Source organism: Danio rerio, chromosome 13 (assembly GCF_049306965.1).
Source record: "Danio rerio strain Tuebingen ecotype United States chromosome 13, GRCz12tu, whole genome shotgun sequence".
Lineage (NCBI taxonomy): Eukaryota > Metazoa > Chordata > Actinopteri > Cypriniformes > Danionidae > Danio > Danio rerio.
This window is the reverse complement of record NC_133188.1, coordinates 12,443,946-12,511,555: the sequence shown is the minus strand read 5'-3', so window position 1 is coordinate 12,511,555 and position 67,610 is coordinate 12,443,946. Positions and strand designations below refer to the sequence as shown.

Sequence of the window (67,610 nt, the reverse complement as noted above, 5' to 3'; positions counted from 1 at the left end):
CTGTGTTAAATATAACTATTAATTAAAAAAAAATATATTTTCAATAAAACTTAACCTAAACTAATGATTTTCAATCAATTCCACCAAGAACATTTGTAGATGTCTGACAGAAACAAATCTAAAGGTTGGTAATAAAGCTGGTCATGTTGCTTGTCAGTTGTTTAATGACCCTCTGCTAAGATTTTTGAGAGATTTAATGTGTGTTGTTGTTTTTCCCTGTTGATTTCATTAAGACTTTACAAAAGCCAGTCAGTTGTGTTTGTTTCAGTTATTCTGCTTGTTAACATCAGGTGTAATATCAACATAATGTTAATTTGACACAGAACTATTGACCAAATTATTTTAACACTCTGTATAGTGTGGACACTATATTATTTTAATGTTCTGTATTTCTGTGCAGTTAAGACATATATTTTAACAATATTTTTTACCTTTTTTCTTTGTATGCAAAAACTCAATGGTGCCATTTTGCCATCTAAATATGCATCACTGTTTTCTATCTTGTGTATTGTAAAATCCTGTATACTTCAGTTTGAGAGGCACTGCATCCTGCTTCACCACATCCATTCACTTTAAAATATTCGGCCTTGTCACACCTGAGAAACTGTCTCTGTAATAAATGCACTGTAGATCTCTGAAAAAAAAATCCTGCAGTCCATGATGGCTGTTCAAAAATAAATCATATTTTGAAGACCAAGAATAAAAGACCTTGTTACAAATATCAAGTGCCTATCCCGCTCTACAAAAATGGCATCCAGAGTAGTCAGCAAAAGAATACTGCATGTTTTTCAAGACAACACTTTTGAGTGTCTGTACTTCAAAAATTCAATTGATGTTTTTTTTTTATTATTATTTGATAGCAAAATTTAGGCTACAAGTAGTTTGCAGTGTATTTTCCAAGACCTACAGATTTCAATAGGCTACTGCAGTGTACAGTGTATACTGTAAAGAAAAGATAACAGTACCAGGTAAACCAAAAAAGGTTTTCACAATTATTCCACATAAAGAAAAAAAAACATTGGTACTCCAAAATAACCTTTGTTATAAAAAGAAAATAATAAATTTAAAAAAAACTTTTATAAAAAAAAAAAAAAAAAGTTCCTAAAAGGGTCATATATTAAAACTGTGAACAACATTTTTACAATTTGAAGAACCTTTTGCCATTAAAAAAATTCTTTGGCTGTTATTTAAGGTTACAAATGAAATTGTCAATAAAGAATCTTAATGTTTTAATAGTGTATATTAAATTTCTATATAATGAAACAATAAATTTACACTTTTTATTGTAATTTCACGTTTAGAAACAGGGATATTTAAATTGCAGTTAAAACAATATGTGTAAATCAAGAGTTCATAATAAACTATAAAATATAAGTGAAGTTATACTGCCACCTGCAGTCTTGATAGATAGTGCTTATGTTGGAATAGAAATTTCAATTTCAATTCAGCATGGTTCATTCATGGTTAATAGAGAGGGATTCTTCAATAGAAGTGAATTACGAAATGCATTACAGTGCATGAAAAATATGTAAATAAACATAAATAAATAAATAAATAATTCACTGGGGAATGTGGTAACAGCAGCCAGTAATTTGTTGGGAGAAAAAAAAGACATCCTTTATCAAAACGTTCTAATTGTTACCATCAGGTCATCAATATTGTGTTCCCAGGTGTGTAAGAAATAGGGTGAAAAATGATTTTTTATACCCCAAGCAGTTCAGTTTTTAAATTCCTCCCCCCTCAGTAGAAGTTGAATGAACTGGATATTTATTTAGAGTAGAGGTACCATGATTTTAAATGATATTTATATGAAATTTAAAATAAACTAGCTAAATAAACAAAATAGCCTATAATTACCTAATTAAATAACCTTAATAAATTAATAATCCAAGTGCACGTTTACCCTTAGGCTATAGCCTAAGTTATAGGTCTGTTATGTATCGTCACGTGTTTCCTGTATAGTCATCAAAATCATATTTATTGTGCTAATTGTTAAAAGGACAATTGAGAAAAGACCGGAGATCTTAATGTTTTGTTGTATTGAACGGAAGTGAGTGTGTCTTTCTCACTGATCTAATGTAGCCTAATGTAGATGTAGGATCCATAAGAATAGAAAAATAGATCAAAATATATCAGTGGTCTTCCTGCATGTGTTTGCGGACTGTCATCAGAACGGTCTCCATGGCAGTATCTCTCTCTCACTCTCTCTCTCACTCTCTCTCTCTCTCTCTCTCTCTCTCTCTCTCTCTCTCTCTCTCTCTCTCTCTATTCACATTTTCACATTTTAGGTGCTTTATTGGCATGACAAATAATGGTAACACTTTACAATAACAGTACATGAATAATGATGTATTAATATGTAAACTAAACATTACTTTTATGAATTAATGATGAGTTAAGGTATGCACTAATTATGAATTAACTTTAACTACAACATGATTCACATGAGTTCATGTGTGAATAATGGCTACCTTAATTACTTGTTAGTTCATGATTGTTTGTTAATTAATGTATTTATTACCACATTAGTTTATGCTTAATTTAACCATGATGAGCTCATGATATGTTTATGTATAATTATGTTGTGACTTTACTTGGAGGGGCACATCATCATTAACCGATTCCTAACTACTCATGAAGTCCTTATGCACGTACAACTAATGAGTTTACTCTGAATAACAATAGAAAAGTGTTCTGTCAACATCAACATGAAGAGGAGTTCATAAGTAGTTAAGGATGAGTTAATAGTGATGTGCCCCTCCAAGTAAAGTCATGACATAACTATACGTTAACAGCTCATGAGTTCATGTTGGTTACATTTAGCCTAAACTTAAATGTTAATTAATACATTAATTAACAACATGTACTAACAAGTAATTAAGGTAGTCCTTATTTACACATGAACTCATGTGACTCATGTTGTACTTAAAGTTAATTCATGATTAGTGCATACCTTAACTCATCATTAATTCATGATAAAGTAATGTTTAGTTTACATATTAATACGTCATTATTTATGTACTGTTATTGTAAAGTGTTACCCAAATAATTGTACATTCGTATTGCCAAAGCAGTGCAGCGTGCAAAAAGGGCCAAAAATATAAAATATAATACAGAAAAAAGACATAGAAAAATAGAAAATAAAAATAGATTAATAAAATAAAATAGGTTAATAAAACTAAAATGATTATTAAAAATAAAAATAGATTAATGGTAATATATTAAACAGGATAAAGGTAGTGACAGTATTCTCAGAAGTAAGTCCACAAATAAAGAGTTCCAGTATTTGTGTCTTGGAGACAGTAGAGCGGGTCATTGTGGGTTCCTCAGACGGTGGCAAGAGTGCACAAACTGAGCTGCTAACACACAGCAGCACACACTCTCCCCCAGTAAGATGGGCAGTTTCTCACTGTTTGGCAGGTACTCAACGTTTTTGTGTATGTGTTTGAGTTTCGGAAAGAATTTCTCCCGGATCTCAAAGTATTTTGTGCACTCAGTGAGGAAGTGCAGCTCCGTCTCAATCAGCTGCTGAGTGCAGAGTGGGCACAGTCGCTCGACTCGCTCCTCCATCGGCAGCCATGTTTGTCTGTGCCGGCCCGTATGGCCAGCTGGTGTCCGCTGAGTCTGTATCTGCTCAGGGTGGTCCTCAGATCTTTATCTGTCACTGTGTGAAGATAGTCTGCCAGAGTATATTGTCTCTTCAGGGCCAGATAACACTGCATTTTGCTTTGCAGTTGTGTTCGAGTTTCCCAGTGCTGTGTGTAGCTGTTCTTGATCTGGTGTGTGATGTGAGTCAGTGGCAGGAGTGTGTTCAGCTCCTCAGGAGATGTCTCGGAGACCCTGAAGCTCTGGGCCAGCTGGGAGAGTGGGTCGGCTCTTCTGCTCAGCTTTCTGTCCTGCAGGGCTTTACAGTGGCATGAGTACGGGTCGCTGAGTTTTAAATGCTTCCAGAATTTGACAGCTCTTTTCTGCATTTTTGTAATCAGAGGGTATTTGCCTAATTCTGCCCTGCATGCATTGTTTGTTGTGTGCCGGTGGACGTGTAGAATGTTCTTACACAGCGCTGTGTGCAGGGTTTCTATTGGGTGTTTGTCCCATTTGGCCAGATCTTGCTCAGGGTTTGTCTATGGACCCCACACCTTATTGCCATAGAGGGCGATGGGCTCGATGGCTGACTGTAGGATCTTCAGGCAGATCCGAACAGGGATGTCTATAGGACATTGGCGTTTTATGGCGTAGAAAGCTCATTCACTAGAGGATTGAAGTTTCCAATGGAGGTGATGTTAAGGCCTAAATAATTATACCGGGATGTATGTGTTATCTGATTGGTGCCTAGTGTGAATGTGTGTTGTGTTCGCTGGGATCTGGCTCTTTTTTTGGAAGGTGATGATTTTGGTTTTGTTTAAGTTGACGGTCAGGGCCCAGGTCTGGCAGTACTGGTCCAGCAGCTGCAGGTTCTGCTGAAGGCCCTGTTCAGTTGGCGATAGCAGCTACATGTTTTCCACGTGTTTCCGTGGGTTTCCTCCGGGTGCTCCGGTTTCCCCCACAAGTCCAAAGACATGTAGTATAGGTAAATTGGGTAAGTTCAATTGTCCGTAGTGTGTGTGTGTGTGTGTGTGTGTGTGTGTGTGTGTGTGTGTGTGTGTGTGTGTGTGTGTGTGTGCGTGTGAATGAGTGTGTGGGTGTTTGCCAGTGATTGGGTTGCAGCTGGAAGGACATCTGCTGCATAATGCATATGCTGGATAAGTTGGTGTTTCATTTCACTGTGACGACCCTAGATTAATAAAGGGACTAAGACGAAAATTGAATGAACAAACAATAGTAGATTCATTATTTATCAATTCCTTTTCTTTCAGCTTAGTACCTGATTTCTCAGGGGTTGCCATAGCAGAATGATCTGCCAACTACTCTGGCATATGTTTTATGTAGTGTATGCCCTTACAGCCACAATTAAAAACAATAATATATATATATATAGTGTTTGTCTGAAGTTAGCATCTTGAACCACAAAATGGTGGAAAATTTCAACCCTGTTATTATTAATTCTGTTAGAGTTTTTAAAAGTTGATAAGTTAAACAACAACTTGTTGATAAGTTTCAAACGTTCCAATATGTATGCATTTAGCATAAATAAATAATTTATATAATTAACTAAACATTTGTTTAATATAATTTCAGATAAAAAAATATATATGTAAAATGTTTGAAATGACCATCTTCAATCTGGAATAATGAATAGTTGTATAATTATACTTTTAGGTTTTTTGTTACAGTGCTCAGCATATTTGACTACACATCATTTTTAAAATGAATATTTTATCCATTTCTCAGAGAATATAGGCAATGTATTTTGGTGCATTTAAACAAAACAGATTTACTAACTAGATATATTTATTAAAATAATAATGCTTTAGTCACCAAACATATTTAGAAATTAAAAAATTCAAGCAAAGAAATGCAAAAAAAATTATAATTAAATCCTACAAAAAAAAAAAAATCAATTTTTTGCTTCTCTTGATTTTTCTTGTTTTTAAATTTGTATTTAGTATTTTTTTATAACATATAAATTTGGGTGGACAAATTTTTGGACCGTTATCATAAGTTATTTTGTTTGAGAAGCTCCAGATTTGTCTTCAGTACTATATAATCTAATGTATATGCACACATATAGTATTGCAAAGCTTCCTATTAAAAATATGAATTTAAAAGATAGATTTGTGAGGGGTGTACTTATATATATCCTCCATCTTTTCTAGACATTTTAATTGCTGAATTTTGCTGATGAGCACAATTAACAAAAAATAAATAAAACTGGTGTGTATTTAAATTGGTCAACTATAAATCTATTGCTTGTCACAAGCTGCACAAAAAAAAAGTAAAGGTCAAAATCTGGCTGGATTAAAATCTTAATTTAAAAGTTTAAAAAATGTAACCAAACGTTTGGATTTGTTTATATTTGACTCACATTTTGATTGGAGGACACAACGCAGTATTACTTTATCTTTACTTTTATTTTAAACAAACATTTTATTGAAAAGGTTTTAAATATTGTCAAATTATATCATAATATCTCGATAAACAATGTTTGTATGTGTATTAGGGACACTTTGTCTTTGAGAAATTAACTTAAATACTCCCACTATATCTGTTTTTTTTATTAGCTCTGCCTCCTGAATCATACATTCAGCTTAGGCCTAAGTTTCATCTTTTTGTAACTGTTATAAAAAAGATATTGTGTCTGTCACTATGTTATGGTCAACTCTGTTAAATCAGAAATAAAATGATAGCAATCTGTATAAAACACTGATGGAAAAAGCATGTGACTTGGCATGTCACTATTCTTCTCAAAATCTCGTTAATTTGAACAAAATGTTTAGAATTCACTAATTAATTGATTGATTATTTGTCAGCTCTTATTGTGATATTTCAATAAATTTCCAAATTTAAAAAGAAATCATTCATTTAAAAAAAAAAAAAAAAACAATAATACAATGAAAATACATAATGTTGTAATTTAGACATGCCATGTAGTGTCTGGTTTGAAGTTAGCATCTTGATCTGAAGCATAGAAAATGTCAACCCTGTTATTATCAACTCAGTAAGCTAGCTCAGTTAACAACTAGTAAGTGTCAACTGTTTCCTATGACATTTATGCATTTATAACAATATATCAGCTTAAAGAAACTGCATGGAAAATGTTTGAAATGATACTCCCATTCAGGAGTAGGCTATGTGTAATTCATTCATTTTCTTTTCGGCTTAGTCTCTTTATTAATCCGGGGTCACCAAAGCAGAATGAACCGCCAACTTATCCAGCAAGTTTTTACGCAGCAGATGCCCTTCCAGCCGCAACCCATCTCTGGGAAACATCCACACACACACTCCGGACAATTTAGCCTACCCAATTCACCTGTACCACACATCTTTGGACTGTGGGGGAAACCGGAGCACCTGGAGGAAACCCATGCGAAGGCAGGGAGAACATGCATACTCCACAAAGAAACACCAACTGAGCCGAGGTTCAAACCAGCGACCCAGCGACCTTCTTGCTGTGAGGCGGCAGCACTACCTACTGCACCACTGCCTCACCTATGTGTAATTGTATTATTATAAATTTAGGTTTTCTGTTATAATTTTGTGGACTTTTAAAAATATAATATTTGTTATTTACTTTAAATAATATTTGTTATTTCCTTTAAAAACAATGTTTCATTCTGATTCACAAGCTAAAACTGATAATAAAAGGGTTACGAAAAAAAACAGTGCTATGATTTAGTATTAAAGCTGGTTTCCGCTGTGGAAGACATTAGGGAAAAGCTGCTGTTTACAGCCAGGACAGCTTGTCTTAGTAACTGTTTGAAGAAAAAAAGAAGACAGCACTTTGTCAGGCTTCATGCAGTTATTATTGATATCACCACAAATAATAAAAACATAGAGCACAACACAGCTGAACTTGCTAACATTTTTGTACAAAGAGTAAAAAGAGAACTATATGCTTAAGACCAATAAAAGAAAGATCTGTTTGCTGTACAGACAGATAATTTTCATCAGCGTCTAAAGGTATTTCATTTTAGGAATATTTGTCCAAGCGTGAATCCATTAGAAAACTTCACCAAACTGTCATTCTTTAAATAAAAAACAAACAAACAATTGCTGTACCCACAAACGGCTACAGAAAGCTACCTAAATGGTAGGCAATATAGCAATTTCATCTGGAAAAAAAGATTTAAAAAGAAATAGCACAACAACTTTAGTAATAATCCACGTGGGATCTAAGATCAGTGATCAGATTAACGACCACAGCCCACTTAAAAACAAAAATCAATAAAGAAAGCATCTGAAGACCTCATCAGAACCACAGAAACCTTTGAATACTTGAATTAATTTTCACAATACATCCTGGCTGATCTGCTACAATGACAGTCACTCGTGGCTCCCTCCTGAATTTCGACAGACTCCCGTAACTATCTTTATATCTCAAGGCCACTAGGTGGAGTGAGTGGCTCGAGTGGAGAACTGAAGGCTTCTCTCCAGCTCATCTCTCCAGCCCTTGTAAAAGATCAACGTGTTTTTATGTCCGTGAGTGTTTCCCAGAGGGAGCAGGTGAGTCCATGGCTGGCAGCGCGGGTTACAGGATGGCACAGAAGAACTTCTTCTCCCTGAAGGGGTTTTCGGATGCAGGCACGGGCGACAGCAGGGGGTCCTCCTTGGCATGGGCTTCGCAGTACGACGTCAGATCTGCTGCTGCTTTGGAGACCTGAGGTTGATAAACACATACAGTAAACAAAAACAATGCTTATTTCTTGTTAGATTGGGGTAAAGTTGGTTCTACATTCGAACATTCATTTATTTTTGAAGTCATTTTTGAACATTGCATGCAATGACTTTAAAATAACATGAGCACTATTTAACAACTTTGATGGTCATTGGCTGCTAATATAATTTCCCTATTTATAATTTGAACACTTTTCTGAAACAACATCAAGAAAGTCTGAATGTGCGAATATAAAACCAAATTTACCTCAATTCTAGTCAGTATGAGGATTTGGAGGAAATTATATGCTCTTTCTGACCTTTATTCTGTCAATATTGGCCTCCATCTTGAGCTGCTCCACCAGTTTGCGAGCCTGAGCGATGCTAGCTGTGTTGTTGGTGGCCATGAGGCTGGCGGTTCAGGCCGGTTACACTGGAACGCAGATGGGACAGCTGATTCAGGGAATCTGATAAGAAAGATAAACATTGAAAAATAAAATCTATACAAAAACTAATGATTTTTCACAGAGATGGCGTACACTCAAAAAATAAGTTTTTCTTTGTGTTCAAACTGCTTATCTAATTTAAATAAGCAGAATCAACACAATTCTTCAGTCTTTTAGGGGAAAACTTTCTTGTTTTATGTTCAATCTACTTAAATTTGTAAAAACAATTAGGTTAAAGGGTCACGAAACACCAAAACACATTTTTTGAGCTGTTGACAGTCGTATATGTGTCCCACACTGCTATAAACACTATTAGGACACCTATATCTCACTAAAAAGTGTAAATTGGTTGTTTTTGCGTTATTTCAAGCAAATTCGTACTTCCGGTTTGAAACTAATTTTTGAAGCTGCGTCACGGTCATGACATAATAGCGTGTATTCCAGCGTGCAGACTGGACGTCTGTGCCAGAGTGAGTCTTATTACGTCTTACAGTGTGATGCATTAATGCATGAGTAAGGCTTGGTTCAAACCAATCAGCGCGCTCTATTGTGCAACTTCATTAATATTCAGTAGTGTCACAGTGTTTTCACGACAGAGACGCCACGTTGTGTTGGCAAAACAAGCGTGAAGTGTTGCTTTTAAAGTTTGCTGCCGTTAAGTTTTGTTTTCATTTTCTCTCTGTGAGAGTGCAGCTGGCGTCACGTGTGGATTACAGTGTACGCGACGCTCGACAACAATAACTTACGTGTCTAAGGAGGATTATTGTTTACCTGAGAGCTGTTCTCATCTGCAAACGCTGAGATCTGGATTCGCTTGTAGTATTCTCATCATAAAGACGCGGCTCTAATTACTGGTGATTGTCCTATCTCTACAGATTTGGTAAGTGTTAATGAGAATAGCTTAGGACTGTAATAGCTAGCTCTTGAATAGGGGAGTTGAGTTGGTCTGGGTGTGTTGGTTAGAACACCAAAGCCGGAGAAGGAATATACTTGAATGATTTATTGATTACAGTCATATGCAGAGGGGGAGCCAGTTGTAACTTGTATGTTTACGTCTTCTAACAACATACATGGAATGGGCATGGATACTGGATGATGATGATTGTATTGCCTTGTGCTTAAATCTTCCTTAAGACGGCATAGATCCAACTTTGCATACATCTATGCATGTATGAACTTGTAGAGCCGTGTGTGGTGTTTGTTTGTGTGTGTGTGTGGTCTGTAAATAAACAGAATAAAGAACATATTTGTTATTGTGTGCTTATTACTCCATCCACAATACAGATAAATCACAATACATACATGTGACATAATTACATTAACTACTGGCATCCCCAAATGTGAACATAAGGCAGTATTTAAGATAAATGAACATAATATTTGACTACATAACAAACAACTTGTAATATAACAGTTTAACTGAATGTGAGCTCCCTCACGATATAGGCCTTATTAGCATTCACTCATAATGTCAGCTTTGCATACTCAAACTTAAACAAAGTCCTCCAGTAATGTCCTTAAACTCAGTCAGAATGCACAGTACTCACTTTTCCTCTGGACGCACACAGTTTTATAAACTAACAGGAACAAACAGCAATCATATACAGCCGTGAGTCTCCAGACTTCGCTCGGCTCGTTTCTCTCCGCGTTGAGTGAACGTAATGACTGATTCACGGAGAAATCGGAAGTGCGCCGAACTGTGAAGCACTCCACATCAATGCGCGGCAATGCGCCATAATAAAAGTCCCCGCGATTCAGAGTAAGGCACTGCTTTATATCACTGTTACAGTCTCTTATTTGCAGCCTTTCGCACAGCCGCCCCCAAATTGCATGCAATTTGTTCCTAAGAAAGGCCTACTGTCTTTGTGAGTCATGACAGGGGAGCGGACTCTTCATCTGATTCTGGGATGGCTGGGAGGACAATGAGACGGGCAACTGGTCTTGTGTAAATTTTGTCCTTAATCTGAATATCCACTGACCTTACATGCTGATCAGCGCTCAGGTGCACCTTTATGACTTTTCCGATTGGCCAAAGAGCCCTTGGGAGTTGAGGGTCCATCAACAGAACTACCGAGTTCACTGTGAGGTCAGCTGTGTCAGTATGCCACTTCTGCCGCTGTTGCATGGTGGGTAAGTAGAATTTTATAAATCTGGACCAGAAGTGGTCTGCTAGGACTTGACAGTGCTTCCATCTTCTTTTGCTAAGTCCTTCACTCTTATTATACACCATCTGCGGTAGAGCTCCATCAGGCCGCCCCATCAAGAGGACGTTTGGGGTGATAGCATCTACATCTGCAACATTAGATGAGGTATATCCTAGCGGTTTCGCATTCAATATTGCCTCTACCTCCAGCAGGACGGTATGAAGGACCTCATCAGAGATTGACTGGGCTCCAATGACGGTATACAAAGCGGACTTGACTGATCTTATCTCCCGCTCCCAGGCTCCACCGAAATGGGGAGCTGCAGGGGGGTTGAAATGGAAGGCAATCTTCTGCTTTGCTAGTAGTTGTTGAAGCTCTGCAGCCATGCTATCAAATGACTCCCGAAGCTCCTTCTCCCCTGCCTTGAAATTTGTGCCCTGATCTGAGTAGAGTTCTGCTGGAGTACCTCTACGGGCGATGAATCTTCTAAGGCTCATTAAAAAGGAGTCTGAGTCCATTCTGTGTATGAGGTCCAGATGTACTGCTCTGGTAGTGAGGCATTTGTAAATAATACCCCATCTCTTTTCTGACCTGCGTCCCAATTTAATCTGGAAGGGCCCAAAACAGTCGACGCCAGTGGAATAGAAGGCTGGCTTATACAAGCGAAGACGAGCCTCTGGTAAGTCTGACATTTTAGGCACTGATGGCTTGGCCTTCCACCTTCTGCACTCCTTACACTGATGTTGCATATGACGTATTGCTTGCCTTCCACGCAGGATCCAGAATCTGCGCCGTATTTCTGCATATACCCGCTCTGGCCCTGGGTGGCAAAGGCGAGAGTCGTAATCCTCCATAAGGAGTTTGGTGAATGGATGACTGGGATCGAGAACAATAGGGTGTTTGGATCCAGGATCTAAAGTCTCAGCCCTTCTCAATCGACCACCAACTCGCATGATTCCTTCCTCAGAGTCTAGTTCTGGTGATAAGGTAAGTAAGCGACTGCTATGTGCCACTGGCTTGCCCCTTTTCAGGCACTGCAACTCTTCTTGGAAACAGTCTTGCTGAATCTTCTTGTAAATCACCAGTTCTGCTTGCTGATACTCTGAGGCAGCAATAGGGTTACTTAAATCAGTTGCCCCATGAAGCTCATGTGCCACCGCCTCAATTAGATCCTTCCAGGTTGTGTATTGACTATTTTGTACTGAAGATGGCCAGTCAGGATTGGATATGATACCACAGAAGACTGACTTCCTGCACTCTGACATATCTGGATCGGCTAACTTTGTCGGCTGGGATGGCCAGTGATGGGGTCCTTTAAGAAGAAAGGATGGCCCATGACTCCAGCGATTGGGCAATGCTAATTCTTCTAAAGTCTTTCCTCGTGTGAGGTCATCCGCCGGATTCAGCGAGGAGTCTACATAATGCCATGAATCAGGGTTTGTAAGCTCCTGTATTTCAGCCACGCGTGTTCCCACAAATACTTTGAACCGGCACGACTCTGATTGCAGCCATGCCAGCACTGTCGTCGAATCGCTCCAAAGTATGATTTCATCGATTTTCAAGGTAAGCTCTCTTTCCAACATCTTGGCTAATTGTGCTGCTGTTAGGGCACCGCAGAGCTCCAGACGTGGAATTGAATGTTGTCTTCGAGGAGCAACTCTTGATCTTGCTGCCAGAAATGAAAGGTATACTTGGCCTTGGACATCTTCTGTCCGCATGTATGAAACGGATCCATACGCCTTTTCTGATGCATCACTGAATATATGGATCTGTCGGGAGACAATGGCTTGATCCACATGAGCTGGAACATATGATCGGGGCAGTGATAGATGAGGCAACAAATGGAGTTCTGCTTCCCACTCCTTCCATGCCTGCTGAAGCTCGTGAGGAAGTAGTGGATCATCCCAGTTGCGATGCTTATCCCACATACTCTGTACCAGTAATTTGGCACGGGTGGTGTAGGGTAATACAAACCCCAGAGGGTCATACTGTCGAGCCAGAACTCTATACACATTCCTCATGGTCAGAACACAATAGTCCAATGGACGACTCTTATAGCCCAAAGTGTCAGACTCCCAATGCCAGCTAAGTCCTAGAGTTGATTCGGACAGACCATTCTCATCATGTGATAGCCACCGTTCCATACTGTCTGATCTTGCATCTTTTGGTAGATGGCTAATGGCACTTGGGATGTTGCATGCCCATTGCCGAATCTCAAATCCACCAGATGATAAGACTTCCCTGAGTCTGTCTACTAACCTCTTTGCTTCTGCTGCAGTTGGCAAACTCTGGAGGCAATTATCGACGTAGAAGCACCGTTCCACGGAGTCCTTAACACCATCCTCTGGATCACTACAATCCCTGACGTGCCGATGAAGAGCATAGGTTGCACAACAAGGTGAGCAGGTCGTGCCGAATGGTAACACTTGCCATTCAAAGGTATCAGGTGGGTCTTCTCGTCTGTCTCTCCAAACAAATCTGAGCAGTGCCCGATCTTCTGGCAGGAGCTGGACTTGGTGAAACATAGCCTTTATATCTCCACTGACTGCGACACCATGTTCTCTAAAGCGCAGCAGAACACCAAGCAGAGAGGCTCCCAGGGTAGGTCCAGGAAGAAGGGCATCATTCAGATTCATACCTCTAAACTGATAAGAACAGTTGAAGACAAGCCGATTCTTACCATTGTGAGACACTAGGTGATGTGGTATGTACCAGGACTCACCATCTGCTGAGATCTCGCTTGGGTCCAGCTTCCTGACAGCTCCTGTCTTCACCAACTGGTGGATCGCCTCACTGTAAGCGTTGGCACGTTGAGGGTCCCTTGCCAACCGTTTCTCTGTACTCCTCAAACTCGGCAGAACCACCTCTTTAGTTGCCTGAAACAGAGGCATATCCTTTTTCCTTAACAATGGAGTGGCATACCTGAGAATTCCAGAAACTTCCACTCGCTTAGTCTTTGTCTCCAGGAGCTCCACAGCCTCGTTGTCCTGTTTTGACCTCACTACTAGCTTATCCTGTTGGAAAGGCAACACGTCTAACTGCCATAGTTTTTCTACGTTTCGCATCAATTCAGTAGTCTGTGGCAAAACACTGGTAAGTAGACACTGACGTGATGTTGTCCACGGGATAAGGTGAGTAGGACCCTGAAGTGTCCAACCCAGTCTTGTGCAGATAGCCGATGGTCCTCCAGGGGGTCCCAACCTCACTGGCTCAACAGGACTGAGTAAGTGGGGATGATCTGCTCCTATTAATAGAAGTGGCTTAACATGCTCAAACGGCTCAATCGGGAGGCCTGCCAGATGTTTGTACTTTTTCTTCAGCATAGAGATGGGATACGTGTGATCTGCTAGGCTGAGGCGTTGTGAGGTAAATGCATCTCTAATCCGGAAACCCTTTCTGGGATGTGCAGAGGATGATATGCAGAATGAGACAGTTGATCCCTCTAATGTTTGGACATCCTGTCGTATTGTGCGAAGAATAAGATCCTCTTGTTTACCTTGTAGTCCCAATTGATCAGCGGCTTCTGGGAGGAGCATGGTGCGCTCCGACCCATCATCCAAAACCGCGTAAGTGTCAAGAGTTCTGTCTTTATTTCGAAGAAGTACTCTCACCACTTTCAGCAGCACCCTATTGGAAGCTGATGGACGATCCAAATACAAAATCTCAGCATTGGTGTTTACTAAACAGCTCTCTTCTTTGGGTGGCTCAGCTGCAGGACGTGTGTTCACCTGATGAAGAACTCTTAAGTGCTTCCCTTGACACAAGTCACAGAGTCGTTTAAGATCACACTGTGCTGCTTGGTGAGATCTTCCACATCTCCAACATCTTTTATTTGCTTTTATCCAGTTTATTACATCCTCCCTGTTGAGCTTCTGAATAGCTGGGCACTTGTTAAGAAAGTGCTCTGAACTGTCACAGTATGGACAGTATGGTCTCATCTTGCCTCTCCCTTTGGTCTCAAAGGCACTTTGACTTTCTCGTCTCATCCCCTTACTCTCCATCGAGCCCTCTGCTCCATGAAGCACTGAAGCTGCTGGTTTACTATGTCGTTTCTCAGCTTTGTAACTTAGTAACCCTTGTACACGTGTGTTGGATGAGACATCATAACCCTGACACCACGACTCATAATGGAGCCATTCTGCCAAATCTAACAAGGTATGAGTAGAGCCTGAACGGTGAAACATCTGACGGCGAAAATTTGCCCTTAACTCTGTTGGAAGTTTTGTAAGCAGCCGTGCCACATGCGAGCCACATCTTAATTCAGCTTCCCCTTCAGGGCCCAGTGTTTTTAGCATGCCTACTAAAGACTGTACATGCAAAGCAAACCTTTCAAAAGCTGCTGTGTCTCCTCGCTTTATCTCTGGTGAGTCCATGACTGCAGCTATCTTCTTTAAAGCAACATGATGTGGCTGCCCAAACTTCTCATTCAATGCAGCCATCGTGTCAGAGAATGGCATGGGTGAGTTAATGTATGAGTCCGCTATTAGGCAAGCTTCCTCCAACCTCAGATGATCTACTAAAACCTGATATTTGAAAAGCTCTGAGGAGTCTGCTGGCAACAGATTCATCAAGGCAAGCTTCAGCCGGGAAAACTCCATTGGGTCTCTATGAATGAAGAAAGGAATTTTTGGTGCCGGCCCTCTGTATTCTTTCTCTTCAAATCTAACTGATGAAGACTGATATGGTAAGTATTGAGAGGAGGCTCGTTGAACTACGTGAGGCCTAGCTGAGTGTCTAGGTGGGATTGCAGGTTCAGAATGATCTATAACATGAGGGGAGCCAGCAACTGGAGAGTAATGATGTGATATTCGAGGTTGAGACTGAATGGCGTTAGGCTGGCTAGCCTTTCTAAAGTGTAGAGGTTCTGTTCTCATGGGTGTTGAAGCCTGATGACCCTTTGATGTCAAGCGGGATGCAGCACTCTCTTTCATGAGTTGGAGGTCATTCATCATTTTATCTATGATAGCAACCATATCCTTTTCATCACGCTCTGGCGGTGCTAATACTTCTGCAGATGGCCATGGCGGAGGCGGGGCCCAGTTATCATACTCCTCAACTTCAGGTTGGGCTGGGAAGTCAGGCTGAACAGGTGGAGGTGGCATTGGCCATTGTTCTGACATGGGTATCTGTGCTGAAGTTGCAAAAGAGCGTTCTCCCTTCTGGTTGCTCCAATGCTGCGCATAACTGCTTGGCATAGCCTCAATATGTCTATTAGGTAGGGTACTTTCAGTCTGTACATTATACTGCACATTTCTTTCCTGTCTATGTGATATTAAAGTATCTGCCCACTCGGTATATGGTTCATTAGAACATAAACTGCCACCAGGACTGTAATTATCATACTCACTGACATCCGATTCCCACTGAACCTGACGAGGCATTGGTGAATGTGCCATTTCCGTAGCTGCTCCTCCTTGTTGGGAGCTCCAGCCCTCTAGTCCATGCATATGCTGTATTACACTTAAATGAGGTGAAACATGCGTCTGCTGTCTTATTGGTCCAACCTCATAATCCTCAAGATATCTTGGCAGTCTCTGCTGTCGCTTAGGTCGCGTAGATAGGGACCGGGATGCTTCACAACTTTGTTTCATGTTCCCAGAACAACTGTGTATCCGGCTCGAAGGACCAAAATGTTAATGAGAATAGCTTAGGACTGTAATAGCTAGCTCTTGAATAGGGGAGTTGAGTTGGTCTGGGTGTGTTGGTTAGAACACCAAAGCCGGAGAAGGAATATACTTGAATGATTTATTGATTACAGTCATATGCAGAGGGGGAGCCAGTTGTAACTTGTATGTTTACGTCTTCTAACAACATACATGGAATGGGCATGGATACTGGATGATGATGATTGTATTGCCTTGTGCTTAAATCTTCCTTAAGACGGCATAGATCCAACTTTGCATACATCTATGCATGTATGAACTTGTAGAGCCGTGTGTGGTGTTTGTTTGTGTGTGTGTGTGGTCTGTAAATAAACAGAATAAAGAACATATTTGTTATTGTGTGCTTATTACTCCATCCACAATACAGATAAATCACAATACATACATGTGACATAATTACATTAACTACTGGCATCCCCAAATGTGAACATAAGGCAGTATTTAAGATAAATGAACATAATATTTGACTACATAACAAACAACTTGTAATATAACAGTTTAACTGAATGTGAGCTCCCTCACGATATAGGCCTTATTAGCATTCACTCATAATGTCAGCTTTGCATACTCAAACTTAAACAAAGTCCTCCAGTAATGTCCTTAAACTCAGTCAGAATGCACAGTACTCACTTTTCCTCTGGACGCACACAGTTTTATAAACTAACAGGAACAAACAGCAATCATATACAGCCGTGAGTCTCCAGACTTCGCTCGGCTCGTTTCTCTCCGCGTTGAGTGAACGTAATGACTGATTCACGGAGAAATCGGAAGTGCGCCGAACTGTGAAGCACTCCACATCAATGCGCGGCAATGCGCCATAATAAAAGTCCCCGCGATTCAGAGTAAGGCACTGCTTTATATCACTGTTACAGTCTCTTATTTGCAGCCTTTCGCACAGTAAGTGAGCGACCAGTACTCTTTGTTTATTCAGTTTGCTCGTATCAAACTAAGTTAACTATTGCACCGAGTCAGCGAGTGTAAACACGTTAGCATCACAACCAAACTTTAACCTCGTGTAGGGTTTTTACCGCATTTAGTGACGGGAATAACACACGCGGCTTTCTGACGCTACCTGCCGTGTGCATCTAAGTTTCCGGGAAATGCGGAGGTTTTTTTTCTCTCACTCGCCATGCGAATTTGTCCCAATTCGCCATTCATCCTTGCGAATTTGTCCCAATTTGTGTTGGGACAACATGAAGGAATTTTGTGGAACCCAGCATATTTTGCTGTGTATCCCAAGTCCAGTTCTGGCGATTCACCTCCCTGCACATTTTGAGTTGTGTTTTTTTGACAACTGTGGATCAGTTCTTTGATTTCTCTGCTAAACTGCAGATGATCTGAAATATGTTGTGGTAAATAATGCCGAACTCAGACTGCATGATTTTCAAAGTAATAGTGTGTGTCACAGATGTTTTCACACTGCGTCACCTTAGAATTAATAGGTGCTATCGGACATTTTTGTCAAAATTGAGTTATTGACATATTCTTATTAAATGACGACTTATTTACATAATGTGATGTTTTTTTAGAAGTTGTTTACATTTTAAGACTTTTTACTTAAAAAGCAAAAAGGTTTTATCTACAAAGTCGAACTCTGGCTTGGCTCTATAAGGTTTTTTTTCTGTGAGCCAATCAGCATTTTAATGCACGCACGATGACCAATCAGGATCAGCTTTCTTTGTCATTTCGCCGGACTGTTCCATTGACAGCGGGAAACGCCAGAAAGACAAAATTGCACAAAATCAGAGTCGGCTAAATAATGCCGCACCACACAAAATTGAGATGTGCGTAAATGTGATGGTTTAAAAGCATTTCTTGACATTGAGATTCATTCATTCATTTATTTTCCTTCGTCTTAGTCCCTTTATTAATCTGGGGTCACCACAGCGGAATGAACCGCAAACTTATCCAGCATGTGTTTTACGCAGCGGATGCCCTTCCAACTGCAACCTATCACTGAGAAACACCCAAACACACTCTATCACACACTTACACTATGGCCAATTGTTCACATTTTAAGACACTGGAGCACCCGAAGGAAACCTACGCAAACACAGGGAAAACATGCAAACTCCACACAGAAATGCCAACTGACCTAGCTAAGGCTCGAACCAGCAACCTTCTTACTGTGAGGCAATCGTGCTACCCACTGTGCCACCGTGTCACCGACATTGAGATATTAAACATTAAATTTTAAAACCGACATTAAATTTTACAGTGTTGAAAAAGAAATGATTATTAAAAAAGTTATATTTTCAGTGTCAAATGTATTTATTTGTTCACATAGTCAGTGAAACACTTTTGAGGGTTCATTAAACTCATTTAGTCATCGTCTGTTTCTTTTAAAGTCTTCAAATTTAATTTTAAGCCTTGAAGGGCAAATACTTTATTTAATTCATGGGGCATATAATTCGATAAATATAATTCAATAATTCATATACAGCATAAAATGTAATAAATATTAACATATTAATTAGATATAATGAACACCTGCACTTAAAAAAAATTTGCACAGCCTTGCATGCTTAATTTGAACAAGAAAAAAATATTCATCCTAAAACATGAAATAAATGTTATAGAAAGCAAACATTTTATTTTCTCAAGCATCAACACTTGATCATTCACACACATTCACACATCAACTTATTCATTCTTCTTGTCGGCTTAGTCCCTTCATTAATCCAGGGTCGCCACAGCAGAATGAACCGCCAACTTATCCAGCAAGATTTTACGCAGCGGATGCCCTTCCAGCCACAACCCATCTCTGGGAAACATCCACACACACACACACACTCTCATACACTGCAGACAATTTAGCCAACCCATTTCACCTGTACCACATGTCTTTGGACTGTGGGGGAAACTGGAGCACCCGGAGGAAACCCACACGAAGGCAGGGAGAACATGCAAACTCCACACAGAAACACCAACTGAGCCAAGGTTCGAATCAGCGACCTTCTTGCTGTGAGGCGAACATGCTACCCACTGCGCCACTGCCTCGCTCAACACCACCTTATATATTATGTATTTCTTGAAAAGTAATGCTTCAATGAATGATCTGCCAGATAGAACCTTATAATTCCAAGTGGAAAATGACTTTTCAGAATGAGAAGGTTCTATCTGCATTTACCGTGGTTTGTTTACTCCAATTTGCAAATGTAAGAGAACTTTGATAATTTACATTTAGAGAACCCTTAGTATCTCTGTCATGGTAATGTATGAAAGAGAACTGTTACACACATATTTGTAACAGTGTAACAGGAGAAGGGGGGGGGGGATTGGTGCAGATCTGCAGAGTGGATGCGCGCGTACTGAAGAGCGGTGTTATCACGCGCATACCGATCAGCTGTGTTGTCGCGCGCGTACTCAAGAGCGGTGTTGTCGCGTGCCTACTGAAGGGCGGGACCAAAGGTGTGTCGCGTCGCGGGGGCACTTTTGATCATTTTGGAAGGGCACTTTCTATCCAAGACTAAAAAGGGCATGTGCACTGCACAGGTTGAGCCCTATGTGTGCACGTGCCTGCAGAACGCAGATAGTGAACTGTAAAATTCTACGGTGTCGACTGCGTGACTATCTGGGGTAGCGTTCCATCGCTGCTTTGTTTAAACTGCAAGATGGATCGGCGACATAGTGTTTTACACTCCATGACTTTATAATAGGAAAACTCGCCTACAACTATGTCCAAACTACATCTCACAACCAAAAACAAATAGTAAATCTTGTGTTGTTAACTAGACAATGAGAAAGAAGCCTTTAATGGGGTTGAAAATTTACATATTTGCTCACCTGGCTTTAAAGGGAATTAGCAATTTCTCCTCAACGTTTTTCTTTTTTTACCCGGTTGAGATATTGCTTAGATGACACTTTAAACAGACACGGGTGCTCCTGACAAATTTACACTAGTTTTTCCTCCAGTTCTGGGTCCAAATAAACTGAAAATGAGCGCTTTTTAACTTCTCCACCAGCCTCCCGCTGGCCTGCAGATACCCACACCAGTGGATGCTGCTCTCTTATTGGCTGTAGGTGATCGCAGATGTTATTTTTAATCAGAAGTCATTTCACACTACATGTTTTGAATCGCCGACAGCTCCCGATATTTAGCATGCTAAATAACTGATGGGCATCAGCGACGCATCTGCGATTCTCTCAGATCACATTTTTAATAGTTCATACTGTGTGGTTGTTACTCGCGTGAACATGCACCATTTGTCTGTGATTTCAGCTATTTGTCTGCGATTTCTGAAAACTTGCCGGCGAGTCAAAATCGGGGCTAAAATCATGCAGTCTGAAGGCATATAAATTGTAAATGTGTATTTGTGATTCCCAAAGTGGCGAGGCAGTGGCGCAATAGGTAGTGCTGTCGCCTCACAGCAAAAAGGTTGCTGGGTCGCTGGTTTGAACCTCAGCTCAGTTGGCGTTTCTGTGTGGAGTTTGCATGTTCTCCCTGCCTTCGCGTGGGTTTCCTCCGGGTGCTCAGGTTTCCCCCAAAGTCCAAAGATAAGTGGTACAGGTGAATTGGGTAGACTAAATTGTCCGTAGTGTATGAGTGTGTGTGGAGATTTTTCCCAGAGATGGGTTGCGTCTTTAAGGGCATCTGCTGCGTAAAACTTGCTGGATAAGTTGGCGGTTCATTCCGCTGTGGCGACCCCGGATTAATAAAGGGACTATCCCAAAGTGGGGGTTGTGGGACAATGGCAGGGGGTCGCTTGGTGATTTAAAAAAAAAAATCTGTTCAGTTTTATTAAGCTATTAAAATTGAAATATTTTAACCATAACCCACAGAAGATAAAAATAAAAGTTTTTATAGTAAAAAAACAACAACATGCAAATCAAAAGCCATCAGCTTTTAATTTTTTTTTTTCATAGGGTTGGTGTGTATACGTTAGATTAACACAGCAATATCGTCAGCTGCAGCAGATTGATTTTATTACACCAGGTTAAACTTTCTGACACCTTGATGGCAATCGAATACATTAAAAATAAAAACAGGCCTCAACTGAATATTGTGGATGATCTCTGATAAGCGGTCTCCAAAATTAAACCAAGAATAGACTTGTGAATAGTCTTGAAAACATTGTCACTAATCTCTTTAGCTGAGATTAATATTCAATTAAACAAATTGATAAATGACTATAAAAATGATATGGTTGTTAGACTGTTGCACTTTCTTGTGTTGCCAATATGCTCGTGTTTATATAGCCCTATTGTTGTATGAGCAACATTTGGATATTTTAACCACCTAAGAGGAATTTGGGACTAGTGAGTCACTAGCATTGATATTTTAGGGGTAGCGGGATGAATAGTTTGAGAACCCCTGTGTTGAGTCACCAGGACTGAAATGGGAAACCAGTGCCATAGAAGAACCATTTCACTTTTTAGTGAATTTTTTTCACTTTATCAACATTTTCATAAACTGAACAAGCACTTATTCACTGTAATGAAAATTTCGTGCAAATGAAAGTTTCCATGGATGTTAAAGATTCTATGAAACCGTAGAGAAAAAAAACTGACTTTTTTTTTTTTAAACTGCTGTAAAAATTGATAATGTGTGTTCAGTATTAAATATTTTGATATAAGCAATGTTAGTTCTAGGAGTCTGAAATATTTAAATTTTTAGTTTAATGAAGTTCCTGACGTAAGTTTGGGAGGAGCCTGATTAGTCAGGTGGGTCAGTCAATTATCATGTGTGAATATACAGTAAGTAGCAGTCTTTGCACTGTTACAGTTATCTTTTGTTCCAGCATCCCTCCACCTCCCCATCTCCTCCTCTATTTAAAAAAAAAAAAAAAAATATATATATATATATATATATATATATATATATATATATATATATATATATATATATATATATCATACTTAGAGCTGGAGTCAAGCCTCGAGCCTCCTTCTAGGACGGGAGGTCCAAGCTCTCTTAGGGGTTTGATAGCTTGGGCCCCTGTTTCAGGACAGCAAAGACAAAATCGTTCACCAGGTTGACGCAATTAATTGAGCAGGTGACCTCGTGAATGAAAATATAAGAGATACAGAGGTTAGTTTAATAGAATTATTAGAATGTCTATAATTTTAAAATAGACACATACTGTACTGTTCAAATGTTTTGAGCAGGCCAAAACATTTTAGCAACAGCTGGAAATGAGCAAAAAATCCATTTAACCAATTTTTTTTTTTTTTTTTTACCAGCCGTAAAACTATCTGAGAATTATTTCATTCATTTATTAATTTTCCATCGGCTGGGCCCTTTATTATTTAGGGGTTACCACAGTGGAATGAACCGCCAACTTATACAGCATATGTTTTTACACAGCAGATGCCCTTCCAGCCGCAACCTAGTACTGGGAAACAACCATACACACTCATTCACACACATACACGGCCAATTTAGTTTATTCAATTCACCTATAGCACATGACTTTGGACTGTGGAGGAAACCGGAGCACAAGGAGGACACGCCAACATGGGGAGAACATGCAAGCTCCACACAGAAATGCCAACTGACCCAGCCAGGGCTCGAACCAGCAACCTTTTTGCTGTGAGACTACGGTGTTAACCCACGAGTAGTTCATTAAAATAACCTTTTGTAATATTATTGCAAAACATTTAGTCTTTTTTCCTTTAAATTAAATTCTTAAATAGATTTTATTAATATATTAAGCAGCAATTTTTAACATAATTATACAATATTATTATTACAAATTTTCTTGAGCAGTAAACCAATATATTAAAATTATTACAGAAATTTCTGATTTCTGACAGTTTAAAATATTAATTAAATATACTCAAACAGAAAATATGTTTAAAATTTCAGGAGATCATTTTTATACCCATTCTTCTATCAAAGGCACTAGAGATTTCTTTCAAATTATATTTAAAAGTATTTGTTTAAAGAATATTGTACTTTTCTTTTACTATATTTTATTTTGGATTTAAAAGGTGGTCCAAAGAAGATCATCACATTCAATGATCCTTATTGTTAAACAATAAAGATAGAAACACCTGTTTATAGAGTAGGCTATAGCGGTACAATGGTATTGTTATTCATTCTAGGTAGTAATTGGTCAAGAAGGTAAGTGGACTATGATCTTTCTTGTCAATACAGTTGACCAAAGAAAGAGTAGACAAGAGCATACAATCATTTCACACTAGAGAACAGCATCTAAAGCTTATACTTTAAAAAAAAAAAATACTTTTGCTGCTTGTCCAAACTTCCTATTTTAAAATTATTTTTGTTGAAACAACACAATTTTTATTTGCAAAACCACAAAATTGACAATTTGTAAAAATGATTAAGTTTACTTAATCGATTTGTGTTGGGACAACATAAAGAATGAAACTGCTTTTTTAACAATCTACATTATATGATTGACCCACATTAAAAAGGTCCACTTTTACCTACTAAAAAATTGAACATTTAAATTTATACATATATAAGAATAGGATACAGCAAATATTTTTGTCAGATAAAATAATAGTAGTCAGATAGTTACAATAGAAGTCAATAACGGGGAAAAAAGCTAATGCATGTGTGTGTTTGTTCTATATTCACGTGGCTCTGCCATATGGGTATTGATGGCACACTGTGACACACCTGTCATGACTGTGAGCTCAAAGGTCTGTGGTGTATCAGGGATTTTAATCTCAGCATCTCTCCTGCAGGGAGGTTAAACACAAAGACCTGCAGCTGCGAGCAAACAGCAGGCGGCGCTAGACTATCAACTGCCACACTGACCTCATTCAAAATCAGCAGCACAACAACCTGGCGCAAAAAGATAGCCAAACTTCTTGTTCACGGGGTCAGAAATCGAGTAAGACTCCATTATTTAATATTAATCAGGCTCTGATTGTTGTTAGGACGACAAAGGGTTTAACCCTGACAGCACCAATCAATGTCAAAGTGACTGAGGTGGAATAAGTTTAAATGGGCTTTACGGTTCACTTAAAAGACGAACTTCAATTGACTTCTTCAGTGTTTAGCAGTGAAAGTGTGCTGTGAGGTAAGAATTAAGAAACAAAAATAAATAACTTTTGACAACTGGTTTACCACAGAAATGTACAAGGACTAAGGGTGAATAAACTAGGGGAGAGCTGGGACAAAGTACCATATTTTATAAAAACTATTTTTAGTTTTTAGCAGAAATATATTTTTGCCGTGGTAACTAACTCACAACAGTGGTCTATCAAAATCAGGTGTTATTTTGTATCAATGTAGAACAACCCCACTATATCGTTTATTTTTGTTTCACATTTTGTTTTAGTTGCACTTTGTTTCTTTTGACCCCATAGGCGAAAGTAACACACGGGTGGGTCAAAAGTAGCATCAGTATTTGCAAGATTTTCTGGCTTAAACTTATACATTTTAATTTGATCTGACTATGACCTTGTTCAATGCAAACATATTTTGTCCTTTATTTTTGCTGAAAAAATAAAATAAATAAAATTAAACTGCGTTTTCATTTTAAACTTTACTTTCATCAAATGTTTTAAAAGCAACTTGACGATGCAAAAAGTTAACATTTTCTAAAATTTTTGAATAATTTTAATTATTAATGGCAATATGCAGTCATTTTATATTTATATTTATATTATTTAAATTAAGACACTGCAAACTCTAATGTGGGTATATCTATGGCTATTATCAGTGTGACAGGAATAAGTTTCGTTACTTTCGTCCCCTCAGGAACTCTTGCTATTTAAACCTGACTTAAAACTCTAACATTGCAAACTTAAAGGATGTGTTATTACACTAAAAAAAATGTAGATTAATCATTAGTGTGACAAAAAATACTACAATAATTTACTTTTAGCTTATAATAACTTAAATTTGTAGCTGACTGTCAGACACGGTCCCGAAATCAGCTGATATTTGGCAGCTTCATCAAGGGTATGCTGAATGTGCTGTTATAGTCCTGAAAGCAAATGATGTCAGGGCTCAGAGAAAATTGCTTTGTCTTTTCCCCTGTAACTTTCGCTCTCCCCTACTGAATATAATGTATCATAACATTAATAAATTTTTTTAAAGGCCATTTTAAACACGGAAAGTATTTTCACACGTTAATGTGGTTTACAACATCCATAAGACATTGTCTTCTTTATAGTCTTCTTTATATTGTTAATTTCTTACCATCAGTTATTTCAGCTAAACTGATGAAAAATCTTGAAACACATTTATTAATCTTAGATGATGTTCATTTCTCAATTGATGTTTAATAACTAGTAACAAATAAGTTTAGGGTGACACGGTGGCGCAGTAGTTAGGGCTGTCGCCTCAGCAAGAAGGTTGCTGGTTTGAGCCTCGGCTGGGTCAGTTGGCATTTCTGTGTGGAGTTTGCATGTTCTCCCTGCGTTCACGTGGGTTTTTTCTAGGTGCTCCGGTTTCCACCACAGTCCAAAGTCATGGGGTACAGGTGAATTGGGTAGGCTAAATTGTCCGTAGTGTATGTGTGTGAATGAGTGCGTGTGGATGTTTCCCAGAAATGGGTTGCAGCTGGAAGGGCATCCACTGCATAAAAAAACAAATACTGGATAAGTAGGCGGTTCATTCCGCTGTGGCGATACCAGGTTAATAAAGTGACTAAGCCAAAAAGAAAATGAATGAAATAAGTGGTGCAAAAAAAAAACAGTGTGGGGGCAAATAAACAGGGGGGCTAATAATTCTGACTTCATCTGTATGTGAAACAATTAAGTGATTTTCTACAAGTAAAGCATGAGCACACATTGCTTTGCATCTTATAAACACAACCAAGCCTTACAAATACACTCTGGACCACCCCTTTAATTATGCATTATGATTATACCATATCATGATTAAAGCTTAAACAAAAATTTCAATAAGAACATTTAGAGAAGAGCTTCTTCTGTTGAGTGTTTGTTATGTGAATCTATTTCAATATTCATAATTCAGCCATTAATGAATTTGAAAATGAGAGGAAACTCAGGAAACTTAGCCTGAAGGAAACGAGTTCATCACGGCCTATTAACTTTCCACTTGTAAACCAATAGGGCTTGCAAATGTAGTCACTATCTTGACATCCAAATGTTTGTGGATGATATCCTCACTCTTATCACATTATCTTAAATTACACTTCCTGGTGTTATTACATTACGTTTCTGCATTTAATGCCATTTTGTGTGCCACTGAAAATAGCATAATCAGATAAACAATGCAGGGCAGTAGTTTTTAGTTAAAGATGAAGGATCCCTCATTTGATTTGCAAAATCCATTACAGCAAGAATCTAGCAGATTTTCCGAGAAGAGCAGCGTCTTCATCCTCAGCCCTTGTTAATCCGCCGTTTCATTAAACCTAGTGACCATCCCAGGCATCTTTGCAATGGACCACAGTTGCTAGGCAACAGAGATACAGAGTGATCTAACAGCAATGAAATGTTCCACTCCTAAAATCACGGATGGAGCTCACCGAAGGCAACTTTAGTCAAGGGACCACATCCATCTGAAGGGTTCAGAGAGGGGACAGCTTCAGCACACGGCCTGCCTCTGTAAATCAGGCCCAAAGAGACATTTACAAGCCAGACAAATCCAGGGTGGAGTCTGTGTTTAAAAGCCATTTCAGATTGCAGTCGGTATCTGTCTTCCGGGAGTGCAGAGCTTTACCTTATAGGGGGTCAGAGAGACGGACGATGAAGACTCCAGAGAGCAGAGGAGAATGTCAGTGATAGGGGGGAGAATATATAGTGTCGGTGGGTTCAACAGATATACAGTCCGTGTGCAACGTGATGATGAGCCGGAGACATCTGTCGCCAGTTAACCCTTCACTTCAGCCCCTCTTATATAGTGCATCTTTCATGGGCCACCACAGGCTGAGGTTAATTTACTTGCCTTAATATATATAATCAAATATGTTCAAGGTAATAATTATGTGGTTCTAAAGAATATAGTATAATTAATACTGTTTGTTTTTATTTCAGATATTTATAGAATTTGCTAAACAAATCTAAGGAATTATATAGATTGTGGTTATTCTTTTAACAAACATTACAAATGATCTTGAATTAGATCTGTATAATATTTTGCAAGATAAATAGATATTAAAGGGCACATATTTTACCCCTTTTACAAGATCTAAAATAAGCCTTTGGTGTCTCCAGAATGTGTCTGGAAAGTTTTAGCTTAAAATACCCATCAGATTATTTATTATAGCCTCCACAATTTGCCTATTTTGCTCTCTGAGAACTGTAGCAGTTTTTAAAGCCTGTGGCTTTAAATTCAAGTGATTTGCTTCTCCCCACCCACCGTTCCCACGTGTGTGTCTGATTCTTATACGTTACATCAGATAAACAGCAGTCAGTGACAAACAGGATAAAGCTGAAATACAGCTCAGTAGTCAAAAATACCAAGTTAGTTTTTTGATGTATTTGTGGTGGAGTTTATTCAAGCCTTTCTGAAATGACGAGTCACTCACAAATGCAGTTTGCAGTACAAACAAATACCTACATATTAGCATTTACCGACACCATGCGGCCATGATGATTATAGTGGTTAAGAATTCCATATCGATTTTACTTTTTTATTACAAACATGCAGTTTTACAAACGTTTTAAACATATAAAACTGTTCTGTGGATATGCGTATATGTTATTATAGAGAAATGGTGTCTGTCAATCAATTCGGCGGGCGGGGAAAACCGCACTCCTATGTCACATTATGGTGGGCCTCAAAATCACTATTTTAACGTCAGGAAATTAAAAAGTTAACTTATTGGGTTTATATCACTCTATATGACTGTGGACACACTATACCTACACACAGTTCTGTCCAAACAGCTTACAAAAGTTGATTTTCATCATAGGTGCCCTTTAATAATATGCTGAAGAGCTTATACAGTAAAGAAAACAATAAAAATATGACTCATTTTTAATATTTTAATTGTATTTATTTGTTTTATTTATTACTAAATGTCCAAAGTCTAAAACCAATTTAACTACAATTCTAGCCCCAGCATTATGCAGTTTATAACAGAAGATAAATATATCGGCATATTCTGTGCTTATAAATTAAAAATGTATCTTCTCAAATTTATGCATCTCTAGTTACAATTTGTAAAACAAATCGCTGTCACTTTACAGTTTATAACTAACTTGATAAAGTAAAATGAGTACCTTTTCATTGTATATATTACAATAAAAAACATAAATATCCAATATAACAGGGTATTATTTTACACGTCAGGTTAAACTATGTTAAAGGTGCAGTAGGTGACCTGCCAAAATGTTAACTGGTTAGCATAATATCTTTTAAACACAGTCCCACCCCTGCTGTCCAAAGCCGCGCTTTCAGAAATGAACATGCACATTAAAGATGACAGTAGACAATCCACTTGATCATGATGTTTGACACTGTTGTAGTACTTTATAATACTACAATTCTGATTATAAATGTATTATATCTAGCACATTTCAGCTGTGTAGCAAGCAAAAGTTATAATGTGCAATATTTCATGCATGCAAGGATCGCTGGTCTCATTATCTCTTTCTCAGTGAATTGTCCTTAAGCAACTAACGTTAATGTGGGTGGCCAGCAGGGTGCAGGAATTACACTTATTACTAAGCCATACTTACCTGCTATTTCAAACCGAATATTCAAAGTAGCATGGTAAACAATATAGGGAGCGCATCAGGTTGTCATTCTTTAAAAAAATGAAACAATGTAAATATAAGACCAACCTCAGCTCAGTAAAGCAGGCTAGGCGGATTAGCGCTATTTGCTTTTGTTCTGCTTTTAAAATAAATAAAAATTTACATTATTGATGCTGTAAAAGGAACACACGCAACGGCAGATCTGTTTGAAAGGCTGCGCAAATGTACAAATATACATTTATTGACAGACAGCTTGCGCTATCAGTAATTATGAGAATTGTCGACCCGACAAATTTAATTTGGATGATTAATTTTAATCTTATTCCTTATGCAGAATATAAAAAATGCATATAAATACATTTAGATAATTTACTGTAGTCTTTAATATTGGAATGTGAAGAGACTTTCAACCAGCACAACAAAACATTTTTCTGAAGACAATCACCTACTGCACCTTTAACTCAGTTCACGAAGTATAAATATATAGCTGTTTTTATAAAGAGAATCCCCCACACAGGGATCAATATATTTAAGGGTCCTCGCCAATAAAAATCTGAATTTATTGAGACGACTGCAGCTATGCAATATACAATCATCACTTCACTGCGCTCTATCTAACTTTAAGAATGCTCATAAATATCTCTATCGATTTGTCCATCAGAACACTGATCTGTTAGGGGTCTATAAAGCGGCATGTATATATTTGAAGAAGTACGGGGGTGCTCATTTAATCCCCATCCCCAGAGAGAGGGCCATATGTGTGCCATTTACCCAAGCCACAGTTCTGCAGGGGCAGGAAGGCAGCAGGGAGATGGAAGTGGCGCCACAGGGGCTTTTTGAAGAGGCTGTTCTAATGCAGCTCAACAAGAATAATCAAGGTGTAATATTGAACCTCCATGGGCAGAAAAGGTTCCTCTCAATGGAACATTTTATAGCAAATGTGAAACATTAGATGCGCACATGGCTTAACTACACAAACCCAGTGCTATGACATTGGAAAACATTAATGAACCCAATATTTTGTTACACAGTTTTAGAGCAAGTATAACTCATTAGAATGATCAATTATAAAGATAAATGTCCTGCACGATAATGTCCTGTGTGATTTTCGTAGGCTGTTAAAGTTTTGTTTGTATTGTACTTCTGTGCTGGTCGGTTTGGTTCATGGCTTATTATGCATTGATATAGATTATTTTAAATCCCTATGCTAAAAAACAAATGGTAAAACTGTCTCCATAATGAGTAAATGACTGCTGAAAAAGTACTACGTAATAATTATGTGATGCGAACTCTAATATTTGTTCATTAAGACCTATTTTAAAACTGTTTTAGGTGAGAAGTACCTGGCTGACCTATTTCACTTTCAATGGTTGCGTCACTGTCCCATGAAGTCATGAGAGAGGATTTATGAATGAGAATGAGCTGGTAGGTCATGTGATGATGACAACATTAATATCTGGTTCATTCATACAACCCATATTCATACTGCACTGTAAAAAGTGCAGGGTTCCACACAATTCCTTCATGTTGTCCTAACACAAATTGATTAAGTTAAGTTAATTGTGTTCACAAATTTAAATGGATTGAACATCAAACAATTAAGTTGTTTGAACAAGCAACAAAATAATTTTTTGAGTGTATGTATTAATCACGCTACTTACTAAACAACATTTTTGAAGTAGACTGCTTGCTCAGAGTTGCTACATAGGCTCATTTTAAAAACGCAGCCCTATATACATTTCTGGAGATCTCGAATTATGTAGCCAGAAGTCTTTAAAAGAAAGATATGGGGTAGTATGACACTGTTCCTTTTCACTCTAGCAGCTAACCCATTATTTCTGTATGGAGGTACTAATTACCAGTTTGTCCAGTGGCATTTTTTTGTCTTTAAAACAAACAATATGAGATGGTATAACGCCATTCATTTTCGTTCTAGCAGCTGACTCCGGAGGTTTCAGTTACTAGTTTGTCCTGTGGCATTTCGTCTTTAAAAACAAATGCTACGGGGAGGTATGACGTCGTTCCTTTTCGCTCTAGCAGCTGACTGATTACCTCCGGAGGTGCCAGTTACCAGTTTGTCCAGTGGCTTGCAGCGTAGGTCAGCGGACTTGAGATGCAGTGAAGAGTTGACCGCAACAATGAGGTTTAAATCTGGCAAAGATTGGTTCCAGAAAATGGGAAGGGCAAAAACAGAAGTCAAAAAATGAAATAAACAAGTAAATAACAAGGTAGGAATATGATAAAATCTGAAAATGTCAGATCAAGGGAGAAATCAGGGGAGTTTTTTTCTGGATTGCTTTTCAAAACACTGTCGTTTGAGTTTAGGGAAGTGGGTAAGTGCTGGTCAGTCAGTGCTTTTGAAAAAACACTATCGGTTGGGTTTCAATATGTGCTCGCTGCACTTTGTAACCACGATGATGTACTGGACCAGGTCCATTACGTCGTCGACATTGTACTGCCCAATAAAGAAATGTTTATGCTACTGTGATGGTTGGGTTTTGGGAACGGAGAGGTGTAGACAATCATCCATTATGTAGTGGACCTGGTCCAGTACGTCATCAAGAAGGATGGAGTGAGGACTGTCTCTCTTGGGTTTAGGGAAGGGTGTAGGTGGGGGATCGGTTAGTCGGTCGATCAGTCCCTCACTCACTAACTTACCAATTCACTTACTCAGTCAGTCAGTCAACATCAGCCTCAACTAGAGAGAAATTTGAGATCTCAAAGAGCATACACAGCGGACTCTGGTGGATTCGTGAAAGCAAAAATTGCAAAAAAAACATAGCTCCTAACATATTTGGCACTTTCCAGAAATGTATATAGGGCTACGTTAGAATGCAATTTTTTAAGAAACTAAAAGTGATGTTTGAGAACCCCTTAGTAAAACCATTTACACATCTATCCAAGATTTTTATCAATTCTGCAAATGACACAAGTACATTACATGCTTTAAACTCAGTTTGGTTTTGATAAACGTTTTGCAAAACTCTAGCACAGTGCCCTAAATTACACGTATTGCATGCAACCAACAGCTCTTGTGTTACTGATTACTGACACAGACTGTTTTGTCTGACACTGTTGATGAAAAACAATCTTTTGAGATTTAAAAATGTACATAAATTACAATTGCAGTATTCCTTTGGTCCACTGAACTCTGAACCAGCAAAATAAAATTAAACCTTTATAATATTTGTGAATAGTCTGAGTGTATATGGATAATTATTTCATGTTTGTGTGCTGAGTTATTGTGTAATAATACCATTTATAGAAAAGTTAAAGCCATTTTGCAAGATGTTTGTGATGTTTTGCATGTTGTGGGTGTGTATTTTGTGTGTAGAATTTAGAGAAATGTAGGTCTAGTTGCAAAATAAATTTGAAAACAATAATGAATAAGCTGCGGTTTTGTCAACTTTCATGTTAAATGTACAAGGTTTTTTTAGTCAAATGGATTCTGTTTGACATTTCTACTGTTCATCTGCTGGAAAAAAGCCTAATATATATAATGATGTAAATGTAAATATGATAGCATTTGTAATGTTATCATTGCAGTTGTGTCACAGGTACTGCTGTTCTTTTATATTTAGAATATATATTTACTGTTATTATATTTGTATGAACAGATCTCTTCTCTAGTAAGTCTATTATTTTTATTTAAGCATTATTCTGTGTTTTTGGTTCACCTACTGTTCTAGTTTTCTCTTGGTACACGTTTTCTGTTTGGCTCTCACCTTATTTTCGACTCTTTTTGTCTTCTGCCCGTTTTGTTGATCTTCAGAAGTGAGCTCACCTCCTGTGGTGCGTCTTCAGCCTCTGTTGAGAAAGGAAGCCATGCAGTTAGAGTCCATATGTTCAATATCCCAGTTGCAGCTCAAGGCTTTTTGGAATTGTTTATGTGCGTGCATGAGTGAGTGTGTGTTTCTCTTTCTGTGTGTGCAAGGGCACGTGTACTGGTCGAGGTGTTTAGAATGTCGCACCTTTCCCAGACTGTTAACAGGCCTGAGTGAAGTTTATCTTACGAAAGCCCAGGCTATATTATCATGCCTATATTCATTCATTCATTCATTTATTTTCTTGTCGGCTTAGTCCCTTTATTAATCCGGGGTCGCCACAGCGGAATGAACCGCCAACTTATCCAGCACGTTTTTACGCAGCGGATGCCCTTCCAGCCGCAATCCATCTCTGAGAAAATCATGCCTATATTATCATACAAAAACAACTAAAAGACCGACTTAAAATGATAAACTGTCACAAGAAAATATACTCACATTTACGCACCCACAAGTGATTCCAAACTATAATGAGTTACATTTTTCTGTTGAACTCAAAATAAGATATTTTGAAGAATGTTGGTACGTAACTATTTGCCATTTGTAACTTTTGGTCATTTTATTTTCCATTTAGAAAAGTGGGTAACACTTTAGATCACAATTCATGATATAAACAGACCATTAGTTAACACTGCTAGCTTAACAAACTACCAATTAACTGTTTATTAATAGTCCATTGTTGGCAGTTGTTGGGTTTAGGTTTTGGGTAACTACCAATGAACAGTTAATATCTTAATTATAGGCAGGTAATAAAGCAGTATTTAATAGTGTGAATTGTGACCTGAACTAAAGTGTTACCGAATAGGGTTTTTAAAAAGATTTTGGTTTTGGTTCCTGTTTTACATTTTTAATTTCTATAGCTTCCAAGAATCCAAAAAGAGCCACATGTTGAGAAATAATGTTATGATTGCTGTTTTAGCATTAGGATATGATTGAATTGCCTCTTGTTACAGTTATGAAATAGTTTGATAACAAGCAGGAAATGTTCATGGGCCTATAACATGACCGCATTGATATGTTATAGCTACTTGTACAGTGCTCTGCATAATTGAGTACACCCTATTTTGAAAATTAATATTTTATCCATTTCTCAGTGAATATGCTATGTATTTTGGTCCATTCAAACAAAACAGATTTATTAAACATATAAATGTATTAAAACATTATTTAAGACACCTAACATATTTAGAAATTGAAATTAATGAAATTAAATTCAAGCTAAATATTGCAAAAAAAAACTTTTACACAAAATTTACACAAAATATTTTAGTATTTTGCTTCTCGACTTTTCCTCTTTTTAAAATTTGTATTAAATATTTTTCTATAACATAAATTTAGAGATAATAGTCTATATATGTGCATGACAGAAATGTGTCACTGTAAAGGAGTATGCGGCAAAGGATTATTCAAGGAAAAAAAACTTGTCTGTTTTCTGGTGATCGTTTGCTATTCAAAAAATGTAAAAAATCTAATCAAAAACCTTTTTGCTCATACATTTTTCACCAAGAAAAGAAAAACATTTTTGAATTTTTATTTATAATACCTGTTTCTAAAAGGAAAATAAAATTTCAAAAAGATAAACATTCCAATATTGCTCAGAATATGTTGTTTTTCGTTCAGCAGAAGAAAAAAAAATAGTGTGTGAACAATGACAGAATTTTTGTGTGAACTGTCTCTTTAGGTTTGATAATAACACATTCACTTTGTGATATCTAGCAGCATTTAGAAGAACTTCTGAGAGTACAGAGTGGTCTTCCTGTATTTCCACCCCACCTTCCCTCTTTCTCTTCCTCTGTCTGTCTCTGTCAATGTGATAAATGGGCCAATTACTCTGCTAGAGCAGGTTCCACTATTGTGAATCACTTCCACACAGAACGTTCCAGCAACATTTAATCTCTCCACGTCTTTTCAGTCTCACTGGACAGCACCACCAAAACATTTAAACAGCATTACCGTCCACCGCAAGCTGGTATAAACTGAGTCACCCTGTTACACTGATACTTTGTTTTTGAGCAGAACTGACGCACTCGCATAGTGGCTTCACTGAAGGTAACATGATTACTATAATGCAAGAATGAGGAACAAGAGCCTCACACTTTAACATAAAACACTGGTCACATGTCCATCTTTTCACAGGACAAAGCCTTAAAGCGTGAGAAAGAATGATTTTACTAAACGGTTCAGCAAGTACTTCTTGTGCTGTTATTCAACCTAAGCATTAAGATGTCATTATTACTGCGCTGCCTTAAATTTTTAAGCTGAAGCCGATTAACCTCATGAGTCCATTGAACTTAAATTATGTGTAAACTTACTTAAAACAGCTTGCTTAACTTATAAAAATAAGTTAGAACATAATTATGGTAGTTTAATAAGTTACAATGACCTAAAAACATATATTGTCAGGACTTATTGATCATATTTTTTACAGTATGTGTATATCTTGACGTTTTTGTAGGTTGTTGTTTTTTTTTTTTTTGTTGTTGTTGAATTGTGAGCATACACCTGAAACGTGGGGTTTTTGTGGCTTGAAATGTGGCTTGACATACTATGCATTATATTTTGTAAATTTTCAATTGTTTAAGTTTTTATTCATCTTAAAATTTATTAATCCATTAGTTGGATTAGATAGTTCATCTGTTGTTTGTCTCTAATGCTTGGTGGTGGAAAAGGAAAAATATTCCGACTTAAATTCATTCAACATGTGGATAATTTTTGTCATGCTAAAGTAACAGTAGTGGAAATAGTGTTTTTTTTCTCCAGTAAAACTGATTATCGCAATAAATAAATAATAAATTAACCTTTGTTCAACTAGACCTTAGTTCAGTTGATTGGTTGTTGATCAGTTGGAGGCAAACCACTGACACACTGTAAAACCCAACAGAAAACTTTATCAAATGAAATGAGTATAGTTAACTCAAAATGTACTGAAAGTTTATTCTACTCATTTGAAAAGAGTTTTGAATCAGTGTTGAAGGTATTGAGTTTATTAAATCCCTCATTACTTAAACTTAAATGGGTTAAATTCACAGTACTCATATGGATTAGTTTTTGAGCTTAAATGGTTTGCTGCAATCAGTTTCCTTAAATGTTTTAGTTACCTTAACTTGTTAAGTTTTACAGTACTCAGTTGGTTTGAGTTCTCTTTATTTATTGTTTTTTACTGTGCTACAATGGCTTCATTTACTCAAATGGATTAAGTTCACAGTACTCATTAGGATTCGTTTTTAAACTTAATGGTTTGTTGCAATCGGTTTTCTCAAAGTTACCTTAAGTTTTTGGGTTTAACAGTGCAGAAAGGGGCTTATTTATGAACAAAGGACTTAAAAATCTGTCCACGCTAGCCTGCTAATCCTGACCGGTGCGTGCGTGTAAACGGTTTTTCATTTCGTTTTAGGCTTGAGCTACTAAATAAACACTGAAGTCTATTTAACTGATTATATTTTAATTACATTACAACATCGCTGCTGTAAAATAACCTATATAAAATGGAAAAAAGTCACATTAACCGTTCACCGGAAGTATATCGATATGGGAAGAAACACTAACTCTGCATATACCCTATCCCATTCACACAGATAAACAAAAAGATGTGCTTTTTTTTGAATACCAGATCAGTAATTGGGAGTATCACAAAGTACTCACACATGACGATAGACTTAATGCATAAAGTCCATGGGTATGATGGCATCATTGTCATAAAATTACATTATTCTCATTTACTTGGATAGCCTAAATGTGCATATTGAAATCAATTTTCAAAAGCTTGCATTTTCAGGCCCCCAAAAAACTGCTGTCATTTAAATGAATGAAGAAATGCCTTGTAAACATAATAAATTAAAAATGAAATGTAAATAAAATAGTAAATTAAATGAAAAAAGTCTTGCACACTATATCAGCTTTTACCTGAAATTCATTTAAAAATATTGAGTTTGTAATATACTGTAAATTATTTTACATAAAAATGATAAACCTTTAATCATTTTAGGCTGGTTTGTTGCTCTTAGATGCTTTGTTGGCCAGTTTTATAGGATTTTTGAGCTGTTTTGAGCTACATCGAAGAATTTGCTCTTCAGTGTTTGGACTTTCAGCAGTGAAAATTAAACTACACTGAACTGAGCTAAACTGAATTTCAACTCTGAAAACAGGACTGACACAGTTTCAGTTTACTCGAACTTCTACATTATGCTGCTTTGACACAATCTACATTGTAAAAGCATTATAGAAATAAAGATGAATTGAACTGAACTGTTAGAATGTTGTCTGTCCAAGAACAAACAAGCAAGAAGGCTAAAAGAAAATGATAAGATAAAATGTAATAACACCTAAAACATTTCCAAGTACTGGGTTGCGGCTGGAAGGGCATCCACTATGTAAAACATATGCCAGAATAGTTGACGGTTCATTCTGCTGTGGGCACCCCTGAAAAAAAAGAGAATAAGTCAAAGGAAAATGAAAGAATGAACACCTTAAACCATAAACCCCAGTAAAATATAAATGATATATAAATAAAAAAGCTCAGTTAACCATATAGTGCTGGTTTAAAGTTTTCAAATAGTGTGCAGTGCACTGGCGACATTAACTTTCACTGATCCCATCCTTCTCTATCCTTTCTCTATTGTTTTTTGTCAATATATACTGTTCTGTCATAAAATACCAACACAACAATCTAAAACAAAACGCTTGCAATTGACAAATGGGCTTGATTGACCAGCCCCACAATGTTGGTTATGTTCACAACCTATTTAACTTCCTTCCTGGGACATACTAAGCAATAATTATTTTTTATTTAAATAGTTTTGAAACCCATTTCCCACATTTTGCATTGTCTGGCCCCCAAAATACTGAACAAGCAAAAATGCTATGTGAAAAAACACATTAAGCAATATCAGAGCAGTAAACCAGATGCTTGCAACTAGAACATAGGGTTCTACCAACATTACAATGACAACCCACTGTACTTCTGTAATGTGGCATGTTCAACAAGAAGAAATGTAGAACAGTTTTTTTGTTCAGTGTAAATGCTCTGCAACATACATACTTTAAAGACTACATTTTTATTGAGTCAGTGGCTGTTGATTAACACTATCCAACAGTCTGCATGGCCTTAAGAATGGTTTGATGAAGCATTATCAACACAAACACATGCATTAATGAATAAAACACAATAAAGACAGATAATATCCAAAATACAGGGATATTTTTGTCATATTGATATTAACATTAGACTAAACCAAGTCAAAGAGGAGCTTTCTCTCTGCAGAATCATGCATGTGTGTGTTAGATTGTGCTTTAACCCAGGTGCAGTGGAAAAACACGCCTGTGGCAACATTTCTTTACTCTTGCACGCTTCAGTTCTCTGCTTTTTGCACATTTCACCATACTTTCAGAGTGAAATGTCCTATGAGGGCCATTAAAAAACATGTTGAGTTTTCTCCAAAACTCATTATGAACATCAACATGCCATAGTTTTATTGCATTGTTTGTTGTTGTACGTATCACAAGTGTGTGCACCACCAGATGTGCTGCTGAGCAAGTTTACAGCAGACAATCTATAGTTTACTAATCAAAGTGCATTGAATTGTACAAGAATAGACTACAAAAAGCGTTCATTAATCTTTTTAATTCCTTTTGTTGAAGTTCTAAAAGTTTTTTCAATAGCTTTGGCAAAGAATTTAAACTATTACAGATTGTTTTACTTACAATGTATAAATTTTACATAACCAGATCAGTTTACATACTATATGCTTGCACTTATAAGATGTAAGAGGTTTAAATTAGTTAAAGTAGTTCACTAATATAATAAAAGTCTATCATTTATTCACCTTCTACTTGTTCCTTATCTGGATTAGTTTCTTTCTTTACTAAATAAATAAACTAATTGGATCATTTGAAAAGTGTTGGGCACTCACTTCCATGATGTAAAAGTATTACTATTGAAGTCAATCAGAGACGAATTTGGTGATTTGGGGGCCCTAAGTAATTGCAGGCATGGGACCTAAAAGTCCTAATATACACCCTTTGCATTTATTTATTTATTTATTTATTTATTTATTTATTTATTTATTGTGCTGTCTTTTTCTTATGTTAATTTTCTTTTCTAAATTTTTCTTTATCTTCAAAATTAAAAAAGAAAACAACTAAAGATAATCAATAGGTTGTTTTGTTGGTAAAATTAAATCTTGGTCTGCATGGACTGCTCCATGTTTGGGTGGGGGGTTGTTAGCTACCATCACCATACAAAATATGACAGACAACTATGTTATATATAATTTATAGCTATAGTTTAGGGCGACATGTGGGTTCAGTAGTTAGCACTGTGGCCTCACAGCAAGAAGGTTACTGGTTGAAGTCCCGGGTGGGTGAGTTGGCGTTTATGTGTGGAGATTGCATGTTCTCCCCTTGTTCGCATGGGTTTCCTCTGGGTCCACCGATTTCCCACACAGTCCAAACACATGTGGTAAAGGTCAATTAAATAAATTTAAAAATTCCCATAGTGTATGTGTGTGAATAAGTGTGTATGGATGTTTCCCAGTACTGACTTCCAGCTGGAAAAACATATGCTAGATGAATTGACGGTTTATTCTGCAGTGGCAGATAAAATATAAATAAATAAATAATAAACATTTGGGACCCCTTAGGGATGAGTACATTGTGAGTAAATTTTCGTTTTCAGGTAAACTGTATGAAGAGAGCTTAACGTGCTGCAACTTAAGAATACACATGCAATTACAAAAAACACCAGCAAATTGGTTTGCCAGCTCACATGCTGCAAATCCTCCCAACGCAAACACGTTAATAAAACGCACTGTATTTTCCCAAGATGCAAACAATTTACGAAAATGCACTGCATTTTCTCAAAACACACACAAATTATAAAAACATCTGCGTTTTCTCACACTTGCAAAAACATTTGAACACAACGGAAATGTTTCAAAGGGACCCAAAAATGTGACGGACACGTCTGTGACTATTGTGCCATGTTTAATTCTCAGAGAAGTTGTTTAAACGATGAGGGTTTTTTTTTGTTTGTTTGTTTGTTTTAACATTCTGATTTCCTTGTCTTTTATATTTTATTAGCCTAAATACCCATAATTGCCATGTCCGTCATGATTTAGGGTCCCCTTAAAACATTTCGGTTGTGTCCTATTTGAAAGTGTTGTGAGAAAATGCAGCGTGTTTTCCTAAATTGTTTGCTTTGTGTGAAAATGCAACGCATTTGTTTAAAAATGTGTATGTGTTGTGAGGATTTAGAGCACGTTAAGATCTCTCCGCCATCAGAAAACAGTCCATTTAAACATAATATCAAAGGAGATTTTGTGTGTTAGGATTGCTTAATAAGAAAACACGTGCTCAACTTGCAAGAAAAAAAGCAGGTTAAAGCGATAGTTTATCCAAAAACTAAAACTATGTCAATATTTACTCACCCTTTTCTTATTTCAGTCCTTTTTGTGTCTCTTTCTTCTGTTGAACACTAAAGAAGATATTCTTAGGAAAACTGGAAACCTGTAACCATTGACTTCCACACTGTTTATTTTTTCCTACTGTAAAATTCAATGGTTACAGGTTTTCCGCCTACTTCAAATATCTCCTTTTGTGTTTAACAGAAGAAGGAAGCCCACAAAGGTTTGGAGGGTGAGTAAACAGTAAACACATTTTCATTTTGGGTGTACTATCCCTTTAATAGACAGTCAGCCTCGCTTTTCTGAAAAGGTATAAAGGTTGGTGTTTTGCTGACACTATTGTTCATTTCAGCTGTAAACCACAGTAAATGGTCTCACTGTATAGATACGGGTTCTAAAGTTTTGCAACAATGACTGTAGAATCACATTTTTCCAGTGATCTTATGTTGCAACAGCAGACACTAGCCAGTTTAATAATTTATCCACTGAGCCCCAGATGGTACAGAGTGAGAGAGACAGATTTATAATGCTTTTCTGGTATCACTCCAGGGGTCCCCCAGTAGACACTGACCCTGGCAGCAGATCTCAAGACTCAAAGCATGTCTGTCACTCCATTTCCCCACACACTGGACATTCACTCCGTCAAAAAACCTCCCATGCACATTCGACAAGCTGCCACGCTTCAGGTTTAGAAGACTCGGAAACGCGAGCAAGAAATTATTGCTTCGTGGTTTGTTTCCTGTGCGGTTGCCTTATCAGACGGTCTGCTCTTGTGTAAGGTTCAGTCTTATAAACATTAGCCTCTCCTCACATGGTATGAGTTAGGGAAAGAGCAGGGCAATTTTTCATGAATTTAGCTAGTGGTTAATAAAAATTCAAAAACAGTGAGTTCATACAACATTATAAACAGGAGTTGATTTAAAAGAAGGATGAGATCGGGATTGTGGAGATGTTTTAATGAAACAGCAGCATGTGTGTGTGTGTGTGTGTGTGTGTGTGTGTGTGTGTGTGTGTGTGTGTGTGTGTGTGTGTGTGTGTGTGTACGTGTGTGCAGTGGGTTAAAATGACTTCCTGCTGAATCTGCCACTTGGCCAAGAGCAACACCCAAGGTTCCCGGAGAGTTAACAATATTCCAAACATCCGGGGCTGCGTTCTCTATACTTTCAACAAAGTCAATGTCTAAAACATTCTTAAGCGGTGTCTCTTAATTACACAGATGTTCCATTGCTACTCCAATAATTCAAAGTTTTTATTTAAAGCTTTTTTTTTTTTTATTTAAATGAGGCAACTTCAGAGTTATTATCAATTATCTGAATGTGACATTAATAAGTAAGTGTTTAGTGTGAAATGTTCACTTGTGTTTAATTTTATAAACTAGCATGCCTTCAAAATTCCAAAAAACAGATCATTTAGTGCATTTATTAGCAGAAATTGACAATGGTCTGTATATGGTGCATGTTTTCAGACAAAAAATACAAAGGAAGGAAAAATGTTATATCTTCCTCTGTTCTGACTGTTCTGTTTGAGCGTGATCAGAGATGCAGCTTTTATTTGATCGACACAACATTGTTTTTCTCTCCGTTTCACTAAGGAAAGTAGATCAAGATGAAAGTGGAGCAGAACATCTGTGCGTCTCTGAGAAACACAGTTGTCTTTGAATAGTTTAAGTGAGTCAGTGGTTCAATGATCCAGTCATTTGCTTTGTTTCTAAATGAATCAGGCTTTTTAAACAAATCACTTGAGTGATTCAGTAAATCATTCATTAAGTAGGGCTGGACGATTCATCAAAAAGTAATCGAAGTTGACATTCAGAATCTATAACTGTTCGAATTTTTTTCGAATTGTTATTATATTTAAACATTAACAAGTTTACATTACCTGCATGAATTATTTCTATTATAACTTATTATAATTATTATTATTATTATAACTTATTATAATTATAACTTCCAAATAATAGTTTTTTAAACCAAGGCCAGGACAAGTCCTAAACTAATGGCCTGGTTACTGTCTAAATAAGTTCTCGATATCTTCATGCTAAAGGTTTGGTATTACATAAAATGTGTTTGTGACACCAGAATTGCTCAGTAAAGTTAAATAAATGCAATATAAACTTGGCCTGTGCGATTAATCAAATCGCAATCGCAATTTGAAACGTAATCGCAGGCCGTGATATAAAATATATATGTATTATTTAATTTTCCCCACCTAGAGCAAATGCGTGACTGCCGTCTATGTTTGACAGTCCTACTAAACCAGGGGTGGGCAAACTCGGTCCTGGAGGGCCGGTGTCCTGCACAGTTTAGCTCCAGCTCTAATCTCACACACCTGCTTATAGATTTCTAGTGATCTTGAAGAAACTGATTAGTTTGTTCAGGTGTGTTTGACTAGTGTTGGAACAAAACTCTGCAGGGACACCGGCCCTTGAGGATCAAGTTTGTCCATCCCTGTACTAGCCAATTGAGTGAGCACACTTTTGTTCTGCTAAGTCGGAATTGTGCAACCGAACTATGCAGAAAGACCACAAAAAAACACAGGAAAGCGTGGACAATTGGGATAATGGTGTCTGCTGCTTCAAAAGCATTAATAGACAAATTAATATCAAAGAAAAACAGGACATCAGTAATAGGGGAATATTTTGGTTTCAAAGTCACAGACACCAAACAAAAACAGATCATTTTTAAGAGCTGTCGTAGAATTGTTGCTACGGCTTACAGAATATTCAGCTGAAGCTTGACTACAAAATTAAATCCCAAATCAAATCGCAATGTCAGAAAAATCGCAATTAGTTATTTTCCCCAAATCACACAGCCCTAATATAAACAAAGATCTTCTTTGGCAAACCATGAACAATTAAGTACGACTCATCAATTCAAGCTGTATCTCTGTTCTTCTTTCCGTTTCACTAAGGAAAGTAGATCAAGATGAAAGTGGAGCAGAACATCTGTGCGTCTCTGAGAAACACGGTTGTCTTTGAATAGTTTGAGTTAGTCAGTGGTTCAATGATCCAGTCATTTGCTTTGTTTCTAAATGAATCAGGCATTTTGAACAAATCACTTGAGTGATTCAGTGAATCATTCATTAGGTAGGACTGGACAATTCATTGAAAAGTAATTGAAATTTACATTCAGAACCTTTAATTTATCAAATTTTCCCAGTTACATTTTTTTGAATTGTTATTGTATATAAGCGTCAACAAGTTTACATTTCCTGCATGAATTATTTATTAGTTTCTAAATAATTACTTTTTAACCCTGAGCAGGGCAAGTCTTAATCTAATGATCTGATTACTGTCTAATTAACTTCTCAATATCTTCATGCTAAAGGTTCATATTACATAAGATGTGTTTTTGACACCAAAATTGCTCAGTAAAGAAAAATATATGCAATTTAAACCAAGACCTACTTTGCCAAACCATGAACCATTAAGTACAACACATAAATTTAAGCTGTATCTCAACATGGGCCACGAAACTTCAGAAGCATCTACAATTGCAAGCTCTATTAATGCAGTGAGCAGTGTTTAATGTCTAGCAGAGCACTAACCAGAGCTCAGGCTGTCGTCCTGTTGAAGCTTCCACTGTTCTGACTTTTCTGTTTCTGATCAGAAAAGCTATATTGAGTTGATTCGACAGACACAACATTGTTTTTTTTTTTTTTTTTTTCCGTTTCACTAATGAAAGTAGATCAGAATGAAAGTGGAGCAGAACATCTGTGCTTCACTGAGAAACACAGTTGTTTTTAAATAGTTTAAGTAAGTCAGTGGTTCATTAATCCAGTCATTTGCATTGTTTCTAAATGAATCAGTCTTTTTGAACAAATCACTTGAGCAATTTAGTGAATCATTCATTAAGTAGGGCTGGGCGATTCAACGAAAAGCGATTGAAATCAACATATAGAACCTATAATCGATTGAATTTTTCCAGGATTATTTTTTTAAAATACTTTCCCTACGGTTACTTGCAAAAACATTGAAAATAATTACTTTTTTAAAAAAGTGTAAGTCATTTATTTTCACTCTTTTTATAAGAAAATAATCACTTCTCATGTTAGGCAATATGTGTGTTAATTTCATTTGTACAACAATGATGTTCAATAAATAATCATAGATAGTAGATAGTGTGTGTTTCCTTTAGTTATTCTAAAATCCAGTAATGCACTGTTCATTCAAAAATCTCTCACCTAATGTAATAAGTCACCTAATGTAATAATCGTTCATTAAATGTAATCGAGTAAAATGTTCAATTAATTTAGATTTTGATTTTAGGCTAAATCGCCCAGCCCTGTCATTAAGGCAGAACAAAAATACAGTATGTCAAAAAAAAGTACACTTTAATCATTAATATAGAAAATAGATTATTCAATAGATCATTTTGTCAGTACTGCACACTTTGCACAATATTTGGCTATAGGGTGTTGTTAATGTGGAGCACAATAGATCTCTGTAAGCTGTTGTAGATTTAGTGTAAACCATAGCTTTGTGGTACTTAGTGCTTTTAAGAAAAACAGTTACTTTATAAAAGTCTATGTTAATATCTGACCAAATATCCCTACCAAAATATTAACACTTGATATTTTGGACATTGAGCTGTCATTTTGTTAGACTCCACAACAGCTTTATGAATCACACACTCACTTGCCACTTTATTAGTTACACCTGTCCAACTTTTCATTAATGCAAATTTCTAATCAGCCAATCACAAGGTGATTTAAGTGATATTGAACTTGGCATAAATAACCACTCATTACAACAAATGAATGCAGGAGAGCATCTCTGAATGCGCAACATGTCCAAGCTTGAGTCAGATGGGCTACAGCAGCAGAAGATGGGTGCCGCTCCCGTTAGCTAAGAACAGGAAACTGAGGCTACAATTCACACAGGCTCACCAAAATTGGGCAATTGAGGAGTGGAAAAACATTGCCTGGTCTGATGAGTCTCGATTTCTGCTGCAACATTCGTATGGTAGGGTCCGAATTTGCCGTCAGCAACATGAAAGCATGGATCCATCCTGCCTTGTATCAGTGGTTCAGGCTGGTGATGTAATGGTGTGAGGGATACTTTCTTGGCACACTTTGGGCCTATTAGTACCAATTGAGCATCGTGTCAACGCCAAAGCCTACCTGAGTATTGTTGCTGACCATATCCATGCCTTTATGACCACAGTGTACCCATCTTCAGATGGCTACCTCCAGCAGGATAGCATGCCATGTCATAAAGCGTGATTCATCTCAGACTGGTTTCTTGAACATGACAGTGAGTTCACTCTACTCAAATGCCCTCCAGTCACCATATCTCAATTCAATAGAGCACCTTTGGGATATGGTGGAACAGGAGATTCGCATCATGGATGTGCAGCTGACTAATCTGCAGCAACTGCTATCATGTCAATATGGACCAAAATCTCTGAAGAATATTTCCAGTACCTTGTTGAATCTATGCGAAGAATTAAGGCAGCTCTGAAGGCAAAATGGGGTCCAAGCTGCTACTAATAAGGTGTACCTAATTAAGTAGCCGGTAAGTGTATGTACTTCAATAAAACTTTTTCCTTAGAAAATTTGTTTAAAAAAATTGAAAAGTTGGAAATTATTGTGTAACTTTAGCTGCAATAATTTGCAGGATGTGCATGATTTAAAGACGCTTTACATGTGAGAAGGTCCACAGAGTGAGAGTTTATCAGGTCTTTGACTCCAAAGTAGCACACACAGGCACATATAGTCATAAAAACATGACATCAAACAACTTTGCACTGGGTAATAAAGTGGAGAAAAGATGCCTGGTGTGAGTATTAGTCAGAGTGGTTGAGTCTACAAACAGAGCATGAAGTCATTTTCTCCTTCATGGCAATACTCTCTCTCTCTGTCTCTCTCTCCTGTACTCACTCTCCTAAAGTGAAGTAAGTGGATAAAAGAGTCTGGTTGTGTTTCTTAGGAAAGAGCGGAAAAATAATAAATGGAAGAAATTTAGTTCAGCTTTTAACAAAGACCTTTGTCTCACATAGCTGTTCATACTTACACACACACACACACACACACACACAGAGTCCAGACAGCAGCAGATCCGCCCACTCTGAACAGTGAACTGTAAGATGTGCTGCTCCTATATTATTCACATCTATTCAAGAACATCTCCACCTCCTATTCTTATTCTTTGAACAAAATATTCTGCTATCTAGTAATGTTCTTATCCTTTGCCAGATTACACATACTTCTGACGATATACACTATCGGTCAAAAGTTTGGGGTCAGTTGGATTTTTAAATGTTTTAAAATAAGCTTCTTCTGCTCACCAAGGCTGCATTTATTTAATCAAAATACAGTAAAAATTGTGAAATAGTGACATTTTATTGAACTATAAAACAACTGTTCAAAAGTAGTTTTATAATCTATTTTAATCATTTATTCCAGTGATTTTACAGATGAATTTTCAGCCTTATTACTCCAGTCTTCAGAGTCACATGATCCTTCAGAAATCACCATAATATTTATTATTATTATGGGGCAACGCGGTGGTGCAGTAAGTAGTGCTGTCGCCTCACAGCAAGAAGGTCGCTGGTTCAAGCTCGGCTGGCTCAGTTGGCATTTCTGTGTGGAGTTTGCATGTTCTCCCCACGATCGCTTGTGTTTCCTCCGGGTGCTCCGGTTTCCCCCACAAGTCCAAAAATATGTGGTATAGGTGAATTCAGTAAGCTAAATTGTCCATAGTGTATAAGTGTGTATGGATGTTTCCCAGTGATAGGTTGCAGCTGGAAGGGCATCCGCTGCGTAAAATATATGCTGGATAAATTGGCGGTTCATTCCACTGTGGTGACCCCAGATTAATAAAGGGACTAAGCCAAAAAAAAATGAATGAATGAATGAATTATTATTATTATTATTACACTGTAAAACCCAAAATGTTAAGGTAACACAAACCATTTGAGGATACCGATTGCAACAAACCATTTAGGTTCAAAAACTAATCCTAATGAGTACTGTAAACTTAATCCATTTGAGTAAAAGAAGCAATTTGAGCACAGTAAAACCCAACAATTGAAGAGAACTCAAACCAACTGAGTACTGTAAAACTTAATAAATTAAGTCAATAATAATCGTCTGAAGAAACCGATTACTACAAACCATTTGAGTTAAAAAACTAATCTATAATGAGTACTGTGAACTTACTCCATTAAAGTTAAAGTAATGAGGAATTTAATTAACGCATTACCTTAAACACTGAGTTCAAAACTCTTTTCAAATGAGTAGAATTAACTTTCTACACTTATTTCATTTGATAAAGTTGACTGTTGGGTTTTACAACGTTTTATTATTATTAATAATAATAATGGTAATAGTAAAAAGGCAACAATGGCTGGAGTAATAATTTCATTTAAAACTACATACAATAAGAAAGCAGTTAGTTTAAAATTTTTCATAAACATTTTTCCAAAATTTGTACATTTAATAAATGCTGCCTTGATGAACAGAATAACTTTTCGTAAAAAAAATAAATAAATAAACATTTTGACCAGCAGTGGATATGACCCAGGACCATAGAACCTGTTAATAGTTGTACATTGTTCAAACCTGTGCAATGTTTCGCTTTTCAATGATAAATACTTTGTCAGAATAAGACAATAATTGGTAGAGATAAAGCTATTTGATAATCAAGAATCTAAGAGTTTAAAAGAAAAATCCAAACCACTGAGAAGACCACGTTTAGAAGCTAAAATAAAGTTCTCAACAATGCACAGTACCAATTGAGCTTTTATATATTTACAGTTGGAAATTTACAAAACATGGAACACGCTCTTTACTTAATATTGTTATGATTTTTGCCATTCATCCAATGCATTTGGCTGTTGCCAGAAATATATCAGTGCAACATAAGATGTGGAAGAATTAATTTCATCTCATCCATAATCTTAGCACTATAAGTTCCATGTTTAGTCACATTAGTCATGTTCAATATAAAGGTAACGTTTACATTCTATTAATTGTTATTCACCTATTATCTGAATTAATTATGAATTATTCAAAGAACATAAACATTGATTTTGATAGTTTTAAAATGTCACAATAAGCCACCATTTTGCCAATTTTCATTCTTTTAGTGCAAAATGTACATCTTGGTTTGTTGTTGTATATAAACATTATATATTCAAAAAGGAGGTGTTTGGGTAAAGTATTTTTTTGGCTATATTTTGTTGAATGTTATATTCTGTTATGTTTTCTTTATTTTGTGATGTAATATTGGGACTTGTTTCTGTATTTTCATTTTGATTCCAGCGATCCGAGTTCAAAAATCTTGGTGAGACCTGTATTTTTAACTGCATTTCATTGCATTGTACTTGTACATGTGTAATGACAAAGTTGAATCTAATCTAATCTATATTCATGGCGAAAACATATACTAAATATACAATCCGGAAGTGTATAAAAAGAAGCAACTTATTGTGATAAACACTGTCTGATGAAGAGCCGTGTGGTCGAAAAGTTACACGCCTTGCATTGCATCAGCCTTTTCAATTAGAATAAATTGCCAATTTTAGAGCTTTGGTGTTGCCGCCTTTTAAATATACAGTTGAAGTCAGAGTTATTAGCCACCCTTTTGTTTATTTTATTTTTTTATATTTCCCAAATTATGCTTAACAGAGCAAGGAAATTTTCACAGTATGTCTGATAATGTTTTTCCCCTGTAGGAAGTCTTTTTTGTTTTATTTCGGCTAGAATAAAAGCAGTTTTTAATTTTTTAAAACCATTTTAAGGTCAAAATTATTAGCCCCTTTAAGCAATTTTTTTTTTCGATAATCTACAGAACAAACTATTGCTATACAATAACTTGCCTAATCAATCTAACCTGCCTAGTTAACCCGATTAACCTAGTTAAGCCTTTAAATGTTACTTTAAGCTGTATAGTAGTGTCTTGAAAAATATCTAGTAATATTATTTACTCATCATCATGGCAAAGATAAAATAAATCAGTTTTCAGAAATGAGTTATTAAAACTATTATGTTTAGAAATGTGTTGGGAAAAATCTCTCCGTTAAACAGAATTTAGGGGAAAAATAAACAGGGGGGCTAATAATTCTGACTTCAACTATATATTTTGCACTTTTTGCTTTTTGACTGTGCTCCAAGTTAAAGTGATGTGCGTGTTTTTGTACATTTTTTTAGCGTAAACATTAACAAGTTTAACAAGTTTACCCACATAAACTATTTGTTCACTTCCAAATAATCACTTTTTAAACCATGGCCAGAGCAAGTCCCAATCTAATAATCTGATTACTGTCTAATTAAGTTCTCGATATCTTCATGCTAAAGGTTCATATTACATAAGAAGTGTTTGTGACACTAAAATTGCTCAGTAAAGAAAACCCAGACCTACTTTGCCAACTCATGAACCAAGTACGACACAACATGTGCCACAAAGCTTCAGTAGCATCTACAATTACAAGCTCTATTAATGCAGTGAGCAGTGTTTAACATCTAGCAGAGCACTAACCAGAGCTCAGCCAGCCGTCCTGTTGAGCGGAACCTTCCGCAAGAACGGGCTCTGTTCTAGAGCGATCACCGCAATACTCTGGGGACTCCTGGGGGATTCCTCTCAAATATTCAAGCCCCTCTCTCCTACTGCCATTCCTCCATCACTCTCTCCAGCATCTTCTCCATCCCCTCCCCCATGCCCTCCTCCTCCTCCTCTTACATCCCCCATCTCCGCCAGCATTTACCCCAAACAGATGCTCCCCACATGCCTCGTACACCTGACCATAAAGCCCATTTCTGCATGAAAATCACCAATCCCTCACAAACACGATGACCGTCCCCAGAGCGCACGGATTTACACTGACACACATAGAACAGCCATGCAAGACTAGTCACACAGAACAAACACACCCATCCACGCTGTAAGAAAATCATCCAATGCAGGTGCACACACAAACACACACAAATACATTCATACATGATGACAAAATAATCCTTTTTCAATTAGACAGCTGACAAACCAATCTCATTAAGCCAATTTATGCAAATCAAAAGGTTTTTCACTCACCTTCTATTCACACAATCTTCAATCACACTAGAGCTGTATGTAACGGTGGTAGCACACTTGCACTCCTCGATCTGACACTCTGGCACCCACACACACACATACACACTCATACACTACACCACCCAGCTGACAGCCTTCCTCTGGCCCCGCCCATCAACTAGTGGAATCGCTCAGGAAGCCTGCTGAAAGCCACTTCCTCTCGCTCCCAAACACTAACAAACACATTGTTTGTTAAAGGAAAAACCATCACGTTTACCTGCTGCCTCGTCAGTCAGAGCATTTCCAAGTGCTTTTGGTCTTGTGCTTCAATAGCGGTGTGTAATTTCTGCTCTTTGGCTCCCTCATGCATGTGCAGCTCAGCACTGAGGTTCTTGCACTGAGCTGACAAGGAACACAGATAAATATCCACAACTGCCCCTCCCCCAGAGCGAGTGCGTTTGTGTGTGTTTAAAAGAAACAGAGAGAGAGAAACCCTCCCTTTCAGAGTCATTGTGCTCACATACACACACAGATACAGCCTGAGCTCCTGTAATCAAAAGCTTAATCTTCGGTCTCACGATATTGGAGCGGCAGAAGATTAAAAAAAGGAATTGCGACTGGCAACTCTTCAATAAACGCACACATACATACTGTTATGGTGGAGGTGATGATGTGTTAGATGATTACAGATGTGTGTGTGGTTGTCGCTGTGCTATTTTTGGAAGGTAAAACAGTTACGCTGTTTGTCTCTCGAGACCAGCGAGACTACGTTTTGGCACATTAGGATCCCCATATGAGTACTGTGAGCTGAGCGTCGCTGATCACCAGCATATTAGGTTTTGTTTTAGTTTGAGCGTCTACTTTTGGAAGGTGGTCACTTCCTTGTGTGGGTAAAGATCATGTTGATCAACCTGATTATTAACAGATGGGTATGCTGGTCCTATATCTAGAGAAGGGGTTCCCAAACTTTTTAGCTCTTGACTCCCAGAATAATAATTCCAGTGATTCACGAACCCCACTATTCTCGAAGGTGGTAATAAACATACAATTGTACACAACAGTGTACACACACCAATAGGAACTATATAAGCATGAGCACATTTACAACACACATAGATGCAACAGCAAACAATCATATTTTTTCATAGCCATTATTCATTTGTTTCATTTAATATTAACCTCAATGAGAATGGTGGGGGGTGGGCGAGGCAGTGGCGCAGTAGGTAGTGCTGTCACCTCACAGCAAGAAGGTCGCTGGGTCGCTGGTTCAAGCCTCTGCTCAGTTGGCGTTTCTGTGTGGAGTTTGCATGTTCTCCCTGCCTTCGCGTGGGTTTCCTCCGGGTGCTCCGGCTTCCCCCACAGTCCAAAGACATGCGGTACAGGTGAATTGGGTAGGCTAAATTGTCCGTAGTGTATGAGTGTGTGTATGAATGTGTGTGTGGATGTTCCCCAGAAATGGGTAAGAAGGGTAGAAGGGCATCCGCTGCGTAAAAACTTGCTGGATAAGTTGGCGGTTTATTCCGCGTTGGTGACCCCGGACTAATAAAGGGACTAAGCCGACAAGAAAATGAATGAATGAATGAGAATGGTGGGCACAATGTTTACAGCAAAGATTATTCTTGGTTTAATTTTGGAGGCCATCTGGAGATCTTCCTCCATGTTCAGTTGTGGGCTTTATTTTTATTGTATGTAAGTGTGGTTAAGGTGTCAAAGTTTAATATTGTGCCGTAAAATCAATCAGCTGCAACTAACACTATTGCTGTGTCATTAATCTAGTGTAATAACCCTAGGGGCCGTGATATAATGGAAAAAGAATTGAAAAGTTGATAGCTTTTTATTTGCATGTTATTATTTTATTTAACTATCAAATACTAATTTTTATATGGGCAGCATGGTGGTCGCCTCAGAGCAGGAATGTTGCTGGCTCGAGCTTCGCCAGGGTCAGTTGGCATTTCTGTGTGAAGTTTGCATGGGTTTCCTCCGAGTGTTTCACAGTACAAAGACATGCGCTATAGGTGAATTGGGTAAGCTAAAATTGTCTGTAGTGTGTGTGTGTGTGTTAATGAGAGTGTATGGATGTTTCATGGAAGGGTAAAACTCGTGCTGTATAAGTTGGCAGTTCATTCCGCTGTGGTGACCACAGATTAATAAAGGCACTAAGCCAAAAAGAAAATGAATGAATGAATAAATACTATTTTTCTGTAGATTATGGATAACAAAATGAGTATTTTAATAGTTTAATAACAAATATGAGATATTTGGAAGTCATCAAGCGACCCCCATCTTTGTCTTGCTACTCCCCAGAGTGTTCCGACTTTGGGAACCACTGATCTAGAGCATTAAACTAGTATTTGATGTGATTACACTACATCTTCTTTCTAAGTCAGCGTTTACGTCTGTTTTTTATAACTGTATAACTTGTTTTTTATAACTTGTGTATTTATATTTGTTTATTTATAACAAATCTGTACATACAATTCATCATCCAGAGCTCTTTTGTCTAATTGCATCTCTGTCTAATGTTTTCGTCTTTACTCATATTTATTTTTGTATTGTCACTTGTTCTAATTCTGATTTTTACATTCACACAAGTGGACGACACAATTCACTAAAAGTTTGAGCTTGTCCTGTTTTCACCATTTCTATGTAGTTGAAAACATATTTGGCTGAATTGCTTTTGTGTAAATGTTCATGTGGCTGAATGTATTCGAACAGCTGCAGAAAACCATCTACTCTCTACTGACTGAACATATGATGGTTTATGAAAAAATGTCTACACAACAAGGTTTTTTTTTTTTTTACTTTGCTGCTCTGTATCAAGACAGATTTTGATCTAAACCACATTTGCCATCCACATCCTTTTTAAATGCTTGCTTTGCATCGCTCAAAAGCCATGGGTTCATTAATTCAGTTCTCACAGTTGGAAGATAATCTTTTTATTTGTTTACTTTTAATTAGCTTATTAGTTATTAGTTTCTTTCATGAATGCATTTTAAAAGGTGGCTGATTGAAATGTGATTAATAAATGAATCTTTTTATATGTTGTATGTTTGATATTCTGGCCACTAAGGCTGCTCGATATTGAAATTATTTTCTGCAGTATATTTTGCGATATGAATAAATTTCACCAGATGGCTTAAATAGATATTTTTGGAAAGAAATCATTCATTTAGGATGATTGGGGTGATTTTGAAAGGGTATAAATGTGTAAAACAAATAAACAAATTACAATCAAAGTAATTGCAATAAAGCTATGAAAAAAAGTCAGGTAACACTTTATTTTGATGGTCCATTTGAGTATTAGTAGACTGTCTGCTTTATATCTGTTGATACTACTCCTTCAAAAGGAGCAGAAATAACTCCAATACTAACCCCAACCTTAAACTCTACTTATGATCTAATGAGAATGTAACTTAATGTAACTTAAATTCAACAAAAGACCATCAAAATAAAGTGTGACCAAAAGTCAAATAAACAGTGTTTTTTTGTAGACAAACAGTATTCAGGTACAAAAATTGTGTAGTCTTCGCATTGTTCAAATGTACTTTTTTGTGCCTAAATCCTTTAAAGGGCACCTATGGCAAAAAATCTACTTTTCAAGCTGTTTGGACAGACATGTGTGTAAGTATAGTGTATAGACCGTCATATTGGGGTGATATAAACACACACAGTCCTTTTTTTCAATTTAACAACATAAAAACGGTGGACCAATTGGAGCGGTTTTCAAATCGACCGCAACTTGACGTAGGATTGCGGTCCCCCCATCCACCAATATTGATTGACAGGCGCGTCACCATCCTCAGTTTCTTGTTTCACATCCGCCATTTTCAGCGTGTGAGTCAAAGCCATATCACTAAAGGAACACCCTTGCTCTATTTTTTAGATATAAGGCTTTTTGGGCTCAACACAAGATCAATATTCTCCACATTATCGCTGTAATCGCAATTATTTTTTGTAACTTTTGGTAGGTTTGCAAACCTGTGTACTTTTCATTGCAGCTATCTTACTGTAAACCTTAGCTGTTTGCATTTCTCGGGGTCACAGAAGCTCCCTGTGATCTTAACAAGGTGCAGCTGTAAAGTGCAAGCGCCTTTGCCTCACATGAGTGTCGCTCCATTGGAAATTAAATAACAAACTTGCCTGCAGGTCGCACACCAGAAGCGCCTCTCTGCGTGATATTTTTTAATCGATTGACAGCACTATTATAATTGGATTTCACCTAAAAATCTTAATATGTTTTCCAAATATAGACAAAAGAGGTTTTGCAGTGACATGAGATGGCAAAAAGACTTCCAACATTTCAGGCTTCAGTGTCACATAATCCTGTAGAAATCTTTCTAATATGCTAATTTGCTATTTTGGTCGTGTTAAAAACAATAACATGAAAATAACAACTTGTTTGTGGAAATGATGATGAGTAAAAGCTTAATGAACCTGTTAGTTTGTTTTTCACGTGTTTTGGGCCCTGTTTCTCTTCAAAGGTTTCCTGTTTGTTGCGATGGTTAATGATTTGTTTATTGATTTCTCTCACCTGCAGTTTCTTCTCCTGTGATATTTTTGCTGTTTCCTCCGTTTATAATAATGGCTGAGCTGTGTGATAAGTGCAAAATGGTACATTTTGATTCAATCTTTAAGAAAGATCAAAATAAGCTGATTCTGAGTGGGAGTATGTTTCATTTAAAAAATGATTAGGAAAATGATTTAAGAAGAGCCGTTTTGAAAAGCTGATACAGAGCATTTATCAGCCCGCACAGCCTTAGAGAAATATAATGGAATTAATTTATCAGCGGTCTTATTACAGAGATTCATTATGTGTACTAATGGAATCATGTCACAGAGTTAACCCTTCAGATTACTCACTAAAACATAATTACATTAAAACCCGTCCATCAACTTCATCACGAGAGGCTGAGTTCAGTGGAATAACAGATGATTATTTCCAGTTTAAGATGCATTTGAGACCGAGACGGAGTATGCATCTCTCTCTCTCTCTCTCTCTCTCTCTCTCTCTCTCTCTCTCTCTCTCTCTCTCACTTACTCTTTCTGTGTGTGTGTGTGTGTGTGTGTGTGTGTGTGCGTGCGTGCGTGCGTGCGTGTGTGCGTGCGTGTGTGTGTGTGCATGATTTTAATTCTAATTTGAGGCCATCTGGTGTCTCCAGGAGCTGCCTGCCTGCCTGCCCCACTGCCCCTTGGGATTACCATGAGGATGTCAGTTATGCCACTTTCACCCTGATCTCAACACAAGCTCCCTGCACTAAAAAATCTTAATCAATCATTTAAACGGTTGATTTGATTTGTTTGTGTGTACAACAAAGGCTCAATTTAATATGTTTGCCTCTTCTAAAGTTAGTGAGTAAAAACCGTCATCCTTAGATTTGCATTCTGTTTCATGATTGCTTGCCTTTATAAACTAAACTGAATTTCATCTCAGTGTTTGTTTACATGGCAATGGTGCAGTAGAAACTTATTTTTAAGTAAAAGTAGTAAAAAAAAAAAAAACTTCTTGATGTTTCTGATGTTTTTTAAATAGAAAGAACATATAGGTGTCATGGTGGCTCAGTGGGTAGGGCTGTCGCTTCACAACAAGAAGGTTGCTGGTTCAAGTCCCGACTGGATAAGTTAGTATTTCTGTGTGGAGTTTGCATGTTCTCCCCAAGTGCTCCTGTTTCCCCCACAGTCCAAAGACATTTGCTATAGAATGAATTGAACAAACTAAATTGGCTGTAGTGTATGTGTGTGAATGCAAGAGTGTATGGATGTGAACATTTTCCAGTGTTGGGTTTTGGTCCCTTTAAGGCAAGTCATTTTATTTGGCGGCCATCTTTGAAATGCCTCTCGGGCAATATGCTCGGGCATTCTGTTTCAATAGGGAAACATCAAATTCTCCAAAATTATTTGCCAAGCTTACCATTACATTTCATAATACGAATAACCAATAAAGTTAAACAACAACTGTCTATTCAGTTTCATTTTTAATGTTCGTATCACACAAAAGCTGCAGAAACTCTCGTCTGATCTGAGCCCCTTCCCCGGAGAATTGTCATTTTATAGCGATCGCTGATTGGCTACTGTACTAGAAGGCGGGCTTTATTCGCCATATAGCAATCGCTTATTGAGTCCTATATTAGAAGGCAGGGCTTCATTTGCCATATTGACAGTTACACTTTTCCCTATTCAAAATTATATGAGTGGCTTGTCTTGTGTGTTCTATAGTCTTTGGTTGTGGCTGAAAGGGCATCTGCTGCGTAAAACATGTGCTGCGTAAGTTGGCGGTAGGGTTGGGTGATGTTGACTATTTTGGTATCGTACGATGTCTAATGTGAAACAATAGGCATCGGTAAATTAATTATTTATGAATAATTAATTTACTCATAATTAATTAATTATTTGTAGCCTACCGTTTCAACTACCTGACCCGCATGGTCTTTGTTTTACCCATAACCAAATCATAAATAAATAAAAATAAGGTAACACTTTACAATAAGGTTCAGTAGTTAATGTATTTACTAACATGAACTAATCATTAGCAACACTTGTACAGCATTTATTAATCAAAATTGAACATTTACTAATGCATTATTAACATTCAAGTCCATGCTTTTTAGCATTAGTTAATGCACCATGAGTTAACATGAACTAACAATGAACAACTGTATTTTCATTAACTAACGTTTATTAACATGAAAATGTACTGTAGTAAACGTATTGTTCAATGTTTGTTCATGTTACATGCATTACTTAACATTAACTAATGAACCTTATTGTAAAATGTAACCAAAAATAAGATACGCACAAATTACTATCTGTCAATCATTTTTTCTTTGGCATGAATAGGCAGAGTGATCTGTGTCGTTATAATGACGTCGACCAACTCGGTTGGTAAAAAGGTGCACAATGTACAGGAACCAACCAACAGAATCTGAGGTTTTCACTAAAATTATTAAGTACAAGAGTAAAAATGTAGGATTGAAGCAGTGTACTGATGCTGTGTCGAGTTACCTGATAGATTCAAAAGATCAAAGAGTCAGTAGATAGAGACACGATTAATTAAATATCACCTTTACCAACTGTAGTGAGATGCGAACCAGAAGTACATCCTTGATAAACTGTCCGATGTGCACTGCTCTCCGGGGTTTTGAGCTCAAAGCACCCGTTGACTGCCTGGAGCTCAGACGTGCGCATACACTGCAGCGCATTCCAGAGTGTGTGTGTTTGTGTGGTCACGTGATGTGCATTTTCAGTGGTATAGTGTGGAAGGATGGCTTTTCAGAAATGCTAGATGGAACGCAAGTGTGGACATGAATCATTTTCATTCTAAAATGCCATTGTAAAACTAAGACGTATTAGTGTAAAGGGTGCCTGAGTGTGTGTTTTTCGCGAGCAGGTTGCTGCTGCGATGGGGCGGAGGATCGCGATGCCGACTTAGCATCGTGATGTATATAAGCCATCGACAATGGACCCTAGTGGGCGGTTCATTCCACTGTGGTGACCCCTAATTACTAAAGGGACTAAGCCGAAAAGAAAAATGAAAAAATGAACCAACATCTGAAAACTAGAAGAGCAAAGTTTGAAGCTGGCTTGAGAAAGCTCAGCCTGAACGTTTAAAGTTGCTTGAAAATCTTGACAACTTTTTTTATAGTTAAGATGGTAATCTAGTAGTTGCTAGACAGTTGCTATGATAAAACGAGTTGTTGCTAGATAATTGGGTTATCTCATTGACTAGGTGGTTGCTGGGGTGTTGCTAGGTGGTTGCTATGCAGTGGCAAGTAGATGCTAGGCAATTGCTAGTGTGTTGCTAATCAGTTTTTAGGGTAATCTTGCATATCCCCATACATATTTACATTAGATGTCGCCTATGCTAATGTTTATTGAAAGGAATGCATCAACAGAGCCAGGCATTTTAGTACAGGGCAACGCTGAATAAATGTGAAACCAAGGTGCAATGGAGGACTGGCCATCTGGAGCCATAGATATAAAGACATATACTCGTATATCTATGATCGGTAGTTTTCCCAGTGGTCAGTATGCAAATATTTTGTAAATTATGAGAGTTTTACATCACTTCATATTGATCGATGAGTGACTACATGGGCATTCCTGACAAAGAGCGTGTGTTTGTGTGCATGGAAATGTATTATCTCCCTCCCTGTTAAATTTGATCTAATCCGTGTCCTGAAGCACATCCGCTTCCACTGTGTAAAAACATATGCTGGATAAGTTGGCGGTTCATTCCGCTGTGGCAACTCCTGATAAATAAAGGGACTAAGCTGAAGGAAAATGAATGAATGAATAGCTATAGATTATAAAGGTATTTATTGAGGGCTTCTATTTCCTGGGGCCATAAGCAGCTGCTTGCCTCACTTATTGGATAAATCCACCCCTGAAGTCAATGTAAAGTCAAATATTTTGACTTATGATGATTTATGATGACCACTTAAATGCCTTCTTACTCAAAACAGTATGTTTAATTTTTTTTTTAATGATACTAACCCTTATAACATCTGAACAGCTGTGCATTCCAAGTTGTTGGTTTCTTCACTTAATAATTATCTTAACCAAACACAGCGGACAAAAGAGTTGCGTTTCGAAATGTACATGCGAAGGACAGAGTAGATATGCAAAAAGATACACAGTGCAAAAAGAGCCACGCTGCAGTTCATACAACCAGTGACGCAGCATGATTCAACCAATAAAACAACAATGCACAATATGAATCTGTAAAACAAGGTGTGCCAGCCAGAAGCCATATGGTAGTGTGGTGTTTATGGAGGAAGCTGCATCCTGTACACACTGTGAAAGGCAGGAAGATAGAAGAATGACAGGAGATGGCATAGAGAGATAAAGAAAGTGAGGGAGAGAGAGAGAGAGTCAGACGGATGGAGGGAGTGTGACGAAGGGGCTGATGAAATGGATTTCCCCTCTTGTTTCCATGGCAACAGTGGTGGCGGATGAATGATTTTCAGTACAGTCGGATAGCTGCGAAGAATGAAGGAGGAAAAGGCTGAGGAGAAGGAGGACAGTACTGCTTTAAGGCCAGATACTGCAGGCAACAACAACTGTTCATTTGTGCACCTGTCAGTTTTAAGATTTGGGGCTTTTTGGCTTTACATAAAGTGTTTTAGTGTGTGTAATGTAAGGAAAACATGTAAAATACATATTTAAAGGGTTGGTCCACTATGATATTTCAAACTTTAGCTGGTGTGCTATGTAGCTGTGTGAATATAAACAACATCTCTGAATGTGAGACGCTCAAAATTCAATGCAAAGGGAGACATTGCTTTTACAGAGTTAGCTTAGCAAAGCCTACAGCAAATGAAGTTTGGGGACTACAAAAAATACAACTAATAGGCTAGTGAGATCACAAACGCTTCAGGGTACGTGCATTCACCATGCGCATACACCCTGCGCAGCTAAGGGGCGTGACCAGAGGCACTGTAATGTTACAGCATAGGGAGCTAAAATGCTGTCTAAACACTGCTATTTTCACAGAGCTTCTTCTGTTTCTGTATTTGGGCTTCCAAAGGACAAGACCCAAAGAAAGAAGTGCTTACAGTATAATTTTAATTGTGTTTCAGAGAATTCTAAATATATATATATATATATATATATATATATATATATATATATATATATATATATATATATATATATATATATATATATATATATAGCATTTGACAAAGGACAGCTTCCAGAATCTCTCCCAGTTCAGTGCTGGATTCTGCTAAAAACTCCTCAAACCGACGAACCTGTCACGGAACAGAATCAAAGGAGAGGTTTGTGCAGTTCAACCAGTCTTTATTAACAGTGCAACAAAGGCTGTCTGTCAGTAATTCAAATGAATCACACAGATCTGGTTTTTCAAAGCAAACTCAAAAAGGCAAACCCACGGCCGAGGGCGAGAGAGGAAGTGAGCCGATCGGTCCGTGCCCACCACAGCGATGCGGGAAACACTGACCTCCGGGTGCTGATGATCAGAGCACAGTCTACAGGTGATCAAGCAAGCTGCGGCACTCACAACATGAAACGATGAACACAGGAGGGATGAATCACGGGGAAACTTGACGAGACAAGACAAATGATGCACAAACTACACGGAGAACAAACGCACAGAGTAACAATAATCTGACAACAGAAGGAGAAATAAGTGGGGTAGATATAGGAGTGTCAATAATGACAAAACGAGAACAGGGGCCTCATGTACGAAGACTTGCGTGGAAATCTTACTAAAACATTGCGTACGCACAAAGCTGTAAATGTGCGTACGCAGAAAAAAATTCAGATGTATGAAACACTGCGTACGCCGAATCTCACGCATATTCTTTTGTACATCTGAATGAACGTGAAACTGAGCGCAACATGCACGAGCACAAAACCAGTCCCTGCCTCCTCCCCCGTATGAATATGCTAATGACTATGCTAATGGCAAAACCCAACGAAAAAGCAATGGAAAAAGCAAGCAAAAAGAGACACTTTGAACAGAATGTGAATTGGAGGTGCTGCTTTCGAAGGTAGACCGGAGAAAAGCGGTGTTATTTGCAAGTTTGTTCTCCGGAATTAACAACAAAAGAAAAAAATAGAGTGGGAGAGTTTAGCTGATGCGGTCAACACAGTTGGGTCTGAACATCGCACTGAGTGCATTAACAAAAGAAATAGTGTGGTTTATATCTGTAAAATCTGTTCGATCGCTCAGATTACATTGGGAAAACAGGCGACTGCTGCAAATTGTGCTTTAATGTTTAGCTGGTCAAATGTATGGTATGGAAACCCTATATACCTGCTGAACCCGTCTCATGCAGCTGCCATTGCAAGGCTCAGACACTTTGTAGAGAGGAATTTAACACAACTCCCTTTAGGAGTCGCCAATGGAAATAAAACAGACACGCACAAAAAATGTGCGTACGCCTGCCAGAAAGCTGCCGTGAAGCTGCGCACATTCCCACGTTCAGTTCATTGTTAGTAAATCCAAACGTGAGCGATTCTGAGCGTGAAACCTGGCGTACGCAAAGTTTTTGTGCGTACGCAGCGTTGATACATGAGGCCCCAGGTGACTGCTGATCAGCGCTCGCGCTGATTGCAAGCGCTGACAGCTGGTAGGGGAAACACAGAAGGAAAAAGATTGACAATTAACAAACCAGATTCATGACAGAACCTGTGGATTGTGAGCCACAACCTGTAAGTATTTTTATTTGTTAAAATTATCAACTACATGAACAATTTCTAGCGTTAATGGTAGCGAGGATGTAAACTAGGATGTAAACAACGGCAAATGCTGTTGGACACCGCTATGCAGCCGCTTTTTCTGCATTCTACATCTCAAATAACACACTCATAAAAGATGAGAACTTTTCATATTACTTACGCATGCTTATTCCGAGTATATGTGAAAGACACTTGTCAGATTTTATGTTAGAGAGCAGGCGTGTGGTTCAGCTGTGTGCTCTTTATTTTTGGTCTGATTCAGGCAGCTAGCACTGCAAACAGCTACTCTGTTAACACAACGTAAAAGCACGAGCTTGTAGGGGCGGGACATGGTGACGTGGAGCTAATCCGCAAATAACAGCACATTATGGCCCAATCCCAATTCTACTCCTTATGCCTCATTCACACAGGGCTTCAGCGTCAACTCTTGACTGAAGGCGTGTCTGAAGTTGGGGCTAACAGCGATCTGATTGGCTGACGCTTCCAGCCAACGGATCCACAATGCAGTTCGGCAATGCCTGACGTCACCCATTCAGAGTGAATGGGGTGTTAGCCCTTCCCTTCACCCCTACCCCTCGTTTTGCGCGTGCCCGTGAAGGGGTAGTAGTGTCCCAGTTCTCTTTAGCTTGAAGGCGTAGGGCTAAGGGCAAGGGGTATTCATCCCTTCAAACCAAGATTTTTCAGGACCACACTCGAAACCAAGGGGTACGTAAAAATTCCCAGATTTACAGCTGCAATACACCAGCCACAGCTGCACCCAGAAGTAAGGAGATGCACAAATCAGTATTTTTTGTAATTATTACGAATTTTTACCATAAACAAACACATGTTTTAATATACTTTTAACCACGTTCGTTCGTTAACCACAGTATAGTTACGATCTTATTGCCACATTAGATCATTATGATGACATCATATATGTCTTCAGTGATTTCCTAAGGATAAATACCAAAAAAGAACACAACTGGAAAAACTTCAGCAGTCGCGATCGTCTGATCTCAAATGAAGCAAGAGATCGCAAGGACATATGATGATGTGTGCAGGTGCTGTGGTGCTGTCCCAATTCTTAGGGGTACATTTTAAAGCCCTTTCCCTTAACCCTCGGTTGTAAGGGCAAGGGGTGCAAAAATAATTGGGATTGGGCCTATGTTAGCTGACCAATCAGAGCCTCTTGAGGGCAGGCCTTTCAGAGGAAGTAGGAAATATGACAGTAGTGTTCATGTTAGCAGAGTAACTTTATAAAATCAAAGTAATATATATGAAAAAATAACATGATTTTGTGAAGTGAAGCATGAGCACACATTGTTTTGCATCTTAAAGGGTCACGAAACACCAAAACACATTTTTTGAGCTGTTGACAGTCGTATATGTGTCCCACACTGCTAAAAACACTATTAGGACACCTATATTTCACTAAAAAGTGTAAATTGGTTGTTTTTGCGTTATTTTAAGCAAATTCGTACTTCCTGTTTGAAACGAATTTTTGAAGCTGCGTCACGGTCATGACATAATAGCGTGTATTCCAGCGTGCAGACTGGACGTCTGTGCCTGAGTGAGTCTTATTACGTCTTACAGTGTGTTGCATTAATGCATGAGTAAGGCTTGGGTCAAACCAATCAGCGCACTCTATTGTGCAACTTCATTAATATTCATTACTATCACCGTGTTTTCAGGACAGAGACGCCACGTTGTGTTGGCAAAACAAGCGTGAAGTGTTGCTTTTATAGTTTGCTGCAGTTAAGTTTCGTTTTCATTTTCTCTCTGTGAGAGCTCAGACTCACGTGTGGATTAACAGTGTACGCGACGCGCGACAACAATAACTTACGTGTCTAAGGAGGATTATTGTTTACCTGAGAGCTGCAAACGCTGGGATCTGGAATCGTTTGTAGTCTTCTCTTCATAAAGACGCGGCTCTAGTTGCTGGTGATTGTCCTGTCTCTACAGATTTGGTAAGTGAGCGACCAGTGCTCTTTGTTTATTCAGTTTGTTCGTATCTAACAAACTATTGCACAGAGTGTAAACACGTTAGCACCACAACCAAACTTTAACCTCGTGTAGGGTTTTTACCGCATTTAGTGACCGGAATAACACGCGCGGCTTTCTGACACTACCTGTCGTGTGCATCTAAGTTTCTGGGAAATGCAGAGGGTTTTTTTCTCTCATTCGCCGTGCGGTATAAAACATTGCATGAAAAATACACGCTTAGAGCAGCTCCTCGAATCAAATATCTCGTGTGTCGCGAGGGGCATGAATGAATTCCCTGAATGAAAGAGCCAAACTGCAGTTAAAGTCCACCATTTAATAATTTGGCTAATAATTCGACTACAGATGTCCATGTAGGTTAAACACCATCACATTCTCCTGTATGTATGTGTGTGTGTGTGTTTATTTTGACTCTGAAACTCGCGCGTGCCCAAATCGACACTCCCACACCCTCCCACTTTAGTTCCTCCGACACTCCCCCCTAAACAGAGCTGGACACGCCCACTTTTCTGACTTTTTCCAAAGAAGAGGTGTGAAAACACCCTGCTGAAACGAGGGGGTTTCATGGCCCTTTAAAAACACAAGCAAGCCTTAAAATACACTGTGGACCACACCTTTAAGTTTAAACTAAGATTTCAGTTTCAATATTTAAACGCAGTTTTCTTGAAATAATTTTTTTCTCCTGCACTGAGGTGTAAATTTCCCCTTCAGCGGTGACTATTTATCACAGCTTACTGTTTTATTCATATATTTATTCTTAAGGTTTTTACTGAAAGCCCATTCTATAAAAATAAAAACAAGGAAAAAAATTTAACTGTACATCCAACGTTTCTGATTATTGTGCTAGAGATATGTGCAAATGAGTGCCTATTTCATTCCATAATGTCAAATTTCCTTGTTTAAAACCACTTAAACTCTGTACCGGGTCCGTGACGTCATTGACTTTCGTTTTCAGATTTAAAGGGCTAGCGTTGCACCAGACCCCCGTAAGTGTTGTCGTTTGAAAGTGTAGAATCTATATTTTATGCACATATGCATCACTTTGGTTTTTATTTCACTGTATAAAAGTTATTTACACTTAAATACACAGTTTTTTGGATACCCGAGCTGGGTATTTTACATTGGTTTATTTTCATATTTTTTTATATGACACTTGTACAAGTTATAGCTCAAATGAAAGCTCTTGCCGGTCCTCATACAGTTCTAGCATTCTTTTACTGAATTATATTCATATGCCAAACAGTTGTTGAATGAATTGTCGTGTTTCCATGGCGTTGAAGTGAAAACAATACATTCATGATCAATAAGCAGCCCCAGATAGCTCAGACAGCTGTCATCTCTTACCTTATGCTGTGCCCTTCAGGGCCATTTCTCCTCTGTTTTTGAGGTGATGTGCATAAGTAATCCTTTTATATGTCTGATGTGGTCCAAACACAGGGAATTATGTTTGATCAAACAAAAGAATAGTGAAATATGTAAACAAGGATCGGTCTCTGTGGCTTGTACAGCACCTCTCATCAGTTGGAATACAATAACTTTTGCTTATATTATGATAGAGACATTTTTCTTTTTTCCTTTGAATTCAGACATATGCAGAAACCACCAAAATTAATTACAGCACGCTAGACCACACAGAAACTAAAAGGTACACTTTCAAATTTGAGTTCATAAAAAAAAAATACAAAAAACGCCTCTTTTTTAGGTGTTTATTATAACACAGACGACATATTGACCTTATTCTAAAATGCGGAAGTGCGCCTGTTTTCGCGATTGTCTTAGAACTTCCGATTCAGTCGCCTTTGGGAGAAATGACTAGGAATAATAAACGGCAGAAAATGGCCAAACTACTTGCTCAACAAACAAATGTTTGCATGACTACACAGACCAAGTAGCATAATATAATAAGAAAATATTAAATTGCAACATCAAGCAGCGTAACGAGCAGTTGTTAACGTCAAAAAATGAATGGAAGTGAATGTGACCGGAAGTCGCGAGACAAAAAGATTCAAATGGCAGCGCCCACTCGTCAGCTGAGAATAAGGTGAATACAGATATTTTAAACACTTTTAATAGTGTTTTATGAAAATTCAAAGGGTTTTCTTTAAAATGATACCAAATTTTTGCATTTACACCTCTTATGTGGATTTGGAAAGCTTTTAAATTTGGGTAGGCAAAATCCAGGCGGAAATCCCCAAATAGCAGCAGAGTTTAAGTGGTTAAAAAACATTTGAGAAAACCTGTTTTGCACTTTTTAGATTCCCAATAATAATACATTTTTGTGATGTGTTTTCCCTGTTCACCTGTAGTTTTTTGCCTTAAAGAGATGTGCAGATGCTTTGTTCCCTTCTGAAAATCTCACACCCATCCACTATCAGTGCGACAGACAGCTGTACTAAAGAAGACTGTATTGTGGGTGAAAGATTTTTAAAAGCAGCCCACAATTCAAATATCTTTCAAAATATTTTTTTTTCTGCATGTAAATATTTAGGTTGTTATCCTTTCAATAAGAAGTCAATGTTTAATCATTACATCACATATTAAATAAATAGTATATTATAATTAGATTTAAGTCAGCTTTGAAAATGCAAGCCACAAATCTGTTTCAATTTTTTAGATTTTTATTAATAATAAATATTTATTTTTTAAAAATTCCACGTTCAGCTTTGTTCCCCTCTAAAAACTGCACATCCTTCCACCATCAGTTGGACAGACAGCTGTATTGTGGAAGATTGTATAGTTGTGGGTGAAAGATGCTGAGCAGTTTTTTTTAAAGCAGCCCACAAACATTGCTTACGCAAACAAAACCCTCAAGATGACGCAGTGACATCTTGAATGTTCGTACAGAGAAACCGTTCATTAGTGCTCTGGTGTCTCCTTGCAAATGTTTGTGAACAAAATTAAAATAAGAATCAATAACAATATTCACAATAAGTGAAAAGCTACTTTGTTGCACTATAACATTTGTAGTATTGAAGTGGTATTATTATAACCATCCTTCATTTGTTCAAAACACTATCTGAATTTTTTCTTCTTCTGTTGAACAAAAAAGAAGATGTTTTGGAGAAAGCTGCAAACCTGTAACCGTTGACTCACATAGTATTGTTTTTTCCTACTTTGTATGCGAATAGTTACTGGATTCAGGATTCTTCAAAACATCTTCTTTAGTGTTCAACAGAATAAATGTATTCATAAAGGTTCTGAATGACTTAATGTCAGTAAAACGTGAGTGAATTTTCAATTTTGGTAAAATATCACATTTAATAAAGCTCCCAGTTCTTCTTTAATAAAAAAAATATTTTATGTTGAATCTTCGCATTATAAAAATGAAATCTGGATGCCAAAAACTGCAGTTTTTCTAACAAAAAAATTGGTTAATACTTAATTTGTTAATACATTAGTAAATATGAGCTAATAATAGGGCGTCCCGGTGGTACAAGATGGTTTAAAACTGACCGTAGTGTATGTGTGTGAATGACTGTGTATGGATGTTTCCAAGTGATGGGTTGCAGCTGGAAAGGCACCTGCTGCGTAAAACATATGCTGGATAATTTGGCGAGTGACGCTGTGATGACCCCTGATTAATAAAGGGACAAAGCCGAAAAGAAAATGAAAGAAACTAATAATATTTCCACAGATGTATCCATCATTTTCGTTTCTTCGTTTAATTAAAGAGTACAACAAGGCTAGATGTGTTGTTCACAGCTCAAATTTTTAATTTTGAGTTTTAATTGAACACTGATGAAATTATATGCTAATAAAGGTGGATTTGTTGACATTTGAATAAATGTGGACCCACATTCGTGCTAAAAGGCTCATATAAATTTATCAGAGGCTTTGATAGATACAATACATTTCGCCATAGATGCTTTTTTAACACATGGGAATTTTGAAAGTTGATTTTTTTTATAATACAGTTGAAGTCTGAATTATTAGCCCCCCTTTTTATTTCCCCCCATTTTCTCTTTAACAGAAAGTAGTCTTTTTCAACACATTTCTAAACATAATAGTTTTATGTTTACTCATTTCTAATAACTGATTTCTTTTATCTTTGCCATTGTGACAGTAAATAATATTTTACTAGATATTTTTCAAGAC

General features: G+C 37.5%; 2 protein-coding genes across 14 annotated transcripts; both read right to left on the bottom strand.

The window, feature by feature from the left end:
• Positions 1-7,380: 7,380 nt before the first annotated feature.
• gng2 (guanine nucleotide binding protein (G protein), gamma 2) lies at positions 7,381-50,772 on the bottom strand. 13 transcript variants are annotated; one of them, XM_073919557.1, is made up of 5 exons: positions 50,608-50,729; positions 37,244-37,340; positions 32,823-32,904; positions 8,574-8,720; positions 7,381-8,257 (listed from the first exon to the last, which is right to left on the bottom strand). In XM_073919557.1, the coding sequence occupies exons 4-5, from the start codon at positions 8,658-8,660 to the stop codon at positions 8,129-8,131; spliced, it is 216 nt and encodes a 71-aa protein (XP_073775658.1). In that variant the 5' UTR covers positions 8,661-8,720; positions 32,823-32,904; positions 37,244-37,340; positions 50,608-50,729; the 3' UTR covers positions 7,381-8,128. The 13 variants fall into 13 exon arrangements, with proteins under 13 accessions (XP_073775658.1, XP_073775660.1, XP_073775659.1 ...); XM_073919559.1 differs by having other exon boundaries at positions 8,574-8,686; XM_073919558.1 differs by lacking the exon at positions 37,244-37,340 and adding an exon at positions 26,922-26,998 and having other exon boundaries at positions 8,574-8,686.
• LOC137487211 (uncharacterized) lies at positions 9,685-17,278 on the bottom strand. Its single transcript, XM_021480571.3, has 3 exons — positions 17,137-17,278; positions 10,247-16,808; positions 9,685-9,918 (listed from the first exon to the last, which is right to left on the bottom strand). Exon 2 carries the CDS (start codon positions 16,432-16,434, stop codon positions 10,570-10,572), a length of 5,865 nt encoding a protein of 1,954 aa, XP_021336246.1. The 5' UTR covers positions 16,435-16,808; positions 17,137-17,278; the 3' UTR covers positions 9,685-9,918; positions 10,247-10,569.
• Positions 50,773-67,610: the final 16,838 nt, after the last annotated feature.

Excerpts from the sequence above, each read along its gene's own strand:
- gng2 (NM_001346274.1), bottom strand. The coding sequence starts at position 8,660 with ATGGCCACCAACAACACAGCTAGCATCGCTCAGGCTCGCAAACTGGTG. Across the intron at positions 8,258-8,573 it reads CCAATATTGACAGAATAAAG|GTCTCCAAAGCAGCAGCAGA; the intron begins GTCAGAAAGAGC and ends TATCAACCTCAG.
- LOC137487211 (XM_021480571.3), bottom strand. The coding sequence starts at position 16,434 with ATGAAACAAAGTTGTGAAGCATCCCGGTCCCTATCTACGCGACCTAAG.